Genomic DNA, 64,462 nt, shown 5'->3' on the forward strand with positions numbered 1-64,462 from the left:
CTAGTGAAACCAATATAGCTATCTGCACTATGAACACTTTTAAGTCTTTAACTCGATGTGGTTGTAGTACTCAAAATCCTCTGTCAGAGAATACTCCAAATTTTCTCACTAGCTATAGCTTGTGAGCAGGGACGGAGCCAGGACTTGGAGTTAGGGGGGGCGACTTTGCTACTAGCTGTGTGCGGTGGCTCCAACCCTTGAGTCTATTTTTTTACTACTAAGGATTTTTGTTAAAAATTTTTTAAATGGCCAAGTAGTTTGTTCTGGGTAAAATATATTGATTGGACTTAATTTTTTTAGTTTTATTATATTGGTAATTTTTGTTGTTGAGCTAATTTTTTTGAGTTTTTATATTTTGTTTTAGATTTAATCTATTAATTTTTTATGTCCTTTAAAAGGTGAAAAATGCTAAAACTACAAAATTTTTACAAATTGCTAATATGATAAGTGGTTATTGATATATAAAAAGTTATGCAAGTGTAAGAACTAATAAGAATTTGATACCTTAATAGTTTGTATAAACATTGTAAAAACGTTTTTGGCTATAAGATTACTCTCAAAAGAATTAATGGCATTATTAAGGGGGGTAAAGTGTAATTTTATTAAACAAAATTGTTAAACTTAGTACCTATTAATATAATAATATTTTTATAAAAAAAATTAGGGGGGGCAATGTCCAATAACAGCTCCGCCCATGCTTGTGAGTATCTTGAACATATATAGAAGACCTCTACTGTGTGTTTTTACCACACACCTTACGCTGCTTGTCCAACAAGCTTTTAAAGAATTTTGTCACATTTGTGCTGGAGAAGAGAATGAACAAAGAGCTGCTGGTTTTATTCGCTGTTTTCATGTTCTCACATGTCAAACCAGGTTTTGCACTTGGCTAGATCAGATTATTAGGATGTGATTGATGAGTCATTGAAAAGATATATTATGAGCCAAATATGTTTTCAACTGAAGAATTTTATAGAAAGATGAGGCTGCACGTGATTTCCTATATACATTCCTTTTTTTTTGTTTTTTTTTTTTATGAGAAAATATTCATTTTTAAAGCATTATATATATATATATATATATATATATATATATATATATATATATAATGGACTGAAAATAATGGACTTGCATAGTGTGTTGGAACTTTTTAACCCAAATTTTTTTAATTTAATTTTTTTTTTTCTCAACTAAAAACACCTATTTAGTTTGTAACTTAATTAGTTGTATTTTTTGGTATTTCTAATAGAAATATTGAGATTCAAATCTTTCTCTAACCACTATCAAGTTATGAAAAAGAAAACACCTATTTCGAAAATAATACTTTCACCAATCAACTATAAACAAACAGCTCTCAGAGTCTTTGAATCCTTAAATATAAATTGTACAAAAAAATTATTGTCCTAATTTTCTTATTAGAAACAGTGTCCAATAATACCCTAAAAGCAAAATTGTTATCATTGATGACTTTAAGGGTCTATCACCATCATCGCATAGAAAGCACCGCCTTTTTCCAGGTCCAAGCCTTTCAACGTCGGGTCAAAAGTACACTACATTTGTGACATTTACAATATTAATCAACTTTACCATTCTCATCTACCCACCCCAAACTTTACCATTCTAAAAAATAATAGTATTAACTATCAGATTAATTTACTTTGATAAACCCGTATATTTTTTAAGTTAATTTATTTTCTTTTTGTCTTGTTTATGGAGTGATGTAGAAGGTTCGATCTTAGCCCAGTAGTACTTCACAATTTCACATTACCAATCAAATCCCAATTTACTTAACGCGACTCAGCTGTGTCCTACAAAAGAAACTATATTGCCAAGAACTTTTGCTTGTCTTTTTATTTTTATTTTTTTATTATAAATTATTTCCTATCTAGCAGAGATTCGAAGGTCTGCCTTTAGCTCTAGGGTTTGAGTAACTGTACCCAAGACTATCATTTTCTTTTTCTTTTTAGAGGCTGAATTGTACCCAATAGGCCAATACTATCTAACAATTGATCTTTCTTTCCTCCTATTTTTTCTCCTTTTTATTTATTTATTTTGGTGCTACTTAAGCAAATTCATGTATTAAAGTACGAACACCAATCCTTCATTTCAATTCCATTAATGTACTAAGACGGTTTGGAAGAAAAGAAGAAGAAGACCTTTTTCTAATTGCAATCAATCATACATTTCTTAAGACCTAGATAGTGATCATCATCAATCTTTATGACATACATAAGGTGCATTTTATATTTCTAATCAAGATAGTTGGTATATATATCTTTTTATTTCTGAAAAAGATTAGCTTGAAAACTCCAACATGATGATACTTTTAAATTTTACACTACTCTCTCTCTCTCTCTCTCTCTCTCTCTCTCTCTCTCTCTCCTTGCTTGGAGGGACAAAAGTGTTTCAAACAAAAATCTCTTGATAAAGTGCTTGCGTTGCTTTGACAATTTGTTTACTCACAATACACAAGCTTTCCTTTCATCTTTCCAATAATTAATTTCATTATTTGGTAATGCCTTTTAACATGAATATATTATGTGCTTTACTTTTTAAGTCAAATATTTGGGAAAGCCCTCAAAAGGAGGTCTAAAGCAACAGGATTTAAAGTGGTTTTAAGAAGAAGACAAAACATTGAAACAGGAGAATATATGCTTTCTCAAGCTTACGAGCATGAAATCCAAAACCAGGGGGCCATGCTCTTCTTTGCTTTCCATTCCCACTAGTGAACCACAAATATATATTACCTTATTCTTTGCAATTCCATCATCTTCCTAGCTATAATCTGTTGGGAATGCATAGATTGCTAGCTCTTTGATTGTATAGTTTCATGCATCCCCTCTGATCTTGAGGCTTTTGCATCCACTATCCCTAGTCATGTCCAACAAGGTCTTTAAGGTTTATGAATATGGTGGAGATTAATATGCTCTTTGCACTGATGCATTGCGATTACCTTATTAGAACAGACCAGATGAATCAATGGTATAGACAACGTTCTCCCAAAAGAACAAAAGACATATATGTCATATTATGTATGGGAGATTTTTTCTTTTATCTTCTATCTTTTTTTTTTCTTTTTTTTTGGGGGGGTTTTAAAGAGGGCTTTTATCTTTCTTTTTTCTCTTAGCTCTACTTTTTTGAAAGGACGGGAAGGCAAGTCAATCCCATGACATGATTAGGATAAGTGCCAATTGGGCTACAAGCTTACTAACGGGCCTTTATCTTTTATTATTGAGGGAAACATGCCTACCTCTCTATGGAACTATAAGCGATTTCATTTTGCTAATGATGACTAATGCACTTGTAGCTAGTGAAATTCTATTTTGCTTTATTTTGTGTTTAGTTAAAAATTGAGTTGAATTTTATCATTAATTAGTATTTAAAAGAGTAGTGTGCTAAAATTAATGGCTTTGCTTAATGGACAACTTAAGACTCCCGTTTGTTTCAATGCTAAACATTTTTTGAAAAAAAAAAAATCCTTATTTTCGGAAGTTTGGAGTGGCTGAAAAACTTGATTAAACTAAAATAATTTTCTATAAAACAGGAAAAACACCCTAATGAGGCCATACATATTCTACACTCATTTTAGCCTCAAGAGAACAGAAACATCCAAAATGATGGAACTACTCCTAACTCTAAAATGACCAATACTCTCTAATTGCTCAAAGGCTAAAAAAACCCCTAAAATCTTCAAAATGACCAAAATACTCTCAAAATAATTGAAACACTCTCAAACAGGGACGGTACCAGGATTTGAACCTGGGGGGCAAAGCTTAAACAAATTTTTTTTTTTATGAAAATAAAAACTAACATCTATTTTATATTCAACAAAATACTACACATAAAATAAGTGTTTCTTAAACATTTGATATTATAAAAATGTCAACAAAGTATAACATATAAAATAAGTGTTTCTTAAACATTTCAACATATTTATCAAAATAGAACTCGACGCTATTTCAGAGGAGATTCAAAATATATATATATATATATATATATATATATATATATATATATTTAAGGACAAATCTTTTTTTTTTTTTTCAAATTACATATGTATACCAGTTTTTTTTTTTTTTAATTGGTAAAATTTCATCACATATATATACATTAGTTTTTTTTTGGGGGGGAGGAGGGGCAGGGCCCCCCTGCCCTAGCATGGGCCCGTCCCTGCTCTCAAACCTACAAATTACCAAAAATAACCTTGAAAAATCCTACTTGACTAAAATACTTTCACAACTTACAATATGATTCAATATCCATTAAATCTAAAAGCACCAAATGACAAAAATACTCCCTCAAATAATCAAAATAACGAAAAAAGTTCCTAAAGCTTCCAAAATGACCACAATATTCCTCAAAAGTTTAGAATCACCCCTAAAATTTTAAAAGTCTCACGAAAACAACTTTCAAGCATCCCTAGAGTTTTCAAGTGTTTGTAATTACACATATGAAAGTGTAATTAAGTAAATGAGTGGTTAGGTCCCACCTAGAATGGATGAGTAATGGTTATTAACTATTTATTAATTTAAATGTGTAATAAAAGAGTAAATTATTTTATAATACAATACAAAACCTACCTAACATCGCTTGTTGCAGCGGTATTGAGATTGAAACCGACCCATATTGTCTCTCAAACATTGAGATTGAAGTCATCAATGTCACTTGTGACATTGCACCAGCATGGGTGCCAATTCATTTTTCCCAGCCTTTTTGAAAGTTTAGTTGATAATTATTTTTTTTTCTAATTTATTCTTATTTTGATTGTACTTATTAATGTAATTTTAATTTTTATTAATCATGTACTAATTTTTTAGGTTAGTTTTAGTTGTTCTGTATTCATTTTTGAAGTGGCGATTTTTTTTAAGAAGATTTAAAGTGGTAAATTAATGTTACTATTTCAAGTACAACTAAATACCAAATAATAGACTTTGTTTATAAAAATAAAAAATAAAAAAATTTACCATGCATCGAAACAAACGATAAGTATAAATTATGTCAGAAATATGTAAATGACATCAGAAATTAGAGATTTATGAAAATGCAATGTCTAATCAATTCAGAAGAATATTCCAAAAATATCTAATAGGAGGAAAACCTCGACAGCAAGTCAAATCATTCAGGTGACCAAGCCATTGAGATTAGGGACATTGTGTCCGAGTCAACCACTGAGTCACTGTGTTGGCGTTGGACCATAAAGATAGTTGTTGAAGTGGGGCTGGTGAGAGAATTATTTCAGAACCATTATAATTGGAATGTCCATTAAACCAGTGTAAATTGAGTTTCAGTTGCTCTTCTGCATGGTCAAGTTCTTTAATGGTGTCATGTTGCTTCCTTGTTCTGTAGTCTAGTTCTTTCTTTGCTGTACTTGAAGTACAATTCAATTTAGTTCTCTCCTTATATATATTACCTTATGTACATGTGTAAGAAAAAAAATGGTGAATTCAAATTGTGTTTGTAAATCCAGTTATAATATTATCTCGCATTCTTAAGTTATTTGTGGTTTACATATTTTCATTGTTTATGACAATTTGGAAATGGATTATTGAATAATTGATTAAACGTAAAATTTTAAAAATTACAACAAAAATTTTCTCAAATTTTTAAAAAGTATTATCTGTTTGAAATATAATCAAAGTCACTTTTTGGCTTTACAGTTTTATTTCCATGTGGTTACCAATCTTTAATAGTGTAATGAAACTGATTAAATCAATCTTGTTATCAACTTGGTCAAAATAATTTAAACCATATGTGCACTATTATTCCTTTGTTATTATTTTGTATTTCACCAATTGAAATGAAGAGTAAGAACCAATAAAATCTTTGAATGTTCCAGATAGATTAATATTCATATGTTTCATATTGTATGTACATCTATTTATCTAATATCTAAAAATTAAAGTGTAGCATTTATTATTATTACGCTATTTTTTATCTATATCAGCATAATATTTTGGTCCATTTTAGTTGATTCGATCACATTCAGTCCACTTTGGTTTATTTGATCCATTTCAGTCCACTTCAATGCATTAGGTTCATTTTTGACTAATTGGGCTATAAATTAATTATTAGGTTGCCTTTTTTTTCATTTTTTTCCCCTTAATTTTTGGGTTGAAAAGTATAGAATTTTATTCTATATGAACTAAAAAATACAAACAAAATAGATGTTAAAAATTAGAGATATGGACCCTAAAAAAGCAATAAAAATTATAAATATTTAAAAAATTACTTTAAAATTCAAGTTTTCACTGTTGTTCCATGGAATGGAGTGTACATTTTTTTAATTATGTAATTTAAATATTTTTATTTAATTACGTTTCTCATATATATATATATATATATATCACTATGTATTGGTGTTAAATGCAAAATACATTATATATTCCATTGCATAAAACTTATAAAAATATAAAATACTTCTAAATAACACATGCACTATTAAATTAAACTTACAAATTTTACATTATATTCTTATAAAATAATTATATTACATTTTCTCATACACCACATGAGTTTTCGACTAATAATATTTACTTATCTAATCAGTTATAATAATATTAATGGTAAGTGCATAATATCCAGTTATCTCTCTTTACCTCATCCAAGAAATTTAAATGGACTGTCAAAGCTAAACTGTAGACTGGTTACAGTTGAAAGCTCTATATGGGCTTGTGTGATCAAATTTAACTATTTGAGTAACCAGAATAAGAATATCAAGTGTGCTAGTGTAAACCAATATTCAAAGACCTGGACAGTCAATAAAACCAATTTTCTAAAAGCTATCCATCTAAATCTATTCTCTTTGAATGAGGATATAATAAGCTTGGGCCTAGATATCTAATGGAGAGTTCTCTCTAAAAAAAAATTTATATTTCTGCTAAAGGATTAAACCTTTGAACATGGAAACTAACCTATTCAAGTGGATTTGGAAGGCTCATGCCTTCCCTAATTAGTGCAAATTTTTCTGTGACCGCGTCTTAATGGAAGCATCCCTATGAAGTTATAGGTTCAAGTGGTTTCATCACTCCCTCTATAAGTTGTTCTATTTGCTGAAGCTTAATAGAATCCATCTCTTCCATTGTCCGCACCTGTAGTTTTGTCAAAAAATTTGCGTCTTAATTGAGCATTCCTACAGCATTGATTTATTCTCAATTGTCCGGCAAGATCGGTTAAACAGAAATGGCACTTCAAATTATGGTGTTTTTATTAGATTTCTGGAAATTGTGGCTTCATAGCAAATAATTCCTATTCTAAACACAAATAACATTGAATAACATTGAATAATAGCAATGGAGTACAGCACCGTAACTCTCCCAAAGCCAATGAGGGGCAATACCACATATATCCAGATGAAGTGGTATAAATCAAGTGAAGATTGAAACACAAATAGTTCATCGCTAAGGTTTACTCTTGCTAGACACGGTTGTAGACGGTATTAAATGTTAAACCAAGAGCTACCAGCAGAAATGCTTTTTTTTATTAAGTTATCTTTATATGTTTCTAAAGTAATGTTTAATCAGATTATAAGGATTCACTTCTCAAAAAAAAAAAAAAAGATTATAAGGCTCTTTTACACGTGTGTAACTTTTTTTTGTTATACATTGGTACAATATAAAAATTAGTAAAGAGATATTGATGACAATGGCAGCCTTGTAAATGACAAATCTTTACCCTTTGACAGCCTTGTATAAGTTTTTTGCCTCAACTCAACTCTTATTAAACCCAGTGATAAGACTGGAATTTTTTTTTTTTTTTTTGGCGAAAGAATGGGCACTAATGTGCTGCTCAATATGATGGGGATCAGGAGCACTCGAGCCCAAAATCAAAGTCTTGTTGGCTTAAGGCCTAGCCACTAGAACATTTGCCACAATGGTAATACTTGATATTTCAATTTATTTCAAATGAACCAAAAACAAGAATAAAAAATCAATTTTTTGTCAAATCATCAATCACTACAATGAATAGGACTACGATTTCAAGTTAGGGGCCAAAACATGAAAATTCAAACTAACATTGCAAAAGAAAATATATAAAATAATTGCTTTTCTGCACACTATTATACAATTATATGCCAAAATGGAATACAACATTCTTTTGAATCCCAAAGAGCATTTCTTTTTCAATGCCTTATAAGCTATTGTACGTACCCAAATTCTGCTTAGTGGACTGGGCTCAGAATTGAGCTCACAATTTATTTATACTGTAGGTTAAGAGTTTCCTATTGAGGGTAGTTCCTCGCCAAGTAACCCAACAATCCCCTTTAGTTCTCTCAAACTCCCCTTTCTTTCCCCTTGGGTTACCCTCCCTTTGGTGGTAATACCTCCCCCTTCAACTATATGTTTTTCCTTTCCAATTGTCAACCCCCACTTCTCATTCTATTCTCCTATTTATAGCTTATGATGGGTGGAGGTGTTATGATTACTTCCGGATCTCACTCGTGTGGATGGAGTCCAATCCCATCATTCTTAATAAAAAGATGCTTTGTTGGGAACGGCGTTTAATGGCATTGGAACTGGTTTCAACTTCCAATAGATTGCTCAGCAGCGATACTCCCCAAGGCAATACCGAGCTGCCGAGAACATAGATTATTCTCAGCGAGCACGTTCCTGATCAAACTATAATTGACCAGTACGGGCTTGTTTCTGGTACGTTCAGGACAAGATGGACTTATCATGGTACTTGAGCTTAGCTTGGGCCTTAAAGCGCATCCAGCCCAAGATCAAGGATCCAACAGGAATGAGATCATGCGCTGTACCATAAGGTTTGGGCCCAAGGCCCAATGGGCTTGGGACCATTCCCCGTACAGTTATGTTTATTTCCCCTTGCTATGAAGGGCTAATTCTTTTATCAGTGATTTTGAGTAAAACTACACATATTGCAGTACACATCTTTATCAATCTAGAAACTAATATAAAATGGGAACTCCAATGAGTATCTCCATGTCTTTGTAAAGGCCAATATGATTAAATCCCCTATCAGTCTTGGGATCATCAATGTCAATCATATGTGTAATTTTAGCAGCTTTAAAAACTTTCAATTGATCATTACGCTTGCATAAAGCATCGATAATATGACAATTAAAGTCAGTATAGTAAAAATTATTGATAATGAAGATAATAATTTTATGCTATTTTTCAAAATTAAAGTTTTTAATCCATTTCATTTATCTTGCATATTACTTGTACCATCATATCATTGTATATATATATATTCCATTTTTTAGGATTAATGCCACAATGTTAGCAGCATGAAAAAGCCCAAAAAAGCATCCTCACACAAAGCCATTGTCTACAAATCTTAAAACCATAGTCACTTGCTATTTGATCAAGTCATCACAAGTTTCATCAACAACTATGCAAAATTTTGCATCACCAATTTCTTAACGATGAATCTTGTGATAAGACAATGACAGTGAAAAATGGCTATAATTTTAAAATTTGTTGATACAAATGGTTGTGTGAAAACGTTTTTTTTTTGGGCTTATTCATTTCATTGGCACAGTGGCATCAACCCTGAAAAATGGTGTGGGTATATATTCTTTAGTATATCTAAATTCTATCATCATAGTTTAGATATTCAAAATATTCAAGAATAACTATGATATTCAAAATATTCAAGAATAAGGATATGATGGTGCTACTAACATGGAAGGTAAAAGAATTAGATTACAAGCTTTTATTTTAAATGATTTTTCATATGCGTACTACATACATTATTTTGCACATCATTAGTAATTGAAATTAGTAGCAACGTCAAAATAAGTGATCTTCAGTCATTATTTTGTTTTACTAAATTAATTTCAATTTATCAATATTGTTGCTTCATGTAAGCATAACTAACAATTGAAAGTTTTCACATAGAATTTACTTTGATGAGCTCAAGACTAGAATTGAGACTTACTTAAGTTGGCCCTTTACAACAAGCTAGAGATACTCGTTGGAGTTCACATTTTAGATTGGTTTTTACTTTTTAGACTAATAAAGATGTTTAGTGCAATATGTGTAATTTTACATTTTTATGCCAAATCATTGATGAAGAAACTACTCCTTGACAACAGCGAGAAGTATACTCAACTTATGAGTCATCGACATTGTTTGAATTTGTTTCGTCTTGCATTTCATGAAAGACAATATAGAGATCATTGATTTACTTTATCAATTTTTACAATTTTCAGTCTCAAGAAATTTTTAGTGTCATGCATCTTGTTTCATCTACTAAAACGCTTAAACAAAAATTCAAAGATGATGGACAAGATGACTTACAATCATTTTGTGGGGCACATAACATAAATATTCCAAATATGAATGCTCATTATGTGAGAGACGAACTCAAGATCATCATTAACAATATGACTTTATAATTGAGTATTATTATCGAGTAAATATTTTTTTTAATGCTACAATAGTCAAATAGATTCATAATTAAAGGAATTAAATCATCAACTTAGGGAGCACGCAATGGAGTTATCTATTTAGCCCAACTCTAGATTTTTAAGAGGCACAAAAATCTTTTAGAATCAAATTCAACTAGGACTATATGCATAGTTCGAAATAGGCAGATTAAGGGAAAAAATTTCAACCAAACCACCATTGGCGGGTTGAAAATTTTCAAATCATTGTTGACTCACCAACCCCCAAAACCAGCAAGTCAGTTAAAATTTTGGCCTTTCCTGACTCAATGGATTGATAGCTTAGGCGAGTTAGTTTTTAGTTATATGTAGTATACTAAACTTTAAATATTTACCATTTACGGATAAATTTTAGAAGTTGTATTTCCTCTAAATCCTATAAACTATTGAAGGAAACATAGGTGACCCATTTTCCCATAAATCAAAGTACACAAGTCTTAAGCTATAAGTACTGTAAGTGCACAATTACACCTGGACCCAAAGACAATCACGGGCTCAGGCCCAATGAGCCTTAAACAATAAGATTTGTAGAGTGTGGGCTTGAAACCTAGGTTAGAAATGCTAGGAGATTGATAACAGGCTTTTATAAGCAAACACAAGTAAATAACGAACGATAATGACAAATGGATCTCCTCGGACTCGAGCCAAGGACTACTTCTTTATTATTTCTCTTTCTTCCTTCAAAATTACAAGTTCTTAATTTCTTTCTTAGTTTTCCGATCCCCCTTTTCTTTGGCCTTTACCCCCCTTTTATACTTCCTTCCCTGATGCTTTTTGAACAGTGACTAGAAGTTTTCACCTCACTGTTCAGGGGTCACCTCCCCATTAATGCGGCTGGGGAGGTAGGTGCGAGCCTTTAATGCGGAGGTGGCGGCCTTTTATTCTTGATATTTTCTTTAATACCGGTGCATCTAGAAGATTCGTGATGTCCCCTTTTAACCACTGGTCTCTCCAGAGTTGTGCTTTGACCTTCATAATGAAATTTTGAATTCTCTAGGGCTTTTCCGAGGAGAAGCTCGTCCTCGGCTGTATCCTCGGACCCTCGGTGTATGGGCCAACTCATAGAGTTTAACCCTGGAGCAGGTCGGCCCTCCATGTTACAGCCCAAAGGCTCATATGCCCACTTGGGTCCTTTTACCCCCCACAATAACCCCTCAAAACTCTATTTTTCATCATCCGAGGAGAAAAAATAGGGTTTTGATCCAACGAACACCTCCTTCACACTTTCTGCAAATAACCACACGTGTGAAAACCGTTTCGCGTTCCGGAGGGTGACACTTGGCGGTTTTATTTTCAAAAATGCGCGCATTTATTACCATAAGTTACGCCTTGTCCCCCACGTTCAACGGTGAGATGAACATCCAACGATCCTTATCATTCCATGAAAATTTGGGCGGGACAAATATAATTTTGAGGCCGCTTCTCGCACGTCGTGACGCTTCGGGAACCTGCGCCTTCATTTATTTCTCCAGAGACTAATCCCATCAAAACATCAGCAATCACCTTTTGTCAACACAACTCCGTGGAAACTCGCACAACTTTAAGTCTGTAAGTTCTTATTCCTTTTTTCTCTTAACCCTTTCTCCTCGGACCCTGTCCTCGGCTCTCCTTATAATCATTCCCCCTTTTAGAATTTAACCTTTCGTTCACATTTGATGGGAATGTTCAAGTGTCTAGTTGATACCGCCGCTGGAATGGAAGGCTTCAGAGCCAAGTATCACATTCCCGGCGATGTAGGTTTAAAATATTGCCTACGGGCCGTGGCCGCTCTAGAAAGGAGGGAGAGGTTATCATCCCAATGGTAGCCTTTGCAGAGGGTGGATGACCCTCCCAATGAAACCCCGTAACTAGGAGTACCTCCGCAACCACCGGTTGTGTCCCGATCAGTGCACCTCAAACGTTTTTAGAGTTTTGGGTAGCGTCGATGCACTAAACGAGCAAATGGGTCTAAACCTCACTCGGCACGATGTCGTCTTTTCCGTACGAGTGCCATAAACTTACCAATGTAGGTTACTACATTAAATCCCGCTCTAGTGTCGTTAGGCTAATCTCCCCGTCCGCCCCGTATCCAACAAAGGCATGAAGGACGACTACCCGATCGTCTCGGGAACCGGCACGACGGCCTCCACTACCTGGGCCGAGCGGGGAGATCCAGGTGCGACACCTTAGGATTAACCCCCCCACCGCACAACTTCCTCTAACACTCACAAAAATGCGTATTCATATGTATTGATGTTTATTTAAGTTTATTATATGTTGTGTGAATCTAACCATGTTTGTTTGCTTTGATGTCTTTCTTTGCAGATAAGCAACACGTGCGCCCACGCTTGAGCCACTGCAACGTTGCGATCTAAAACCGGCATCTTGCGCTTCGAGGTGTTTGTCAGCGAGGACCTACAACTCAGGGCTACTCACTTGATTCTAGGGTACGACCCCGTATCCTCGGACTTCCAAGCAATAGAGAACGCCATTATTGCAGGTGACCGGCGGCGTAGGAAGATCAACGTAGCCAGACCTCGCTTCCTGGACGATCGCGACCTCCCTGACAGCCCTAACACCATACTGTATTTACAACCGATTGCTGCGGTCCCTCTAGCTACACACTCCCAGGCAACAGTTGTCCCAGAGGAGCAAGTATCTTCTTCAAACATTTTGGACGAGGAGATAGACCAGTTTCGGCTCGAGGACTCCCCACGACCTCGCGGAAACCCGTTTGTCATCCTTTCCGACGAGGAAGGAGAAGAAGCCGAGGCCTCTGGGATCGCGGGTCTAGTGATAGCGCGTCCAGACGACAGTTCAATCGAAGAAGAAATGGACACGCTTAAGGATCTCATGACCGATAGAGGTGCCCATGTGGCAAAGAAGGGAGCAAGAAAGTCCCAAGTTCCCCTTGCCTTGCCACCACCTCCTCCTCCTCCAGCCGACCCTAAGCCTCTAGCCGAAGACCCTAAAAAGAAAAGGAAAACAGAGGTCGAGGGGGCTGGAGGAGAAAAACAAAAAAAGATGAAACAGCCTGCGCCGACCCAGCAGCAGAAGTTGGACAAGGGTAAAGGGCGCGCCCGCTCAGTTGAAAGCGGGGAGATCAGAGACGTAGCCGAGGTGCGCCGAGCACCCGCCTACTCGGTCTCCCCGACTTCGAGACTAGACGGCGCTCCCGTTCCCTCGCCATTCCGCATCGGGGCAGTCCAAGCAAGGCCATGCTCATCATCTAGCCGAGGTGCCGGGAGCGCCCCTTCGCCGCCTGTGGACATGGAGTCCTTGGAGAAGACGGGGCCAGCCGCAGCTGTTCCTCTCTTTAAAAAGGGGCTTAGCTCTGGTAAGTTCCACCTTACATTTATATTTTATATTTATTTGTAAGCAACTTTACTGTTTTTAACCTCCTAGCATATTTGCAGTCCATCCAAGAGGTTTTTGCGGCCGAGAAGTTCGTGGAGGATTCTCGGAAGCGCGCTGGGATGGAGCAAGAGCTAAGACAGGAGACAGAAAGATCCCTAGGCCAGGCCTTAGCAGAGAACGGGAAGATCACGTTAAAGCTGGCCGACTTGAAAAGAGAAAGAGATGGTGACAAGGCCAACTTGAAGACGATGACAACCCAAGTGGAGGGGCAGCGTAAGCTCCTTTGTCAAAAGGATGACGAGCTCGCCCAAGTCCAACAGGCACGCTCTAACTTGGAAAAGGAGCTTACGCGGGCTAAGGAGGAGGCTCGCGCCCATCAGCACGCACTAGAGGCTGCGAAGAAGGCCAGTTATCGGGAGGGATGACCGAACGCAAGAAGAGCCGGGACAGAGGCTTTCGCGGCCTTGTGCCGAGAGTACTTGTCGCCGCGGAGTGTCCGGGGAGAGGCCATGAATGCAGCAGAGGTTCCTCAAGCTTCCGAGCTGAGGAAGCCCGAGAACATCTGGCTTCCCCTAGACATTCAGGAAATTGAAGACCCTCCTGTTGCTGTCTCTCCTGCCCTTCCTCCTGCAGTGGAAGAGCTCGTTCCTGCTCCTACAGAACCTGAAGGTTCCCACAAAGAGAAGGACGAGTGTGGTGGTGCCGAGAAGGAGCAGATCCAAAATGTGGAGCCCCTCGTTCCTTCAACAGACAAAGGGAAACAAGTTTTGTCAACCTTTGAACTGGAATTGAAGAGTACTGAGGCTGGCAGCAGCTCCCTTCAAGACCCCCCTTCCCTAGTTTAGGGCCTAGTATAGGAATTTTCTGTACTCCCCTTCTTTGTACATAATTAATGAAGAAGATTTTTATTCAATTTTTGTTCACATTGTCTTTGTTTTACTTTATTCTTTTTGTGCTTGCCATGAGAGCTTTTAATGACAAACAATTAAAGGGGAAGCAGAATAAATAAGTACAACTCCACCATGCAATTAACTATGACTTCAAAACTGCTGCATAACTTAATTTAGATATCAAATAACACCAAAGTCAGACAACTCATATGACAGTTAAACCTTTGTAATCTGATATATTGCCTTTAGCAGGATGTAAGGTCCGAAAACCATTCCTTGCAAAAATTTTGCTTAACACTTAAGAATGAAGAACTTGAGATCCAAATTAATAAATGATGAGATAATGATTTCCATAAAAAGGGGTGATAAAAATAAGAACAGTGACAAAATATTAAGAATAGTGACAAGGTTTGGTCCGAGGACTATACTTAACCAAGTTCCTATTTGATTTTTAAGAACAGTAGTTTCAAATGTTAATTTCCCCAAAGTAGGAGGTCCGAGGACCCGGCATAACTAAGGTTCTGTTTAACAAATGACAAGACATCAATTTTCACAAGGTTTGTGGTCCGAGGACTGCACTTAACCAAGTTTTTGTTTGATTCTTAAGAACGTATTTCAAATGTTAATTTCCCAAAAGTAGGAGGTCCGAGGACCCGCATAACTAAGGTTCTCGTTTAACAAATGACAAAACATCAATTTCCACAAGGTTTGTGGTCCGAGGTCGCACTTAACCAAGTTTCGTTTGATTCTTAAGAACGTAGCTTCAAATGTTAATTTCCCCAAAGTAGGAGGTCGAGGACTCGGCATAACTAAGGTTCTCATTTAACAAATGACAAGACATCAATTTCCACAAGGTTTGTGGTCGAGGACTGCACTTAACCAAGTTTCTGTTTGATTCTTAAGCAGAAGTAGCTTCAAATGTTAATTTCCCCAAAGCAGGAGGTGAGGACCCGCATAACTAAGGTTGTTTAACAAATGACAAGACATCAATTTCCACAAGGTTCGTGGTCCGAGGACTCGCACTTAACCAAGTTTCGTTTGATTCTTAAGCAGTAAGCTTCAAATGTTAATTTCCCCAAAAGTAAGAGGTCCGAGGACCCGGCATAACTAAGGTTTGCTTTAACAAATGACAAGACATCAATTTCCACAAAGCTTTGTGGTTCGAGGACCGCACTTAACCAAGTTTCTGTTTGATTCTTAAGAACGGCTTCAAATGTTAATTTCCCCAAAGTAGGAGGTCCGAGGATCCGGCATAACTAAGGTTCTGTTTAACAAATGACAAGACATCAATTTCCACAAGGTTTGTGGTCCGAGACACTTAACCAAGTTTCGTTTGATTCTTAAGAACGATGTTGTAGTGTCGAGGTACTCATAACTTTGAAATATTAACTAACAAAAACCCATTTTATTAATAATAATACCTTCTAAGATTATTTACATTCCACGGACGTGGTACAATTCTTTCATCTAGGTCAGCTAGCCGATATGACCCTATGCCTGCTACTGAAACAATACGATAGGGGCCTTTCCAGTTGGGTCCTAGCTTACCCCAAGCTGGGTTTTTAGAAGTGCCAACAACTTTCCTTAGTACAAGATCACCAGGTGCAAGTGGTCTTAGCTTCACGTGGGCATCATATCCCCGTTTTAGCTTCTGTTGATAATAAGCCATTTGGATCATGGCTGCCTCGCGTCGTTCCTCGAGTAAATCAAGACCTTTCTCCAGGAGTCCATTGTTATTCTCCGGGCTAAAAGAACTTGTCTTTAGGGTGGGAAAACCAGATTCCAGAGGTATCACCGCCTCGGCTCCATAAGTCACAGAGAATGGTGTTTCTCCCGTGGACCTGCGCGGTGTGGTCCGATACGTCCATAGAACATGAGGGGGCTCTTCTACCCATCTGCCTTTCGCATCGTCCAACCTTTTCTTAAGCCCACTGACTATGACCTTGTTAACGGCCTCGGCTTGCCCATTTCCCTGAGGATAAGCTGGGGTGGAGTATCTGTTTATGATACCCATGTCTCCACAATATTGCCTAAAGACCTTGCTGTCAAATTGAACGCCATTGTCGGAGATAAGTGTGTGTGGTATACCGAATCTAGTGACAATATTTTTCCAGACAAACTTCTTGGAATCAATATCTACGATATTTGCTAAGGGCTCGGCCTCAACCCATTTGGTGAAATAGTACATTTCCCACGTTAAGCCATCTTTTATTTCCTGCTGCTCTCGAAAATGGTCCCACTATGTCCAATCCCCATTGCGCAAAAGGCCAAGAACTGGAGAGAGGGTTAAGAACCCCACCAAGTTGATGAATATTAGGGGCGAACCTCTGGCATTGATCACATTTTCTGGCATAGTCCTGGGCCAGATATTCTTGCATTCTTGTGTCCCTGGCCTCCATGGTCCCCATGACCTGGCCGACCACTAACTGAGAGTCCGAGAACGCATGGACTTCCTTTCCACCCATCTTACGTAACATGTTCATGCCTACCAGAACTGCTTCATATTCGGCTTCATTATTAGTAGCCGAGAATGATAACCTTAGAGATTTTTCAAGGATAATTCCCTCCGGGATATCGTAACAAGTCCCACACCGAGACCTCTCCTCGATTAGCCGCCCCATCCACATACATTTTCCAAGGCGAAGGCCCCTGCGGCCGTGATCACACCAACTAATTTTCCATCCATGCGTGCTTCTTTTAGAGTCTCTTCGGCAATGGTTCGCAAACTGCGCCACCAAGTCGGCGAGGACTGGCCCTTCACCGAGGTGCGAGGTTTGTATTTAACATCAAAAGCTCCTAATATGGTTCCCCACTTTGCCACCCTACCAAGGTAGTCGGCGCCGCGTAACACCGCCTTGAGAGGCAATCGGGGTCGGAACCACCACAGTATGAGACTGAAAATAATGAGGGAGCTTCCGCGTGGCATGACCTATGGCCAGAAGCGCTTTCTCCAAGAGCAAGTAGCGCACCTCGGCCTCATTCAAAGACTTACTAACGTAGTAGACCGGTCTTTGCATCCCACTTTCATTCCTGATAAGGACCAGGCTGACCGCGTGTACGGCCATTGCCAGATAAGCAAACAAGACCTCGTTCGCCTCGGGGCGAGACAAAATGGGTGGCCGAGAAAGATATTGTTTAAGCTGCTGGAAAGCTAACATGCAGTCCTCGGTCCATTGAAACCCTTTCCACTTATTCAACAATTGGAAGAAGGGACGACATCGGTCAGCTGACCGAGAGATAAACCTATTCAATGCGGCAATCATCCCGGTCAATTTCTGGATTTCCTTTGGGTTGCGAGGAGGCTACAAGTCCTGAATAGCCTTCACCTGTGCTGGGTTTACCTCTATGCCTCTATGAGTAATCATGTACCCCAAAAACTTTCCAGACCCAATGCCGAAAGAGCATTTTGAGGCATTAAGGCGCAGCTTGTACTTTCTTAACACCTGAAAGGTGTCAGCCAGGTCTCTTACGTGTGAAGGTATCGTTTTGCTCTTTACCACCATATCGTCCACATACACTTCAATAGTCTTCCCCAACTACTGTTCGAACATCCTGGTCATCATTCTTTGGTAAGTAGCCCCAGCATTTTTCAAACCAAATGGCATGACCTTATAATGATAATTCTCCGTCGGAGTAATGAAGGCAGTCTTCTCTTGGTCTTCCAATGCCAAGGGAATCTGGTGGTAACCTTGGAAAGCGTCCAAAAAACTCATCCAAGGATGTCCGACAGTGGCATCCACCAGTTGGTCAATACGCGGCATTGGGGAACGAATCTTTGGGACGGGCCTTGTTCGGATCGCAAAGTCCACACATACCCTCCACGTTCCATTCTTCTTTTTAACAACAATCTGTATGTGCCAACCACTCGGGTAGAAAACTTCTTTGATAGCCCCACCCTGCGGGAGTTTAAGCACCTCTTCCTTCATAGCCTCGAATGTTCTCCGGAAGAGCGCCGAGGTGGCCGCCTTCTCGGAACAACACCGGGTTGACATTTAAATGATGACAAATGAAACTCGGATCGACGCCGAGCTTCGTAAGGATCCCACGTAAAAACATCAATATTGTCCTTCGAAATTCTAACAATTCGATCTTCTCTTGGTGTGGCAAAAGTATGCCGACTTGGAAGAACCTCTGGAGTTATCGGCTACGGAAACTTCTCTAACTCCTCACAATGTGTCTCCTCTCCCGTCACCATCCCGGATGAACCGGGAGCCGTTAACTTGCTATAAGTCTTTGGTGATTAAAGTCGAAGACTCGCTTGTCGATGCGACTTGCGGCCGATATGCATTGCTCGGCCACCGATTGGCGCCGAGAACTTCCTCAACATATTCCCCGAGGGGAATTTAACTTTAACATGCAAAGTAGGAGACAAGCTCCCGCAGCGTGCGGCCAAGGCCTAGCGAGGATGGCCGTGTATGGAGAGTACGCATCAACCACGATGAAGTCCACTTCAACCGTTTCTGAGCCGGATTGAACGGGCAAATGAATCTGTCCCTTCGGCACAATGGACCTCCCTTCGAAGCTTATAAGTGGCGAGTCGTAAGGGGTAAGATCTTCCAGCTTCAATCTTAACCCCTTAAATAGATCAGGGTACATGATATCTGCACCGCTGCCCTGATCTATCATCACCCTCCTCACATCATAGTTCCCTATCCTGAGCGTAACTACAAGAGCATCGTCATGGGGTTGGATAGTCCCTACTTTATCCTCCTCAGAAAATCCCAAGACGGGCAAATTGAGCTTCAACCTCTTCGGCCTGCAGCCTGTATCCTCGGCTTGAGAATGAGAAACTGCCATCACCATTGTGGGAGCCGAACCGGTCCTGCCAGTGCAGCAAAAATAACATTAATTGTTCCTAAAGCCGGCCGAGATGAATTATTCCTCCGATTGTTTGAACGGATTGACTACCACCGCCCGCTAGGTTGCGCGTCTTTCCCGCTTTTCCTTCACCGGACAAGCCGCTCCAGTGGTTCCAAAGGGTCCGGCAGGCTTCTCGGTGGTATGGCCCACATCCTCCGGTGGTACGCGGCAAAAGAGGTTCTGATTCCTCTTCGCAGGGTCTCCTGCCATCTTATCAGGCCATTTGAAGAAGGGTTCCTTACGAACTTTCTCCAGCAGCTGATGCACTGGTTCTCGGAATACAGTGTTCACCGCCTGAGGTGCCGCCAAGGCAGGCTGTCTAACGTAATCCCTCCTCGGCTTTGTTATTGTGCATTCAGGTCCGACTGAAATCCCTTCTCTCTGCGGGATAACCTTTTCCTTACCCTTTCCTTGCCTTTGTGGTCTTCCTCCACTCTCTTATACTCGTCAATACGGTCCATAGGCGACGTACACTGCGGACAGGCTTTTTAGTCAAAAACTTTCTCAGGTCGTGATCAGTAGGAAGGCCTACCTTAAAGGTATTAAGCGCCACCTCATCAAAGTCGCCATCTATTTCATTAAACATCTCCCAATAACGGTCGGAGTATGCTTTCAACGTCTCCCCTCCCTCATAGTCATGGATAACGGCGAGTCCAATGGCCGAGGACTCGCTACACGTAATGAACCGCGAGGCGCGAATGCTCTAGTAAGCTCCCCAAACGAACCTATAGACCCCGATTTAAGGCCGTTGAACCACCTCATAGCAACAGTCCTAGGCTAGAGGGAAAACTTTACACATCGGGGTCTCGTTGTGAGAGCAGCACCGCCATCCTGCGGTTAAAGTGACTCATGCTCCACCGGATCAGTCCGGCCATTATAGATGGTGAAAGTGAGCTGGGTAAACCTTCTGGGAAGCCTTCCTTTCTCAATCCTCCGTGTAAATGGAGATTTGGAGAGTTGGTGCAACGCCCTACTCATAGCATCGTTGCCTAAGCCCTTAGAATGAAGCTTCTTACGTCTGCGAGTTGGCTGGTCGTCCTCCTCACCGGAGGATGTTGCACTGGTGGGAGAGCGCGACCTTGAGCTGTAGCCACCTCCCCTATCCTCCTCTAAGGAAGGATTAGATGAGGACGGTGAAAACCTACGTTTAGCACGGCATAACTTTCTCTTCAAACGATTGATTTCCTTCTGCATGGATTTAGAACCCTCATCGTGGATGGTGCTACCCCCCTCATGAATATGGCTAGCGCCTGGGTATTCTGTATGGACACTTCCCTCACGATCCCTTCGACGTTCAAGACGTTCGAAATGATATTCCGGTTGTGATCCTTGTGATTCTGCATGGTGAGAGCCTAAGCCTGCCATCCTACCCCCACCTCTTCTAGACTAGGTTTCCCACAGACGGCGCCAATTGTAAGTGCACAATTGCACTTGGACCCAAAGACAATCACGGGCTCAGTCCCAATGAGCCTTAAACAATAAGATTTGTAGAGTGTGGGCTTGAAACCTAGGTTAGAAATGCTAGGAGCTTGATAACAGGCTTTTATAAGCAAACACAAGTAAATAACGAACGATAATGACAAATGGATCTCCTCAGACTCGAGCCGAGGACTACTTCTTTATTATTTCTCTTTCTTCCTTCAAAATTACAAGTTCTTAATTTCTTTCTTAGTTTTCCGATCCCCATTTTCTTTGGCCTTTACCCCCCTTTTATACTTCCTTCCCTGATACTTTTTGAACAGTGACTAGAAGTTTCCACCTCAAGTCTGGGGTCACCTCCCCATTAATGCGGCCAGGGAGGTAGGTGCAGAGCCTTTAATGCGGAGGTGGCAGCCTTTATTCTTGATATTTTCTTTAATACTGGTGCATCTAGAAGATTCAAGATGTCCCCTTTTAACCACTGGTCTCTCCAGAGTTGTGCTTTGACCTTCATAATGAAATTTTGAATTCTCTAGGGCTTTTCCGAGGAGAAGCTCGTCCTCGGTTGTATCCTCGGACCCTCGGCGTATGGGCCAACTCATAGAGTTTAACCCTGGAGCAGGTCGGCCCTCCATGTTACAGCCCAAAGGCCCATATGCCCACTTGGGTCCTTTTACCCCCCACAAGTACTATATCCATGTTACTATACTATGCAAGTTTATGAATATATTGGAAAAGGGTAAATAATTCATTATTCATATTAACAGAAGTAAATTATGGAGTTAAAAAATAAGAAAAAAAAGATTTGATACAAAATAAAGACTAAAGAGAGATGAATATATAAAAATAGGTTGCCCGCACAAGGTTAGCTCGATTGGTAGGCCTTGGGTGTGCATCCTCAAAGTCCCGAAATTGAGTCTTGAAATACCTTAGGAACAGTTTTTGCAGGTGGCATTGTGCATTTGAGGTTTACTCGACAAGGGTGAGTCCAAAGGGTCTGCCTTGAAGAGGTTCCCGTCATCAAAGCATATATATATAAAAGAGATAAAGAGATGCAATCTAAGAGAGAGGAGTCAAATTAAGAAAATCAATTCAGGTCTAAGAAAAGGAGAGATGCTGAGAGTCTAATACATACCAGATCGAACAACGTCGAAGCATGCTGTCATGGAGTGGAGTGGATTGGGCGGTGAGGCAATGTCAAGTTACATGGAATGAACCCTAGACCGTTGGGGATCACTAGTGCCTGACATTGGAAAACCAGGGCGGCTCATGGTTGAGTTGAGAGCTTGGACCGTTGGATCGAACTCCAATGGTAGACAACTGGATGAAAAGACGAAGCCGAGGAGGTCATCAAGTAATAGGCTAGTGGATCAAATCCTCTAACCCTCTTCTATTCAACTAGTATAGTTTTTTTTTTTTTTTAATAAATCAATAGATAATTGATATAGGACACAGTTTTCTTCCAAATTGATTTAGAAAAATCTTCTCTAACCTATTAGGTGGTAATTTATGAAAGCATCAATATTTATTATTTAAACAAGTCGCATGGCCTAATAAATATATAATATGACAAAAAGTACACGTGAATGGTTTAATCCAAGTGGATTGATGGTAAACTTTTTCAAGGGGATTTTTTTAGTTTGTTTGCTTTTTTTTTTTTTTTTTTGGTTTCCTTTTTGTTCGGGCTAATTTTATTTTATCAAGGTGCCAAGAATTATGTTGGAGAGCGGCCAGGAACGGTTTTGTTGGGTCCAATTCTAAAATCTCTCTCTCTCTCACAAACAATTGACGGGGTGTCTTAAGTTATTCAACAATGGCACAAAAAATAAATCTAAGAATGTAAGATGTTAGTAATGGTAATATAGAAATTTTGCACTATATATATATATATATATATATATATATATATATATATATATATATAACGCAGCCATAGGATTATATAAAAAATAACTCGAATAATATTAAGTTTATTTAGTACTCACAAAGTTTGAAGAATTGCTGAGCAACATGCCTGTAGTGCAGTAGTAGTGTAACTCCCGTTCAAGTTATAAAGCTAACAACACATTGGGTTGTGGAGGAGAATATTGAAGCTCTATTCCATTTCCGTCTCTATCTCTACCTTGGCTTCACTATCTAAGTCAGCATCTATGGCTTCCACAAACTCCTTATTGCAGCCTAATCAAATCTCATTGCAATGCCTCTCGAATCTGGTTAGTTTCAATCTTGCTACAGTTGGTATGAATAGGAAACATCTTATAGCTTGAGTTCCCATCAAATTCCCCTGTTTTTGGTTGGATGTCATCACCACGATTCACCAACATGGAAAAGCTTCTTTTCAGTAACAGCCTAATATCCGCTGGATGACCTTCGAAAGATTTCATAAAGGAAGCTAGAAAAGTTAGTAAGGAATAGAAACAACCCAACTACCAACAAGACAACAAAATGGTAGGTTCCAATTAACTAAACTAATGAAGTTAGTAAGGAATAGAAACAACCCAACTACCAACAAGACAATGAAATTGTAGGTTCCGATTAACTAAACTAATAAGGTCTTGTCATCAAATAAAGAATTTTGGTATATCACTCCTAAACCAAAGAGAGACCTATTGGTATCTTGATTTGATGGTAATGAGAAATCATTATGTGGCAGATGGGAACAAGGAAGGGTGAACACAAACATTCACAATCGCAAGGATCCAACTCAATCAAAGCAACGTGTATACAAGATTAAAAAACAAAAACAAACAAACCAATCTAAACTAAACCACATCAACCTTCCTTTTGATTTACAACAACAATAAAGCCTTAATCTCAAAACTTCTAGGATTGAGCATAAATCCTCAACAAACTAATCGAGATCAACCACATGAATTCTTTTGTATCATTCTACCCTATCCAAAATCATACTCTCTATTAAAGCAAAATTTCCAAATAGCTTTTGAAGTGATACCCTTTAATACAAACAAAATTAGGTACAGTTTCTTAGGTGGTTTTACCTGCTTGCCACCTCCATAATCAACATGTCATTTTTTACTAACATGTAGCTAACTTAAATCCACAATTCATAATCACCACACCCAAAAAAAAAAAAGTATGCATATATATTTTTAATAAACTTTTAACTATTTCAGTGTAATATCAAACTCCAGCCGCCAATCCTTTCCTCTCAACAGGCAGTTTCACTTTAGAAATTTGGCAGAAATATGGAACCAGGCACAACATATTGGGGTTTCAACTGCAAGCACAAGGTTGTACAAATCCCACAAGATCCATCGACACGGAATATTAATTATTCAAAATAAGTTTAAAATGTCCAAAATTACATTAATAATATGCCATTTACCAGAAAATTGAGAACAACTAGTCTTACCGATCCTTAACAAAATCAATGCTACTTCAGCAGACAGTGAGAACAAGATGCTTGTGGAGAAGTTGAATCTCAAGATCAAAAGCACTTTTTAACAATAAAAGTGTCTCCCCAACCAAGATTTATTGTTAAACTCCTACGAGCATTGAGTGACAGAAGCAATCATGACAAAGCCTGCATACTCTTCTTATTATTCTCTGTGGATACTGGATCTAAAGGATTCCCATATGTACATCTTCTCACAAGCCACAATAACATCATCCTTCAGCAAGCATGGTGTTAACTCTAATTTGCAAGCAACAATCATGCTCACAATTGCAAATGTATGTGAAATAGCACCATTGCATTGAAATGCACATGCAAATATATATCATGAAGCCTTATAGTGAATAAATATTATATATGCTATAAATCATTGACAAGTAATTAACGTGAAGTGCAGTAAAGTAAGAGGGAAAGAGAGAGATTCTGTACCCAATTGCAACGATCACAGTAAATACTAAATAACACCAGATGCAACAATACTAAGATAGTAAGGCCATTCTAGAGGTATATGGAGAAGAATGCTAACTAAATCGCTCACTTTAAAGACCGATAACTGATTCCTCAGGAGCAAAAGACGATGATGAAGATGACTTCAGAAGTAGTAGCTTAATAAGAGATACTATCTAATCAATTCAAAGGCTAAGGGACTCGATTGTGATGATGGAACCAAAGAAGATTTTGAACAAGTCAAAAAGGACATCAAAGGTGTAATTATAAGTCACATAATCATGCATAAACAAGCAGCAATAGCCAAGCATTGCGAGTTTGTGACATATATACACAAGTAACACTACGTACGTGATCTAGAAAGATACAACATAGGCAGTAACATTCATTAATGTTTTATATCAAGCATCTATATACATGGTTAGAGCATCCACAGCAGTGGAGCTAAAAATTTAGCAATTTAACTCCACCAAAAGTTACTTTATCTATTTTACCTACACACATGCTGCAGCAGTGAATCTATTTTAGCTTTCAACACAATAAAATAATATAAACATCACAATAAAATAATATATCTACCACAATAAAATAATACATCTCATTACAATAAAAACACCACAATAAAAAGGTAATGTGAACACAAAATAAAAAAATTAATTTTTTTTAGCTCTCATGAACAGTGCACATCTATCTATAGATGTGCACGGTAGCAATAAGCTAAAAAAATATAGATTTAGCTCAACTGCTACATGCTTCTTTTTGGTGTTTTGGTGGAGCTAAAATAGCTATATAGCTATTTAGCTCTACTGCTGCAAGTGCTCTTACCACTATTACCAAGATGCTTACCAAAAAAAAAAAAAATTCTTCAATGAATAACGTGGTACCTGGAGGCTAATGGAATCCATGAATGTAAAAGGTCGGTGAGTCATGTGAAACCCTAAGGCCGTACTAGGGTTTGAAGATGAGAACATCTTCAATTTGCGTTGACTCTCTTTCTTGGTCACTTGCTTTGGTGGATCCAGATTTAACATGACGTAAACTGTGGAACAATGTGGTTATAAACTAAATTAGATTTTTGATGTGTAATAGTGTATTAATTAATTAAATACTTTTTAGGGAATTGAATAATATTTTATGATTAAAAATTTAAGAAAAATAAATAAAAGCGTTGTATTTTTTTTTTAATTAAAAATATTACTAGCTCAATCGAGAAAATAAAAAATGAGGATCAATTCAGAGTCCAATCGGTTAAACAGACTAATTGGTTTTTTTTTTTTTTTTGGGGCTTCAGTTCGAGACAAAATCTAAAGTTTTTAATCCAAATGCTTGGTGGGCCGAACCCATAAGTGGGCTTCAAATGAGTTTCGCCTGGGCCTAATCGTAGCACACTAGATTAATTTGATATATCACCAAGAAAATGGGTTATATTCATTAATTTTATGTCTAAAGAATTTTTCTAAACCCGGAAGGACTATTAATGCATTCATTGGGACATTGCATTTCAACCATTAATATCAAATTTTTTTAAGTGGGCTTAAAAATTGGGCTTATGTCCATTTGCTTCCTTCCTTTTCACATGCCCAGTTCTTTCTTTGCTAAAAATACTTGCTTGAAAAAAAATATTTTAAGTCCCTCATCCAACTTGCTACTCCTTTATGCGCTTGTGGAGTAAACAAATGGTGCTTAATCTGAATTCAGTTCATGAAATCAGAACCTAATTGATGAAAAATAGACATTATTGCAATTGCCATTAAAAAATTTAAATGAAACTAGGGATCCATAAAATGTTAAAGATGCATCTTTCAATATATATATATATATGGTTTTTTTTTATATAAGATAAAATTCTACTCTAGCCTAATTTAAGTATATATGTGTGTGAAGCTCCCTCCTAGAGACTTGAATCACAACCCTTGCCTCCCACACTCCACAAGCACTTGTACTTGTGGAGTGACCATCGCACCAAGGGTGTGCGGTGGTTATATATATATATATATATATATATGATTAAGTTCAAGTTACACCTGGTATAATTCTAAGCAATATTACACTACTCAATATTTATTTTTTAAATGAATGTGAATTTTAACAAATCCACCGTTAAATTACATTGTCTTTGTATATTTTTCATGCTTGCAAAATTTAAAAATGATTAAAAATCAATAGTCATGTCATCAATTAATTGTTTAAATTCAAATTTTTGTAATTTAAAATAATACATAAAAAATGAATATACGATTTGAATGGTAAATTACATCCGATTGGTATGAAAATTGACATACATATTAAGAACATATAAAATATGTAATTTAACGGTGGGATTCTCAAAATATGAATTCTATAACAAGTTATTAGATGGTATAATATTACTTAAAGTTACATCAGATGTAACTTGAACCCAACTATATATATATATATATATCAAGTAGCAAGAAGGCCTGATTGGTCACAAGTGGTTTTAAGTTGTGTACATGTTTCGTCTTTTTTTGGGGCTTGAAGCGCATATTTATTTATTAAACAAAACTTAAGTACAGTACCTTAAATGTTGTTTCTTAAGCTCCCCTCTTAAAATGCAATCATGTGACTACTTAACTAAAAAATACACTTCTATCCCATGAGAAAAAATCCACATGGCAAAATCTTAAAAGGAAAATTTAAAACACTTAAGAATTGTACTTAAGTCTTGCCCTTATGTATTTATCTTGGGAATAAATGAAAAATTAATACTGATTTGTGCTAATAGAGTCCAGGACAAGAAACAATTTTCGAACCAAGGCCTGATTTGGCCCTAACCTAAGCCCCGAAATTGCAACATCTCTTCGGCACAGTTTAGGGCCCAAGAGTATACTAACGTATAAGAACCCAAGTATTGAAAATCCTAAACCTTAAACTAGAAGTATCCTGCACTGAATTTTGATAGATGGTGTGATTTTCTAGTATTTAAAAGATTTAGCAATATCATAAACTACTGCGTCACACATTACCTCAGGTATATAGAAGTTTGTAAAGAGATATCAGATTTGTCATTTTCCCCAACATCCTTGTATTATACTAGAAATATAGCCTTGACTCTCCTACTAAAAGAAGCAGCAATACCTGTGACATTCCAAGTTAAATTGAGAATGAACCAACCCACCCCCACAAAAAAAAAAAAAAAGATGATAAAATCAATATCCCATGACAAAATAAATCAATCGCTACAAATGTCTAGCAGCCTTTAATTAAATCTAAACTTTTTTTAGTAAGGAAAAAAGCACTACTGTACCAAAAAAAAGTATAGCCGCTACCCTTTATAAATGACGATTTGTTAGTTATTTAGCAACTACACAAAAATATATACATATAGCCTATGTTAGTAAGACTAATAAATATAATACTAATAAATATGCAAGTATTGGTGTGTTAAACTAAGAAGCATTATGATCATTTAAAAAATGAACTAAAATGATATAGTCAATTGAATATAACTTACAAATGTGTCGGAAACCCCTTTCTCTGTCAAAGGACACACACACGCAACACACAGAGCAAGATGTCTGTAGTGGCATGAAACTCCAATTTAAGTTCAAAAGCTCACATCTTCCTTTGTTTTTTTATTGAAGAAGAATACTCTAGCTCTATTCCATGTTCCAGCTCTCTCTCTATCCAGGCTTCACTATCTATCTCAGCTTTTACCTCTTCTACAAACTTCTTGTTTGCTGCTGTGTCACGTCTCCTTTTAATTGCCTCTCTGATCCTGTTAGTGTCGATCTTCGTATGGTTATTATGAACAGAAACAATCTTATAGCTCGAGTTGCAATCAGACTCCACTCTTTGTGGCTCGATCTGACCATCACCATCCTCAACAACACTACTAGCGCTGCCACCATCACTCATCTGACATGGTAAAGCTTCTTTCACACTAAGACAGTTGTCAACTTTTTCCTGATTCTGGCTACTATTAGATTTTACACCTCCAGCCTCCACCAGGGTTCCATGGCTAGAATGGAAATCAGAAGTTGATCCACTTGAAATGCATGTTTGATTGCTACTAACCACTGACTTTTGAGCTAAAGCTTCAGATGGAGTGTTCCTCCCACATGCAGTTCGTGGTGCTTTTTTTCTGTCTTGCTTTAACAACTTGAGCATCATCTGCTGGATGACCTCTGATGAAAGGATTCATAAAGTTAAAAAGACTATCTGAAGAATGTAACAATCCAACCGCCAATAAAACCAGAGAGGAGAAAGTTGAAAACAATGACACAGCAATTCAACCAGCCAGTACACTAGAAGAAGAGACTACAATTAAACCACATCATCCATGCTTTAGAGGGAGGGAAAAACAAACAAACAGAGAAATAAAACAGGACAGGAAACTCAAATACATAGTCAGGCATCAACCATAACTCTTACAAATGGTCTCCTGGTTTTCATTAAATATATCTCCTAGGTCCAGATTACTTAGTAGAAAAACTAACATGCAGCTGATTTCAATCCATGCAAGTCATAATTCATGATATTTAAGTACAGAATATTTTGAGATATATCATGACAAACCTTTTAACTGTTTCGGTGCTACTTCAAACTCCAGCCACCAAACCTTTCTCTTCTTTGTAAGTAGCTCCATATTTTGTAGAACAGTGGCAGCAAGGAAGATGGAACCAGCAGCAATATAATGAGGTTTATACTGCAAGCACAATGTCGTCCGAAGCCTACACATTACATTCACAGGAGACGTTAATTATCCAGAAGATCTATAAATACCCTGATTCACATCTATGCTATGCCGTACACCAAGAATATGATGAGAGAAGTAATTCTTACGAATCATTCACAAAATTCCATGCTACTTTAGAAAGGTCAGACAGCTCCAATGTCTTTAGTGCTGCAACAAGAGGCTTGTATGGAAGTTGACTATCGAGATCAAATGCAATTGTTGACAACAGAAGTCTCTCCCCAAGTAAGATTAATTCCTTCTGCTTATCAAAAACCTCCTACAAGCACAAAGTGGGAAATAAGAAATCATAAACATGGCAAATATATAAAGTCAAAATGAAGAATGGGCATTTCTGCTTACATTTTGTTTCTTTATTCTTTGCTGGGCTAAATTGTCCCATTCATACGTCAACTCATAACCCGCAATAACGACATCCTTCAGGAATCGTGGTGTCTCCTCCATTTTGGAAGCAAGAAACATGCTTGCAGTTGCAATTGTCTGTACCATGACACTACCAAGTTTAAGCGATAAACATAACTAATAGATAAGCAAATCTTTTCAAACTTCCACATTTTGGCATGTCAACAAAAGCTAGATTCACTAAGAAGAAAATTATCATAGAATTGTGGAACCATATCAATTTTCAAGAATATTTAATATTATTCACTCTTTAAGAGTATATGTATATGACATAATTTAAAATATAACAAAACAGCACAGATACGCATATCCTGGTTTAAGAACTAATCAGATTTTGCTGACATGTGCCTCATAAACTTTGAAACCCATCTCACCATGCAAAACTTTACCATAGGGATAAAACAAGCAAGAATAAACTATAGCACAAGCACACTAACTGTAGTAAGCGAAGGAAATAAAAAAGATCCATAATCCTCCTTGTGTTTGTCTTCTAACTAATTTCTCCATCTATCCTTCCCTGTGTTGTTTACTGATCCAATTGCAGATAACTGAGCCTCTATAAGTTAAGGGAGTTTGGGAGATTTGGGCAGGAATGAAACAGGGGGAGTTATCTACAAAGCATTTGAATTGCCCCTTTCAGTTGAAATAGTTGAAAATCTTCTTATTGGATTCTTTTTTCAAATATATATATATATATATATATATATATATATATTCTAAGAATGTTCATCGCAAGAACAAAAGTTACAGCTTCCTGGTCTGACACATTTTATTCATAAAGATAGTAAAGCAATATAAAATGGCTTATGCATGGAAAAGAAAAAGTAAAGCAATATAAAAATGTCTACCTGCCAATCATTCTTAGCATGAGATTGACGTATATAAAACCGATGGCACAACAGCATTCCACCTGCTATTGTCACCTGAGGCCTGAAAGGCAGACAGCATCAATCACTATGATGGGTGAATATCATGCCATAAATTGATGGCACACAATCATCTGAGACGCTACTGCATACGAAGGGAATAATCAACTATATTGTATCCAGTGTAATTAATACATTATGAGGACAAGAAGTTCACAGTAAATAGCACCGCAACACAACCTAAGATAACAAGGCAATTCAGAAGGGTATATAATTGGAGACACTTTAAGGGGCCTTTTGGAGAAGTCACAGTAACAAGTCATTCATTTCAAAAGCTTACTGCTCCTATCTTGGAGAACAAAGCAAATTGAAGCCAAAAATGACTAAATCTAGTCAAAGAGGTGTTCAATCTTTTCCAAAACCCTTAGGGCTTAGATGCTGATGATTAAACACTAATGGATGCTCCAAACATTCATAAACAAGTAGACAGCTGTATCATGGGTCCAATCAACAGCCAGATGCATGCTCCAAACATTACATGTCTAAGAGTATGCAACATTGGCTGTATATATAGCGAACCTTAAACCAGGTATGTGGGACACCACAAATATAAATCAACATCTAATTCACATAGGCATTTTTAAACAAAGGCATAATTTGTATTAAAACTAGAGGGGGACTTAGATGACACAACCATCACTTATAAGAACAAAACACAATCACTAAGAACAGCATATAACAAATTCAATTGGAAGCCTCGTGACTCAGCAAAAGAACATGTTTAAAAAATAACAGAAACCTAATTTTTTTTGGCAATACTAGGTCTAAGATGCCATTAATAATATAAATCATAACATAAGCTTACACATTAATCTTCTTGCCAAGCTTCTGAAGAAATTGACAATATGACTCCCGCAAGTGTGACTCATACTTGAAATCAATTCCATCCTTCCTGGAAGGGGATTGATCTTCAATTTCTTTTCTACTGAAATACCACTTTCGTGTATAGCTTGGAGCCTCTTCTGTCATATTGCAAATTCTTGAAATCCCCTGCTGATAAAAAACTTCTCAATGGAAGAAGATCCAAAAATTTCCGAAGTGACACCAAGAGCCTTGTAGCTCAATGGTGTTGCCTGGTGTTTCCAATGGAGATGTCCAAGGTCAAATCCCCCTCTCCCACTCAAAAATGTATAAAAAAGAATGTGACAATTGAACTACTGGTGCTTGTTTAGAAACTTTTACACAGAAATTAATCACCTGCAGGGGAAAAAAGACAAAGATATGATATATCAATTAAATAAAGACAAATTAACTAGGAAATAACTTTTTGAGGAGCTCAAAAAAATGTGTAGTTGTACTAATAGAAAAGATCAAACATATAGCATACTCTGCCATCTACACGCACAACATCCAAAAGATAAACAACATATATTCCATAACTATTTACCCGACAAAGTTAAGTGACATCCCAAAAATTTTGACATTTACCATTGAATATTCAAAAGCCCGGATTGTTAATTTCAAATGCCAAATCACACGGTTTTAAACAAGAAAAAATGTTCATGCTAATAAATATGATCACAGCATACAAATTATGAATTCAATCTTGTAGGAATAATACAAACCATAAATCACAAATATAATAAAACCCCACCAAAAAACAAACAAAAAAAAGATTAGATTGTTGAAAAAAAACACTATCAAGTAGCTATAAAACCCTAGAATTTATTGGGGTTGGCCTATACCAGATTCAAACATTTGAAAATTCACACCAAAAAAAAAAACCAAAAGAAAAAGCAAAATCCAACATGAATTCTTTTCTAGTAACCAAATAAAGTTAACAATTTTGATTCATAAATGTCCACACACACATAGGGTTAATGGAATTCAAGAATTCTGACCCCGGAAAAATATGAAAAAAAAAAAAAATTCAAAATCACAACGAACGAACCAAACAGCTCCTCATATTAAATTAAGAATAAGAAAAACAAAACCTATAATACCGACGATTCCAAGGAATTTAAATTCAATAAGTGCGAAAAAGAGAAAATAACAATAATAAATATATGGGTATATACATATATATATATATATATATAATTATATATATAGTCAAAAGCGCGTATTCAGAAATTATACGAACGCCGAAATATATAATTGGAATAGAAAATTGTATCAATTTTAATTCAGCTTCACTCGGATTCTGTGTTCAGAACCAATAAATCACAGGAAATAATTTTAATAATAATAAAATAAAAAACTTGCAATTACCCAAATTTCCTGCTATTAATTATTGAAAATTTTCTGAGAAACCAAACGCAAAGAAAGATTGAGAGAAGAAAATAGTACCTGTGAGGCGCTGAGGCTGAGAGAACCGAAATACGAAATATCGGACTTGGGGCACAAAACCCTAATTTTTTTATAAAAAAATTAATTTTCTTTTTTGGGCTTTTGGGCGTGAAGTTCTTGGTGACTAAGTTACCGTTTGAGAGAGAGAGAGAGAGAGAGAGAGTCAACTAATAAGTCAAGTAACTGTAGGTCTTCTAAGCTCTAAATGCCAACCCTTTTTATGGAAGGAGGGTAGGTCGGCTAGTGACTTAAAGTGTAATTTTTTTTCTTGATTAAAGGATTACAACTTAAAGTTTAATTTAAGTAAACTAAGGTTTAGTGATGATTTATGCACTTAAAATTTTAAAACTTTATATTTAAGCATTAACCTTTTTTTTGTTAATATATATATATATATATATATTTCTTATATGAAAAATCCCTTTTTAAGTGAGTTATTATATGCTATTCAAAAATAAATAAATAAAAAGTTAGGAAACTTATATTTTTTTATATATAAAAGAAATGTGTTCTTTTTATGTTATTCAAGTATTGGGTAACGGAGGGTTTTAGTTAGTTGAATTAGTAAAAAATTTTGTCTTTGAGTTTCAAGAAATAACCTAACCCAAGTAATAAATAAATAAAAACCTTATAGCCACATAGAAAGAAGTTATCTAAATGTTTTATAACCTATGTGAACAACTTTTTTTTTTTTCCTTAGAATCCAAGTGAACAACTTTACACACTTATTAGGATTAATATGTAGCTACTGCACACCCTTGACACGATGGTCACTCTATAAATATAAATATTTATGAAGTGTGAGGGCCAAAGGTCAAGATTTATGTCTCTCGAAGTGAGTTTCATATACATATACACTTAAATTAAGCTGTAGTAAAAATTTTATCTTATATAAAAAAAATAAATAAATAAAAAGCCGTGTATACCACTCTTCGGAGAAAATAGTAAAATAGCTTTAAGTTTCAAACAATATAATTAGTAGTTACTGATTAGAAACTATATATTTTACTAGCATCTCGAGTCTAAAAGACTCGATTTTGGGGCTATAAATCGAGTCTTTAATGCTCGATTTTTATAGTTTAATTCTGTCTGATGTGGCATATTTTCCACGTGGCAACTACCTAGAAATCGAGTCTCTAAGACTCGATTTACAAACCCAAAATAAAAAAAATCTAAGTCTTTTGCCATCTGAAATCCACAGCCATCAAAATCCACAACAACCATCAAAATTCATCCACCACCATGTGAAGATCAAGACTGAACAGAACCCAGCACGCACAAAAAAAAAAACCATTGCCCCAGATCCATGGCTGCCTGGGTCTCGCCGGCCGGGGTCGCGCGACTTGGGGCGCGCCGGCCTGGGTCGCGCGACCTGGGCGCGCTGGCCTGGGTCGCGCGTCCTGGGGCGCGCCGGCCCGTCGCGCGACACTGGGGCTCGCCGCCCGGGTCGCGCGACCTGGGCTCCCCGGCCTGGGTCCGCGTGGGTCGGCGGCGGCTGGGCGTGCAGGAGGAGGAGGAAGAAAGAAGCAGTGAGAAAAAAGAAGCAGATTGAGAGTAGTGAGGAAGAAAGACCGGAGTGAAACGCAGAAAATGGAAAAAATAGGAAGAAAATAGGGAAAGATATTAGACATAAATCGAGTCTTAGAGACTCGATTTCCAGGTAGTTGCCACGTGGAAAATATGCCACATCAGATAGAATTAAACCATAAAAATAGAGCATTAAAGATAGTTTGTAATCAGTAACTGCTAATTATATTGTTTGAAACTTAAAGCTATTTTACTATTTTCTCCCCACTCTTCTAGTTTTCTTTTTTCTTTTTTTTTTTCTTTTAACTTGCTTTACTCCATCGAGTAATGCAATGGAAAACAATTGAACTAATATTGTTCATGTCTGATTTCCAAAGGATATGAAATAGTTTTGTAGACCAATTATTAAAATTTTGCCAAATATTTTGAGGAAATATATAAAAGATTTTAACTACATTGTTGCGATGTGTAACATTTTTAGGTAAATGAATCTATGATCTCAAAAACTAACCCAAAAAAAAAAAAGTAGATCTATATTCTCTGTTGAGAAATATCCAAAACAAAACTGAGAGTTGGAACTTTACTTCCCAGTTCATTGTGTAGCATTGCTTCGTAACATTACTTCATGAACTTTGCTACATGTTGTCAAAGTTCAAAACTGGGCAGGTTACTTATATTCACTCAAATGGTTTGATTTCTTAAGGCGTTTTTCATTTCCATTCATCTAAAGGCTATCGCATCTGGCTTTTCTAGCCAGGATAAAAAATAACAGGAGCTAATTATTCAGTAGTCCTACATTATACACACAAAGATCTATTTAGGAAGCAGATTTTTTCTCTCTACCCTACCCTTTTCTTTTTCATTAGTAATTCAGAGGCACAAATCTCAATACTATGATTGCTAGAGGAACAATTCTCGGAACAAGGGAAAAAAAGAATAGTCATCAGAACAAAAGTCATTATTTTCTCATTAAGACATTGGTGACAATCATAAACCATACCATGGCATGTCTTTGTCTGCTACAAACTTAAGCTATCCTGTAATTCAAGACCTAACATCTCAAAACTTCTAATGTTTTGGGGGCACTAAAGAAAGATTGAACTACAGCCAGCAACATGAATGCAGACAGAACCTCTTTTTTTTTTTTTTTTGATAAGTTAATGCAGACAGAACCATTAACAGTGAGCCTGTTTGAATGTATCTGAAACATCATTCCTATATGTCTGCTACAAGGAAGTTCCCAGATAGCGATACCTGCATAAAGACATAAGTCGAATATTTACACTAGTTTCTCACTTATACGTAATCCTAAAATTGAGAGGATGGGAAGGGAGGGCTTGTGATTTTAGATACCTTCTCGCCAAGCTTGAATGGTGGAAGACCCTTGTAAGGGCATGTACCGCACCGAAAAGCATCCCCCAGTCCACACTGCAGGTTGTATAAGAATTTTTAGCGCATTGTTATTAGTAACATTTATGAAAAAGGGTGATTTAGATATTTTCAGCACGGTCTAGCAACAAGCAACTGCATGCATGACATAATGAAGGACAGTTTTGACGTTTTCATTGAGCCCTTGAGGTCTACTGAGGCAAATTTTGTCCTTTGATCATCCTGTACTTCTAAAGGTTTTGATAAATAAAAAACCACTATAACCTTAGTTTACTTCTAAACAACCCCATTAAAGCATACAAGCTACATGTACAGGCATGCCACTTCAATCAGTCTTAAAGATAAATGCTAATCAACATATGCAGCCCAAAAATGTCAATCCATGCAGCAACTAAAATTCATATCAAGCAATATAAGACATACACTGCCACATGCTGATTGAGGATTATTGATCTGCTCTGCAGTGAATCCCAACTGTACTTTCTTCTCTTCTTCAGCCCTTCCACATGTGCAGTTTTTGCAAGCTTTCCTTGTGCTTCCAACTTCACAATCATCAACTGCACAAGCATAATGTTAGATACATGGAAAGGTAAAAAGGGATTGGGGGAAGGCATCAGAACCAAGACTTAACCAAACCCCGTTCAAGAAAGATAACGAGACAACTGTTTTAGGCTCCTGTTATATCTTACCCTGTGGTAGCTGTGGTTTCTTCAAGTCCTCTTCACTTAATAAGCTATCTTCATCAATCAGATCAAAATCATCATCAATCTGGACTTTAGGTAAAGTTTTGGTGGCCTTTTTTATGGCAAATGAAGAGCCAATCTTCCACGAAGGTTTCTTAGCCTTAACCTATGAACAAAGAAGAAGACACTTATCAACTACAAATATAAACCTCCTAATCAAGTTTACTTCACATCCAATACGAACTAAAAATAATAAACCTCTCAATAAAGGAGATGGTATGAGAAGTATTCATTCTTTCACATTCATCATCTAGAATGTAGCTGCAACCTGATGGAACCACCTACATAACTTTAAAATAATCAAAACCATCCACCCCAAATTATATCTGAAACTGAACATGGTGTTGAGGTCCAGAAACTACATAAATTAAACTCCCATTCAAGTGGCAAAAAGAAAAGGGGTTACACAAACTGTGCGCAAAAATACTAAATGGCCTTTTTCATCTTATTTGTCTTAATTACAAATAGATGATAAAAATTAATAAATATGGTATTCATTCTTCACTCATCCTATCCATATCCACTTAAAGCTTCTTTGTTCTTCTTCTGGTTTCGAATCTAATTTTAAGAGCTTGTGTAATCAACTCACTGAGACTTTACAGCACTTGGCTGGTCAGGCTCAGGATGGCTGGTTTACGTTCAAGCTCTAGAACCTTTAACATTTTGTTTAATGATTACAGTTGTATAGTTGTCTACCTTTGTCAACATGTGAGAAAGATAAGGAGTTTTTTGAACATAAACTATTAGGAAGTTCATTCACATTTTTTGAAGATGAAATTCGTGAATGTTCTCATCCAAAATATTTTCCTGTAAAATCTGTTCAGTTTCTAAATGAGGATCATTTGGGCTATATTACTAAGATATAACTTAATTATAGATTTATTCACAGAATTGTGTGTTAGCACCATGTTAATCTGACATTCTCTATTGTGATTGAATCCGGCTTATAGATGGAAAGGAACTGGAGGAACTCAAAATTAGGAGCAAGGAAAAAGATAAACTTTATAGAGATGAAATGAGCAGGACTGCCAATCTAATAGAGGAAAAAGGTAAACATTTTGCTTGACAGATTTTTAGGTGGAATTTGTCATTTTTATTACTAAAGGCTGACAGCTTGCGACTCCCATGGACTGCAGATTCATATGGAAAAATGAGAAAATATAACCGAATAAATTTAAATCACAGCAATTATTGAAGAACTTCATTAGGCTTTGATTTCACTATCTATTTATCACTTTGGAAGAAATATAAAGTTCAAGCATCAAAGCACCATAAGATTTGCATATACTAGGTTCACCTTCACGGTTCAAAGAATAATAAAGTAGATGGCCATTGGAGCTATGCAGTTATAATCAGTTTTGGAAACAAAGCCAAATTCCTTACCATATGGTATATACATCTTAAAATCTCCAATTTTTAGAAAGGGTTGCATTGAGGGGGTAGAGAAAAAAATAATACCACTTTAAACAGCCTTAGACACAGAAACTTACCCCAAAAGACTGAACTTCTGATGGAACCGTTGATTTGAGAACTCCCACTTCTAAGAAACCCGCCAACAGTAACTTGCGCTCAAGAACAGAGGTTATCTGTAAGAAACTCCTATTAAAATCTATCACTTCAAACTAATTTCATATAATCACAAAACTTCAAACTAATTACCTTATCTGTTTCCACCGTAGTAGACTGAGGATTCTTATGAACTAGGATTGTCCCATCAGGCTTCAATACTCTTAAGATTTCCTCAAATAACTGGTCAGTGGGAAATTCAACTGATCTACAGATACTAATAACAGTCTCGAAAGAGGAAGACTCCACAGGCAGCTTATCTATTGTAAGTCAAGACCATAATCAGAAGAGAAATAAGAACAGAATATTTGAATTAGAACTACTATGGAAACATTCTTAAAAAAAAGAGGCTTGAATTTAAAAGACCCTGTAAGAAGGTCAGGTAAAAAAAAGGGCTAATAGAGTTATAAAATTATATATCTTGTTAGAAGGGGTTTGTAAAACCAAGCTATTTATAATCTGAAAAGGCTGAAATTATACAATAAATGGCATGAAGACTTCCCTATAAGAAGAAGCATAAGAAATGGCTATAAATAATCATCATGATCCAAAATTTTCTATAATTAAATTAAGAGGAAAAGAAATAAGGAATAAAATAATTACTGGTTAAGTTTGTGAAAATAAAAGTGTTTATATATATATATATATATATATATATATAAGTTGCTCAATCCAAATATGGTCTTGAATTTCAAAATTATTGTAGGAAAAATATTATTCTACATTCCCCAGTTCTATATCACTGAGATATCAGGCTGAAGCCACAGAGCTTCTACGCATACACAAAGAGTTCACATAACTAGACTACAAGCTACACAAACTACCTTCATTCCCCAGTTCTATATCACCGAGATATCAGGCTGAAGCCACAGAGCTTCTACGCATACACAAAGAGTTCACATAACTAGACTACAAGCTACACAAACTACCTTCATACAATCTATTACTAACTTTAGCAAGAATTATGTATGTTAAATTCAGAATTGAAAAGGACACATTTTTTTATTGGATAAATAGAAGGGGGAAGAAAGTCACAAATCATACTACACTCCTGATATCATAGAGATAAATGAAAAAGAATCATGCCAACCCCACATGAGAGAGAGAGAGTAAAAGGAAGGTGATAGAAGGTATAATGGACATTGAAACAGTCAAAAAGAGAAGCAAAAGCTAAATTTAATAACATAAATGGAGAGAGATGAGTGTGTATTTTTTCAAGGATATTACTTCTATAAGATTTGATCTAGTGAATGGCTAGTACCCAGTAATAATAAGAAATAAGTTACACGGTCCCAGCAGCAACCTCAATTTGGATGAATAGGCACATAATTAATGCAGTCTAACTCAACTCTCAATGGATTACCCTATATTTACATCTATAGAACTATGAATTGCACATAGATCACTGTTACAAAACCCAAAAGAGGCGAGAGAAACATACTCAAAGAAGATGCTTGAGTGATAATTTTAAGATCACATTGTTCAACCCCTTGAATACCGAGCTCACTCGCTGCAGTAGAAACAGCGTTAATTGAGAGAACTGAATCATCTGTAAATGCCAGCAGACTACCCTTCATTGTGGTGGTATCCTACAAAAGACCATATATCAAAATGTAAAATGTCCAGCTGCCCAAATCAAATACCAATCTTTCTTTAACAGTTAAATAATGCTGGGTAAACTTCGCAAATAAGAATTTGAGAGACACTTTTGACTCCCAATAATAATGATTAAAACACAAAAAAGAAGGATGATAAACAAAGAAGAAGAAAGAAAACTAAATACATATAGAACTCATGATCAACACGAAAACAAAAACCTAAAATAGTCTCATCATTCATATTACAGATATGATTTCATCTCCCTCTTCAACATTTAAATAATATTTTTTCTTAGTTTACAATAGAATAAAGGAAAAGTAAATGGAGAAAATAAATTTAAAAAATGAAAGTCATATGTTGCATCCTGGGACTAATACATAAGTGGTGGGTATTGCCCCACTCAGTTCACACCACCTCAATCTCTTCTTTAGCAAAAACAATGTTGCAAATTACAGTTAAAGTACCTTTAAAAGCAGAGCGAGCCGTCCAGGTGGCCGCCAAGTTTCAATTGGAGAAAATGAGGGGGGAGGGATGGTTGTGTTAGGGTTTGGAAAATCTCTTATTATGTTGGTAAAACTCGTCGTTTTGAATAACCCTCTCTCTCTCTCAACTTTTTTTCTTTTTTTCTTTCCTTTCTAATTTTAGCTTTCCACTCTTAGTATCATCATAGTTGGGGAGGTGTGTTTTGAACTAGAGGCACAGGCCACCACCAAAAATGCCATTACCATTGGACTATCACTTGAACCCCAATCTTGGGTTTTAGATATCCAACCAATTACAGATACCAAAGAGAAAAATTTCAATGACCAGAGTTCAAGGTTCCTCAAATTTATTAAGCTTTACTTCAAAATTACACAAAGAGACAGATTACAGGCACAACCAAGTTATGGAATTAATATGTAATCATCTATTCTTCAACCAAAAAAAAGAAAAAAGTAAGTCATCTATGATTGCTTCAAATTTTGCAATTTCATATATCCCACAATCATAAATATATACAATAAATACAAATGAATAAACAAAATAAGCAAAGCTAACAACAAAAACTCTGCCAATCATCTGAGCCTAATAGCCTGAGCAGTACAAAAATTAACAAAAACCAAGTCTAATATAACAATTTTGAATTATATATGAAATTATTCTTAACGCAAAAAAAGAAAATAAAAATAAAAATAAAAATAAGCACTCCAGTAAATCATAGACATAGATCAATATAAAAATAATAGTAAAATTACAAATCAAAAAGAAAAAGAACAAAGGCGATCAGAGAAAATGCGGTTTAATCTGCGAAAAATTAAATAAAATAAAATAAATAAAAACTAAGACGTAAAAAAAAAAAAAAAAAAAAAAAAGACTCACCATATGGATCAGATCTTGGAACAGAAGACAAAGAAGAAGAAGAAGAAGAATCGAGAAAGCCTTGATTTGGCGAAAGAAAGTTAAGGAACACTTTGCTGTTTGCCGAATGCTATTTGATTTTGAGGCAGTTGTGTTTGTCAAGGGAGAGGGCGTGTTGTTTGAAGGGAGTATTTATTTATTAGGTAAAGTTTTGACTAATATCAACAGAAGTCCAAAACTTTTCAAGAGTAACCAAGTTGGTCCCTGGACACCATTTGGTTCCTAAACGGCGTTTAGGCCCGTTACTAATTCTAAGCTTAACCTAACTTTTCTCCTCTCTTTTCTCTCAAATCCTGTCTTTTCTCAGACGCTTTTTCTTCTCTGTTCTCTCTCTCTCTCCCACAACTGCAAAACTACCATACTGTGCTCACTCTTCGAATCAGTGCCATGAGATTGAACCGCTGCCGCTCCTCCTTAAAGGCTCCGATCGGGTGCTCCCGACACAAGCTTTGGTGTTCCTCAGCCATGGAAGAGAGTGTTTGCATTTGTGTTTCTGTTTGGGTTTGTCTTTGAGTTTAGGGAACGTTTGGCGGAGACCCACGACCTCTGCAACCACCACAGGCGGCGAATCACGCCGGAAACACCAACCACTGGCCACTAATCTTTCTCCTCCTCCTTTGTTGGTTCGGGTCTTGGTTGGTTTAGGGATTGGGTTTTCTCTGGGTGACAAAAAGATTGGGTGATTTTTTATTTATTTGTTTTGGGTTTGAAAGGCGGGGTTTGGATATGGTTATTTGTGGATCTGTGGGTATTTTTTGATTTGGGTTTTGTTACCAAGATGTAAGCGGGTATTTAGGATCATATTTCTTATTCAAGACTTTATCAGTTAGAATTCACATCTCAAAATTGTTCGAACATGGTGTTTTTGTTGGCGTATGAATGATTATGGACATGTATATATGTGTGCTTTGTGATCAGGGATTTTTGGGGTTTCAGGTTTCACAGCTCAGAGATATTAGCACGAACATAAACATTCGGTAAAGAAGAGTAACGGGCCTAAACGCCGTTTAGACACCAAATTGTGTCCAGGGACCCACTTGGTTATTTTTGAAAATATTTGGACGTTGAAGGTATTAGCTGAGACCTTAGTACTTTATTGAAATTTACCCTTATATTTATTTAAAACTGGGCAAGACCAAAGACTCGTGGGATTTACGTGGATGTTCGGGTGTGACGCACGCCGCCACAATGAGACAATTCTATTCGCGTTCTCAACGCGTGGATTCTCCGTGGGAGCGCAAAGTTCGTTCGGGTTGCTGCCAACTCAGCTGCACTTTTTTTATTTTAAAAACATTATTATATTTTGGGTGGGATACTCACGAAAAGGACCTGTAAAGATACTGCATCTCTGGCCGGCTAGATCTATTATTGAGTTTTCAGCCCAATAATGAAGTGGGTTTGCTTGGGCCTCTCTTTTTAGTTTTGAAAAGCCTGACGTGTACCTGAAATGATGCCCATCACTTTAATATCATATTAAGATCTTTGTTGTAAGTAATGTAAGATCGTCTCCATTTAAGAAGATAATGTAATATATTTTGTAATTTTAGATCAAGGTAATATTAAAAAAAAAAATTAAATGAACCAAACACCTTAATGTGACATTAAGGTAATGTGTATTACATTAAGGATACAGCATGACAAACCAAATGTGTAAGAAGAGGGTTTTCAATTTTACAAGTGATTTGGACGCTGGTCCTTTAAATTCATGGATACCTATGAAATATGAATGGGCAAAATGGGCTTTGTATGCCCACTAGTACTGGCAATTGTTTTTGGTTTTGGGTCGGGGGATGGCGGCCTTTTCTTGCTCAAATTTATCAGCTACTTTGGTTCAATGTTATAGAATTGAATATGGCCCTATTTAGCCCAATTCTCATGCACCAATCGGCCCTTAAGATTGTGAATTAATTACATCCCACTGGCCTATTAGAAAAAAGTTGTTGACCCATCTTAACTCTTTTTGTTGGTTTAGGTATAAGCTCATAATGAGTCCCCCCTCCCCCCCCACCAAAAAGAAGTAAAACAAAAGAAAAGGCCCATTATAAGTTGGACTTTTACAAATACTACCCTTAAAATTGTTAATTTAGTAGATGGATTTTCGATTTGAATAATTACCCTTAAACTTTATGTTTGTGACATATCAAAAGATTCAAAACATCTGTTAATATTTTTTGCTAATACCTAATAGGTTTTTTTTTTTTTTTTTTTTTGGTTTCTCACAGTATATTTCCAAAGTTTTCAACTAAAGACTAATCACTTTTCGTGACGGGTGAGTCCTAGTGGGGTAAATAACTGGCCTAAGGAGTTTTTTCAAAGTGCAGGTACGTGGACTCGAATTGGGGAGCACACCCAATCGAACCTGAGACAAGCACTTTGAGACCAAGTGCCCACCACTTGGCCAACCCACCTAAGTTCTAACAGGTTTAATGATGCAATATATATAGGGTAGTAATGACATTTCAAAATTATATGTGATGTGTTAGAACCTGTGCACTTCACATTAATTTTCAGTAATATCAATATGTAATGAAAAACTCTAACAAAATGTCTAATTTGTCATAGATCAAAAGCGAAAAGTTGGTAGAGTTCATGTTTCATTTAGTACAAGAATTAAGAAAGATTTAATTTAGAATCTTAGATAGATAATTCGTGGGTAGAAATTTTCGCATGCCATTGTATCATAAACTTTGTCCTATTTTCAAAAACATATAGCATTTTTTTAATGAATATTGAGTAAAAACCCACAGGCCACAAGAGATAGAAATATATCAAAATTTGTATGGTTTTTAATACTTAATCATATAATTTGTATTTCCATTATGTAATTTTTTTGGGGGACATAAGATATAATTGATAAACTCATTTGTTAATGGCTGATCTATTATTAATACTTTCCAAATGCTTTGCTAATTTTTTTTGTATATAAAATTTTTCAATGCTCTAAAAGTAATGTTATATGGTCTAAGACTCACATACATAGTAAATCTCATCATAAATTTAAGTATTTAAGTAATGAAACCCTGTGATGTGGACCGATGCGAAGTTACTGTACTTCTTTTGTTGCAATGGCCATGGATGATCCACAAGGAGGTGCTTCAATAAACTATGACAAATGTTGACTATTTCATCTATTGTCACTTGTCAGCACTAGTCCATGACCAAAAAAGATAGAATTATTATGTGAATTCAAAATAAAAATATTTGTTATATATTTATTTAATTTTTTGTGCTTATTATTTCTTTGTTTATCTATTCCTTGGCTATGTTTATTGTCTTCATTTGGAAAAATGACACGGTGCGCATTTGGTTCAGTGTTTTGAGCCCAAATACACAATTTCAAAAAGCTGAACTGAACTCATTGCTATATCTTGTCAATTTGTTATGGAGATAATAGTAGATGCATCAATGGTATGTGAGTTTCTAAAATGTTCACAGACATTGTTTTATGCTGCAGTTGCTCGCATAATTCAAACACAAATTGCGGGCGACAAATTAAAGCACCCTGACGCGATGGATGAGCTAAATGAAAAGGAAGAAAATGACATTATCACCAATATTGCGGGGACATGTTGAAGTCACCCGGCAAGGCAGGATTTACAGTTTTGTCTCTTAGATTGCCGAAAGTCCCATGCCGATGATGCAATGAGCCAATGACTCGTCATCCATGAAATCAGAAAGAGATTTGACATTGTTGCTCAGCTTATATATGAAACAATATGACAAAGTCATCGAATAATGAAGCCATTAGTTTAATGTTTATTGCTGAACATTTGTTACTATCATTCTATATGTTCTGTTGTCTTCTTCTTCTTTCATCTCGTGTTTGGACTTTGGCCTCTTCCATATTATTAGCCCTTAAATTTTGGGATTCTTTGCAAAGCATTAAACAATAAGGTATGCATGCCATTATTTCAGGCTTTCAGCCACAATTTCTGACCATTATTTGTGTAGACTAGGCTAAGCTTGTTTTGTGTGAGCTGCTCAAGTTTCTATAAATAATCATTGCACAATCCCAAGGGATTTGATTTAGAAATTTTCAAGGTATCAAGAGATTCATAGGGTCCTCCAAGGCTAGGTTGGAAGATTACACGTGTTCAATAAATAATTAGATGCTTGAAGAAGTTTAGATACTCACGTTAATTAAAGAAAAAAAAAAAGTATGTAGAGTGTACTATGCATTCAAATTCAATTACGAAGAAAGAATCAAATATTAGACTAGGATATTGATAACTCAGTGTATATTTGAGACTAGATTAAAAATTACTCTTTTTAATTTTTTAATTTTGATGTACACCTTTTTAAAATTTTTTTTTTTGTACTTGTTCTTTTTACATTTCAAAATATAAATATACTTGAAAGAAATTAATAAATTGTTCACACACTCAATATTTAGCTTCAAAGATCACATCCGAATCTGATGGTTATTTTCTGCTTTTTCAGGCTGTGAAAGTCACATGGGCCCGGGCCAACAAACATGTGTACCCTTCATGGAAGGTATTTCTTTATTAGTCCAATAAAAACTTACCATGTCTATCTCCAAAATCCTATTTGACTTCATTTCAGTTTTTTTTTTTTTTTTTTTTTTTGGGCAAGAGTCAATAAAGATGTCCTAACGATTTAATTAGCTTAATTAATGCTAGATTTAGCGTAAATTCTTAATAATAATAATAAATTAATAAATCCTTTTAAGGGACAAAGTAGAAGACATGATATAAAATAAATGATAAATATTAGAAGATATGCTTCGAAGTGACCACCAACAAAGTGTCACGTTCGATCCTAGATTTTTTGAGATGACACTATCTTTCATGTGGATCTATAAAGTAGCCTAGTAGTGGCCACTAGTGCCCTTCTTCTTCTTCTCATTGGCTGGAGACCCTAGTGGGTTTATTTATATTTAATTCTACTCGAATAGATCCATTCATTGAAAATAGTACAAGAGTTGATTGCAGGTCTCTACTGGCCAGATTTCCTCATTCCAAGTTGCAGCATGTGTATCGAGAAGCCAATAGATATGCAAATGCCCTTACTAGGAGAGGATGTGCTATGTAGAAAGATTATGTTGTTTTTTATATTTCCCCATCTGATGAGATTTCATCATTAGTTTACTCTAATGTAAATGGGGAGAGCGTTTGTAGGCTTACTGCCACTAACTTAGCTATTTTGGCCTCTTAGTTTAATGAATATTCTGTTTAACCAAAAAAAAGAAAATAGTACAAGACCATTACTCTTGTTTCTTAAATATGGTAATGGCAAATTCGTAGGTAGACAGAAAAATTAAAGCTATATAGTACACTTATATATATTTTTGCATTATCCCACATATATTTTTATATTAATTAATTGACATTTCATTTTATTTACTTTTTAAGGGTCTAGTGAATACAAATCATTATGTATATACACACACGTAATTGGAGCTTTGAGTTTTTACTAATATTTATTATTGACATAAGACCACTTTTCATTGCAAATAACTAACCGGTGTCTTTAGCTTGATAATAAGAGCTATTATAAGGACCGAAAGTTCTACCAGCCCAAGCCCACTTAGAATAGTGAGCTTGTAGGGTTCAACCTTGATGGAATCAAATAACAAGAGAGGGCTTAGCCTGAGGATGAGAATAAGGGAGGAAGGCTTCGTTTTACAAAATATGTAACTCAGTGTATAAATACAAGCTTACCTGAGGAGGCCAAAATTACATGTTCTTCTCTCAATGTTCTCCTCTCTATGATATTTTTTTGTCAGGATCATTTTCTTTGGAAACCTTCTTTTCCTTATATACTATCCCCTACTTTACATCTTGACCATCCATTCCTTTCTAACTAGCATCCTCTCATGACACTTGTCTCTTTTTACATTTGAAGAAGGTGGTGGAATGAGTCTGTTTAGCTGTGACTTGCAATGTTCAGGTCACTTCCTCATCAATGCAGTTAATAAAACTGTTGCCCACCATTTAATGTGGAGGCTACAGGCTACCCTAAACTAGAAACTTCCCCTATGACCTCTAATTCCCTCTCATCAAATTTCTCCTCCCACTTGGAACACGTCAAAGTCCTACTTATCTCTTCCTCTCCCCGAGCAACCTTCCTCCTCAAGCCCATGGCCCGTGGCATTCCCCCCCCCCCCCTTACACTATGACTCTTCAACTTCATCCTCGACCCTAGGGCACCCACAATAACCCCTTAAAACTTTTGCTATTAACCCTGAGGTAAAAGCAAAGTTTTAGTTACACGAGCTAGCTATACACGTGCCATGCGCATTCCCACGTGGTAACGTCCTTTTACCTATCTCCAGCACGATCATGACGCTTCAGAATCCACGATCTCACATTTACGGCGTTAGGCGGCTGCCTGTCTCCTTATGTTCTACGGCTCGATCAGGATCGTACGACCCTTATTTTCCTTCATTTATGAGCAGGAAATTTACCGCCCAATTTTTACCCTTATAAAAGGAGGACATGGAGCTGGCTGAAGCTCATTTACGTATTCTGGCAAACTAAATTGAAGCAAGCTCGCGAGGATAATCTGTCCCTTTGCTCGTAAGTGTGTTCCTTCTCCTGTTTCTTTCTTTACACAAATTCATTCTTTTACGCCATAAAATTCCATGGGTAGATATGCTAAGTTAGTGGATACTCCCGAGGCTAGGGTAGTCTTTAGGGCTTAGTTTAGGATTCTCGACGGTGTCGAAATCTGACACTGTGAATACGGTGAATGGCTAGTCTTGAACAGGCCTCCTGAATCTGTGGTCATTCCTATGATCGCCTTCATAGAAGGTAGGATGGAATTTCCCATGGGAAGGGTTACTAGGGACTACCTAATAAACTATAGGCTAACCCTCACCCAATACTCCCCCAACATTTTTAGGGTCCTCGGGTGTGTAGATGCGCTGAATAGGAAAATAGGGACCAACTTTACCTGGCATGACGTAAACTAGTTATACAATTGCCAGAAAGGGGAAAAAATTAAATATTACATCAAATGTAAAGTCCCTTCTGTCAGGTTAATCTCCTATCTACCTGACTTAAGCAAGGGTATGGACGAGGACTTCCTCATCGTATCAGGAGATTGGCACGATGGACTGCATTGTCCCACCTAAGAAGGCGAACCAGGTAGGGTTCTTGAGGACTATAGATGCATATAGGACGTTACCTAATTTTTTCAATGCAAACATTTTCTTTTTTGCTTTGTTTTTTACTCATAATTCTTACTGTTTTCCTCAGTAGACGAATACCACATTGCCCCCAGCCAAGCATCTAGTGAACTTCAAGGACTTGAACTAGATACTCAGATCAGAGATCTTCCTACACAAGGACAGTCAACTCTGGGCTGCCCACGTCATCCTAGGATACAAGCCATCCACCAAGCGTTTTCAGAGCCTGAAGAATGTTATTAAAGCCAAGGACGCTCGGTTGGCTTTAATAGACGTAGCCGTCCCAGGCTTCTTGATATCCAAACCTCCTCTAGAAGGAACTCAAGACACCCAACTTCCAACCTCCTTAGCTGCCAGGCTCCTCTACTCCCAAGAACCACCCATCCCATCAAATGACGAGGCCAAGGAGGCCACCCCCGAACCTGCCCACCAGGAAGTCACTAACAAGGACTTTGAGGTCTTCTATCAACAAGAAGACCTCGAAGACGCTCCCAGAACCTCACGCAAAAGTCTAAAACTCGCACAAGTTAGTGTCAACCAAGAGGCTACAAACACCCCAGAAGGCATGGGATTTGAAGAAAAAATGCCCGACTTGCTTGCCCTGCTTACTGTGCAAGCTGGGGGTTCCTCCCCAACGGTGCCAATACTGACCCGGCCACCTACTCCCGCCCCCACACGCACCTCTTCTATGGACGCCACTAATAAGAAATGGAAAAGGGCACAAGAAGGCAAGGGCATTGATGGTGCCAAAGAGAGAGTGGTCTCCCAATCCTCCTATCAGCCCCCTGCCAAGAAAGCTCGGACAAGGAGAGGGCCTTAAAAGTAGTCTTCTACTGGGACTTCCAAGGAGCTTGGGGGAGACCAGCCCAAGAAACCTTCCATCTGGAGGCCCCTCTTCACTCTCAATTTTGACAACCCAGTGCTAGACAATGCCAACTTGAGGGATCCCCAAAAGGGAAGCTCAGGCTTGGTGGTCGAGTGCCTGGAGAAGGCTCTATGCCTACCAGAGGATATGGCCGAGCTGAGGTCATTTAGGAAGCGTGAAGTCTTCCTGTCCTTAAAACAAGACTTAGCCAAGGTACGTGTCCACTTTCCTTAGCTTACAACATTAACTTGTAGAAGTTTAACCCAATACTAACGTTCCTTTTTTTTTTTTTTTTAGTCTGTCTAAGCTTCCTTTGTAGGCGAAGAGTGGGTAGACCACTCTTTAGACTTGGCAAAAAAGCTAAGAATAAGTTAAAGGCTACCAAGAAGGCCCACGAGGATGCAGACAAGAAGCTCAAGGAGACTCTTGCCTAGCTAACCGAGGTGGAGAAGACTCACAGGAATGTTGAGTCCACCTTCAAGGGATACCAGAAACAGGTAGTTGATGCCTTAGAGGCTCAAAAAAAAGCTAAGAATAAAATGTCTGTCACCGTGGTGGAGTTAAAGTAGACCAAGAAGCGGCTGAAGGCTAAGGAGGCAGAGATGTCCCAGAGCGAGCAGGCAGCCTATGACACGGGCATGACCAAGGCATCTAAAAGCCTAACTGCTCAACTCAGGATGTTGCTCAGGCCTTTTGCAAGGAGGTGTGGGGCCAAGCACTAAGTGCTGCTGTGGTTAGTATCGAATTAGAGCTCAAGGCTACTGATAGGATATACTACCCCCTGCCTGGCATTTGGCTCCCACGCCTCCACAGCCCCTAGCAGATCCCAACTCTGCTCCTCCTTCCTCCTTAGACCAACCTGCATCTACTCCCTCTGCTACCCTTACCAAAGATAAAGAAAAAAAGCAGCCCCTTTTAGACAACGAGGTGGACGTAGAGGTGGAGGAGGCAATAGATGTGACCCAACAGAAGAAGAAGAAGAAGAAAGAGAAATAATAGAAGAAGAAGGGAAGGAAAGGAAAAGAGACCTCAGCCTAACTCCACTTTGGACTTAAAAAGGAAAAAGCCATTTTTGTAACTAGGCCCAAGTGTATCTGATGCCTTTTATCTTGTACTTAATTTCTTACAAATCAATGAGAAGGACTTAGAATTTATTTACTACTTCTTTAATCATCCAATTCATACTTGTCATTTTATATAATGTATGTTTGCCCATTCCTTACAATGGTACGTCTATACTAACTAAAAATTCATTCATGGAACATTCCCAATCCCTCTGTCTAACCAAGAAGAACTTGCACTACAATCAACAGACTAACTTGCAAAACTTAAGAAAAACTCCAACATTATATTAAATTACAAATGAAATTTCAAAGCAAAGTCTTGGGCATTGACCTTGGTGCCCAAGATAGTAAACTAGTTACTTTATTTCATCATCCATGATCCGAGGAGTTGCATCAAGGCCAACTTCTACACAACACTAGAGAGTCTTTCCTAGATTCATCACTTGCCCCCGGACTTGTGACCCGAGGAGTCAAACAAGACCTAGGTTTTGTTTAACACTTAGAATATTTCATGCAATGTTAATTTACTCTAGGTATGTGACTCGAGAGTCCGAACAAGACCTAGGTTCTGTTTAACACTTAAAATATTTCATGCAATGTTAATTTACCCTAGGCTTGTGACCTGAGGAGCCAAACAAAGCCTAGGTTCTGTTTAACACTTAGAATATTTCATGCAATGTTAATTTACCCTAGGCTTGTGATCCAAGTAGCCGAACAAGACCCAGGTTCTGTTTAACACTTAGAATATTTCATACAATGTTAATTTACTCTAGGCTTGTGACCCAAGGAGCGGAACAAGGCCTAGGTTTTGTTTAACACTTAGAATATTTCATTGAATGATTATTTCAGCAAATACATCCACAATGAGACAGAACTACTCAAGACATGAATGGTAAAGGAATTCATAGCATTAATAGTAATAACATTGTAGATTGTTTACATTCCAAGGACGTGAAATTACATTTTCATCCAAATCTTCTAAGTAATAAGCCCCAATGCCAGCAACGGAAGTGATCCTATATGACCTTTCCCAACCCAAGCAAGGTTCTTTGCTGTCTCTACCACTTTCCTTAAGACCAGGTCCCCTGCAGCTAATGGTCTAGACTTTACCCCCTTGTCATACCCTTGTTTATGTTTCTGCCGATAATATGTCATCTTTACCGTTACCACCTCTCTTCTTTCCTCGGCCACATCCAAATGTCTAGGAGTGAACAGTTGTTCTCTACAACATTGAACTGATCAGTTCTCAAAGTTAAGAATTCTGACTCAAGAAGGATCACTGCCTCTTCCCCATAAGTCATTGAAAAAGAAGTTTCCCCCGTTGACCTTTAGGGTGTGGTACGATAGGTCCACAATACATGGGGCAATTCATCCACCCATTTTCCTTTAGCATCGTCCAATCTTTTTTTCAGTCCAAATACTATAACTTTATTGGTGGTCTTGGCCTGGCCATTCCCCTGAGGATAGGCAGGTGTAGAATGTCTGTTCCTAATCCCTAGTTCCCCATAATATCTTCAAAAGGCTTTACTGTAAAATTGAAGACCATTATCCGAGATCAGTGTGTGAGGAACTCCAAATCTTATGACAATATTACTCTAGATGAACCTGTTAGCATCCACCTCCCTGATATTAGCAAGTGGCTTAGTTTCCACCCATTTGGTAAAGTAGTCCGTGCCGACGAGGAGCCATCTTCGGTTCCCTATAGCTCAAGGAAATTGTCTTACTATATCCAAGCTCCACTGAACGAATGGCCAAGGGCTATATAATGGATTCAGGACTCCCCCTAGCTAATGAATATTTAAGGCATACCTCTGACATTGTTCATATTTCTTCACATAATCCTGGGAGGTTTTTGGAATGCCAGGCCACCAGTATCCCTGGGTGAGGGCCCTATGCACCAACGACCCACCCCCTGTATGACTTCCACATATGCCTTCATGTAACTCTTCCAACAAAGGCTCCACTGCCTCTGGGTGTACACACAACAAATATGGTCCTGAATGAGAATTCCTATACAACTTTTGTTCTTCAGATAGCCAATAGCGAGGAGCGCTTCTACACACCTTCTTTGCCTCACCCTTGTCCTCAGGCAATAACCCCTACTTCAGAAAGGTCATTATGGGGTCCATCCAGCTTATCCCCACATGGAAACTATGCACCCCGACCAAGGATACACTCATGAGATTTGAACTATCCATATCCTCAACAGCAACAACCCTAGGAAGACTTGACCCCAGAGAAGTTGCTAGCATTGCCAAAGAAACTACATGAGAGTTTTGCCCCCTAGGGATTTGTTTCAAAACAAAACCCTTAAACTGAGCCCAAGCATGTTGTACTTTAGCAAGGTATCCCTGCATCATCTCATCCCGAGCTTCAAACTCTCCATTAACCTGGCCCACCACCAACCTAGAATCAGAATACAATTCCACTACATCTTTAAATAATTGCCTGACCATAGCTACTCCTACTAACAAAGCTTCGTACTCGGCCTCGTTGTTAGTAGCTAGGAAACCCAGTCGTAACGACCTCTCCATTATCATCTTCTCAGAAGTGATTAACACAATTCCTACCCTTACTCCCTTTCGGTTAGAGGCTTCATCTATATAGATCTTCCAAGGGGGGACAATGACAGCCAATGTGGCCATTGCCTCCAATGCTCTTTCTTCCTTTTCTATTGTACCCTCGGTGAATTCCGCCATGAAATCGGCTAGGATTTGCCATTTTATGGCAGTCCGAGGTATGTACTTGACATCATAGGCTCCGAGCACAGTTCCCCATTTAGCAATCCTGCCCGTATAGTCTGATTTCCTCAAAAGAGCTTGTAAAAGGAGCTAGGTGAGCACCACCACAATGTGAGCCTAGAAATAATGGGGAAGCTTCCTCGTGGCATGCACTATAGCCAACACTTCCTTCTCCAAGGGTAGATAACGTGTCTTAGCCTCCTGTAAGGATTTACTAATACAGTAGACAGGCCTCTAGACCCCCATCCATATTTCTAACCAAGACGAGACTGACAACATAGTCTTTAATTTCTAGGTATGCATACAACACTTCTTCCTTCTCAGGCCTGAAGAGTATTGGAGGACTTGATAAATACTGCTTGAGATCCTCAAAAGCCGCCTTCGTCCATTGAAAGTCCTTCCACTTGTGAAGAAGCTGAAAGGGGACGACACCTATCCGCAAAGCGAGAGATGAATCTATTTAAGGCGGCAGCCATTCCAATTAATTTTTGCACCTCTTTGGGATTTCGAGGAGGATATAAGCTGTTAATAACCTTAATTTGCTCGGGGTTGACTTCAATCCCGCAGTGAGTAATCATGTAGCCCAAAAATTTGCACTAGCTGACCCCAAAAAAACACTTGGAGGCATTCAGGCGTAACTTGTGCTTTCTAAGAACCGATAATGTCTCCCCCAAATCGGCCAAGTGCTCTTCTACTTGGGTGCTCTTTACTACCATGTCATCAATGTATACCTCCATATTCCTACCAAACTGTGACTCAAACATTCGTGTCACCATATTCTGATACGTGAATCCTTTATTCTTAAGGCCAAAGGGCATCACCCGATAATGGTAGTTCCCATTAGGAGCGCGAAAGGCCGTCTTCTCCTGATCAGGTAATGATAAGGATATCTGATGGTAACCTTGGAAGGCGTCCAAGAAACTCATCCAAGGGTGTCCCACCGTGACATCCACTAACTAGTCAATTCTAGGAACAAGGAAAGGGTCTTTGGGCAAACTTTATTTAAATTAGTGAAGTCCACACAAACTCACCACTTCTTGTTTTTCTTCTTAACTACCACAGTGTTGGCCAACCACTCGAGATAGAAAATCTCCTTAACGGCTCCAGCTTGCTTCAACTTGTTCACCTTAACCCTTACTGCCTCGAAATGATCTTTGGATGATCACCGAGGAGGCTATTTAAATGGCATAACCTTGGGATTAACATTCAGTTGGTGACATATAAATCCAGGGTCAATCCTTGGAACATCATAAGTACTCCATGCAAAGACATCAATGTCGGCCTCTAGAAATTTCACCAACTCTTCCTTTTTCAATGGTGGTAACTGAGATCCCACTTGGAAATAATGCTTCTGATCCAGTCCTATTACCACTTTCTCCAGCTCCTTGGTTAGCTCTCCTAACATCCCAACTTGCTGCCCCACCGTAAGGCCCTTTAATTGCTATGGGATTGGATCTTTAACCACCACAGTAGGATCTGAGGACTGCCGCATCATTACTGAAACCAAGAACTACCTAGTCGTGGCCTGGCTACCCACCAATTCTCCCACCCTCTCCTGAGTAGGATACTTAACCTTCAGATGTAAGGTTGAGGACACAGCACCCATAGCGTGAAGCTAGGGCCTGGCTAGGATAACTATGTAGGGGGAAAAAGGCTCCACTACAATGAAGTTAACCTGCACCTCTTCATCCTCGGCATGTACTGGTAACCTTATCATTCCTCGGGAAACCACCATCCTACCATCAAAGCCCACCAACGGCGAATCATACCTCTCTAGGTCTTAGGATTTCAAATTTAGCCTTTGGTACAAATCAGGGTACATGATTTCTACTCCATTTCCCTGATCAACCAACACCCTTCTTACATCATAACCCTCAATTCTAATAGTAACCACCAGTGCATCATCATGTGGTTGGAGAGTTCCCTCCTTATCCTCCTTAGAGAATACTAAGGGTGACCATCCCTCTAGCTCTCTTAGAAGACTGGGCACCGTACTTCAAGCCACAACCTTCAACTATAGACATAACTTAAATATCTAGGCCCCCACTAGCCTCTGGCTTGGCAAAGATCACATTAATAGTACCCAACGCTGGCCGAGGAGTGCTGTCCCGGCTAAACTCAGCCCTTGAGTGACTGAACTGCTCTGTAGGCTGATGCAAAAACTGATTAAGCTTCCTTGCCTTCACCAATTGGCTCAAATGATCTCGTAGGGTTCTGTAATCCTCATTGGTATGTCCCCTGTCCTTATGGTAATGGTAATAGAGGTTTTGATTTCTTATGGACGAGTCCCCGCCCATCTTATTAGGCCATTTAAAATAAGGTTCACTCTTAATTTTCTCCAGTATTTGATACATAGGCTCCTTAAACAAGGAGTTGACCAACTGAGCTCTTATGGATGATGATTGATTAGAAAACTCCCTTCGGGGGTGATTACCCTGGTATCGCCCCCCCCCCCCCCCGGGAATCCCTTCTATCTGAGAACATCTTAGCCTTACCCTTTCCTTGTATCCGGTCCTCCTCCACCTGCTTGTACTCATCTATATGCTCCATAACTTGGCACATGTTCAAGGCAAACTTCATCTTCAATGACTTCCTCAACTCGTGCTTGGCAAGGAGCCCAACCTTAAAAGTCTTCATGGCCACATCCTCAAAGTCTTCATCGATCTTATTATATGTTTCCCAATACCGATCCGAGTAGGTCTTGAGGGTCTCTTCTTCCCTCATTGCCATAGACAGTAAAGAGTCTAATGGCTTAGGGACTTTGCTGCATGTTATGAATCTGGTTTCGAATGCCCTTGTTAGCTCCTCGAAAGACCCTACTGACCTTTCCTCCAAGGCATCAAACCAACGTATAGCCACGGGCCCGAGACTAAAGGGGAACACCCTACACATAAAAGCCTTATTGTTGGCATGGACCGCCATCGCCTGATTAAAGTGGCTAACGTGCTCCATGGGATCAATTCTCCCATTGTAAATGGTAAACGTGGGCTGAGAAAACGGATGAGGAAGCTTGGTCTTGTTAATCCTCCTAACAAAGGGTAGCTTAGAAATATGCTCTAAGACCTTACTCATTGCATCGTTCCCCATGCCATGGTGAGAAGGCCTTCTCTCACGCTTATAACTACCCCTCTCCCATTTATTCTGGTGCGAAGAGGCTGAAAATGACTCACTAGATGGAGTTCTAGACCTGCAACGATATGAATGGTCCCTACTTCCCCCAGAACCATCACTTGGTGGGGAGGATGGACTTCTCCTATCACGCTCCCTACTCCTCAACCTAGCACGCAAGCAATCAACTTCCTACTGCAACTTCTAGGACTCCTGATCATGTGAGATATGACTCCTAGTCCCTGAGTGACTTCGCTCAGTATGCTCAATATGATAAGACTCCACCATAACACTTGGAGTATATTGCCTATCCCTCCTTCGCTCCAAGTTAACGAATTGGTTCTCCCTTTGTGAGCCAACTGACTCCTCCTCATCCTGGCCCACGTTAGCCATAAACACTCAAGACGAAACCATAACACCTTGTTATTTCCCACAGATAGCGCCAATTATAAAACCAAAAATTCTATCAGCCTAAGCCCAGTTAGAATAATGAGCTTGTAGGGTTCAACCTAGACCCAAATCAATAAATTTGTAAGAGAATGAATCAAACAACAAAAGAGGGTTTAGCCTGAGGATGAAAATAAGGGAGGAAGACTTCATTTTACAAAATATGCAAGTCAGTGTATAAATACAAGCTTGCTCGAAGAGGCCAAAATTACACTGAAAAACATATTGTTCATGTTTTTATCTCAATGTTCTCCTCTCGATGATATTTTTTTGTCAGAATCATTTTCTTTGGAAACCTTCTTTTTCTTATATACTCTCCCCTACTTTACATCTTAACCATTCATCCCTTTCTAACCAGCCTCCTCTCATGACACTTGTCTCTTTTTACATTTGAAGAAGGTGGTGGAAGGAGTCTGCTTAGTTGTGACTTGCACTGTTCAGGTCACTTCCTCATCAATGGAGTTGATAAAGTTGTTGCCCACCATTTAATGCGGAGGCTACAGGCTACCCCAAATTAAAAACTTCCCCTATAATCTCTAATTCCCTCTCATCAGATTTCTCCTCCCATTTGGAACGCCTCAGAGTCCTTTTGACTTATCTCTTCCTCTCCCCAAGCAACCTTCCTTCTCGGGCTTATGGCCCGTGACATTCCCCCCACACTATGACTCTTCAAATTTATCCTCGGTCCTAAGGCACCCACAACTATTATCATGAAATGAATATCATTGATTGATTTAAATTCTACAGTATCTTTTAAAAAAAATAGTTTGGTCAACTACTTTGAGTCTATCCACTTCCTTTAATATATAGGTAATGGAAATTAATCACATAAAATATATCACTCATCTATACCTCTCTCTCCTTAATTAGACTTGTGATTTTCAATTACTTCCACGTAATTAATTTTATATTAATGATTTAAACATGAATTTGATGGAAGAAACTGATTAGAATCATGAGATATTTCAAGAGGTGTGATGACAAAAATTCAAAACTTAAAGGGTACCTATAAAACTGCATTGAACTATTAACATGTAGGTGTATTTTATTATTTCTTTCTTTTTTACTACTAAATTTAAGTGTGGTGTTTGTATTTCTCTTATGAAAAACACTAAAGTTATTATCAATTTTACTACCCAAAAAAAATTTTATAATATGACAACAAATGTAAATGCTAAATCAACAACATAATTGATAAAGTTCTTAAGTACTTTTTTAATCATATTTAAAAGTTGACACATTAATTTGTAAAACTTATGTAATAAAGTTTATAGTATCTCTAACATCACTCTCTTTCAAATTCAAATTTTCAAATTTTGGTTTGAAGTTGCAAATCTAAAATTCAAATTATAAGTTTTCATATAAAGATATCAAAATAAGAGGAACCATAACTCTTATAGTCTGCTTGGAAGGAGAGAGAGTAGAGTAAAATAAAGTAAAATTGACTTAAAATTAGTTTATTTTCAATCAACTCTACTCTACTCTACTCCTTCTCCCTCCCCCCTCAATCCAAACGGCCCCTAATTCTGTCACGTTGAGCAGTAGCTTCATTGATGAAAGTAAAGTTCTTAACATTTGCAATGTTCTTAAAAATAATCTAATTTAGCTCCATAATCCCACAATACAAGGGATTCATAATTTCATAGATGTGTGGGTAAGATAAGAAAGCCTTATAGAACTATTTTATGAGATACATTTAATCTTCATTGGAGAGAGTATACACATCAAAAACTACTTCTCTTTGTTAAAATAAAAATCTCTCTCTCTATCTCTAGAAAAAGTAAAACCCTAGAGCAAACATAGAAAATTAAAAGTTATTAATTTGGGTGAGCAAGCAAAACCAATAGTAAGATTCTTCGTAAAGGCTGCAATCATCACTGACCTGCTGCAACTTGAACAATCTATAAATCCAACTTCAAGCATCAAATAATTTTAAAAACGAAAGTGCTTCTGCGAACGTGCAATTATTTAATTTGATTTTTTTGTTTAAAATGAAAATGCTCCCTAGCTAGCTATTCCCCTAGCAGCAAGTCAGCTGTGTGTAACATATTTTAGAGATAAACTTCAATCTGTACATAATTACACATGGGGCAGAGCTAGCAGCCTGGCACTTCCTCAATCCCAAAAAAGAGAGATCACGATCACAACACAATTATTTTCCTGACCAACTATAAAGATTACGTAAAGGACTAGTACTTCATCCCCTTTCCATATTTCATTGCCACCGCAATAGCATTCTATCATTACTGTTGCTCCGTTTGTTTCAATGAAAAATTTTGTGTAAAAATAATTTTTTTTATTTTTCAGTGTTTAGTAGTATAAAAAAAATAAGTCAATAAAAATTATCTTTAGTCAATATAAAAAATATGACTTATTTTTAGAAATTGTTTTCCAATAAATTTTTTGAGAAAACAATTCTATCTCACAGCAAACTAATTAAGGGAAGTTAAGAATTTGTTTTTCAACTCATTTAAAGTTGCCACTAAACATTGAAAAATGAGATACTTTTATAGAAAATGTTTTTTAAAAAATGACGCATTTTTAAAAAAATATCATTATTAAAACAAACAGAGCGTATGTTACATTTACATATGGTTTTTCTGTTGAGGAAAGGTATGCACTTTAATATATATATATATATATATTTGCTGAACACCTCAATATTAAATCAAGTAACACAACTTCTTCTCTTTCATTTATTTTTTATATATAAACTATGGACTAAGAATCTGTTTGGTTAAATGTTTTGGGAGCTTAAAAGCGTTTTTAAAACCCAAAACTCCATTTCACAACTGTTGAGTTAAGGTAGCTTAGCTCCGGTTAATTATTTAATTACTCAAGTTGATTAATTAAGTTTAATTGCATGCAAATCATGAAGGTATCAACAAATCACCAAAAATACTAAGTGTAGCGGAAAATAAATTAAACACAGTGATATGTTGACCAATGGAGAAAACCTCACAAGACAAAAATTCTACCGGATGATTTTAAAATCACCATTCTCAAGAATCCATTAATCAACAATTAAGCGGTTACAAGTATAAGAAATCTTACCAAGTACCAACTGCCTTGGCTTATCCCAAAATATTAACCTACTGTTGAACCTTTACTTTAAAATCCAATTAAACTTGATCTTGTAGTAGTCTTAATTCCTTTGATGCACAAACCTCCAATTTGCGACTAAAATTTTGCACGGATCTCAATCCCTAACTAAGTTCAGCAACTTGAACAGATGTTGTTGGCTACAAAATTCTTCACTTCATTAACAATAAAGATCAGGAAGCAATTGGTTACAAAATCCTATGACGTACAAACGCAGTAGCTTCACATAAAAGAAATAAGTCTCTTAGTCTTTGTATCCGTAGATGATGGCTTTTAAAAGAAGCCTTATATATGTCTAAGGTTGTGAGAAAAGAAATCCTAAATAAATACAAAAGCCTAAGCCGAATTTCAGATCTAGAAATTCTGAAATCGTAATTCTCAATAGATCGAACTGTTATTGAGCTATCTATCGAGCTTCACATTAAGTTTCACTAACAGGCATTTGTTGAGTTATCTGTCGAGACTTAATTAACAGCTTTTCTCCACTTGTTTTTTGAGTCAATCTTCATGTTTTTAATACTTGACTTGAACAACATGTTTATTGAAATACTAAATCCATCTTAGATCTACCCATTTATAAGTAAAATGTATTTTTTCAAAGGATTAGTCAATTATAATAAAGTATGACCCTAACAACAACAACTCTTCTTAACTTTTTACAAACACTTATTTTAAACTCAAAATACCGTTTTGCAACAGTTTATAAATTGCATTCTAAGTTTAAGTCCCTCGTGAATAAGTGTTTTTTTTTTTTTTTTTATATTCCATTTTAAGCGTGTGCTTAATATAGTTTATTTTTCAGTATATTTGGTTAAAATTTTATATAACTTCTCTCTTTTTTCCAAAGGTATATATGTCTTATTTTTATGCAACTTATTTTCTAAGTTAAATAAAAATTAGTAAGTTTAAGCTATCCCCAAATAGATACTAAAAAGTAATGATATGTGCGTATTAGTGTCTAAATTATATTAGAGATTAAAAGACACTTTTTAGGTGACTTGGACTTACACCTTCAAACCTAGTAAGTTCATCTACTTTTTCACTTACTTAACAAAAACAAAATAGATTAAAAGAATATTTTAAATTTATGAATTTAAAAAGGCTCGACCTATGCCATGTTTAACTTGATGATGTGACAAATGCCAACATCACCTAGCGAGATTGAAAACCCTTGTCCGTAGATGCTGAAGGGCATTTTGTAATGGGCCATCCAAGATCCCCGAGGTAAATATTCAAATCTTCCCTATATATAGCAGCGGCATTCGGCACCACCCTTTGGAATTTTATTAATGAGGAAAGCTTTAATTTTTCTATGAATAAAGGATGATTCTGATACTCTTATTCAAGCCAATAAATTTGACGATGGCCCTAATTATCATATTTCAAAAGATATGCTATTTGTTATATTTATATCTAGATAGTACATGCATTTGAAATAGAACCGGCAAAATTGTTCTGATACGATATTTAGCACTTTCCCACCAAAACGAAACCTTAGCGCTAGAAAATGGTTAGGCAGGCACTGGGGGAGCTAGGATGATGATATTGATAATTGACCCTTTGAAACTTTGAAGAATTCTTTTTTCACTGTATCTTTCAATTTTGTACGTGATAGTGACAATATGGATCTCTTTTTCAGATATGAATGTATTGTTCCTTTGTTTTACACTTTTACTACAATCGATCTCGTAGGTTTACCTCGAATCAAATTTGGTTTGTCTATTTGCATAAAACGACAATCATAAAGTTTCCCTAGAAGAAATAAGAGAAAATGACATTGGGTAACATGCCACGCCACAAAAGGCATTTGAGATGAATCTGGCAGCTGAATGCAGTGAAACAATATTAAAGTCACCATTTTTTAACCAGCCATTCACCACTCAAATCACATAGAGAATTTTATGGGTAAACGTGAAAAACGATTGCCTAATTTATTTAATGGTGGGAATATTGTACGTGTTTGACATTTGTCATTACATGAACGGCCCTAATGTGCCATGGACGGCCCTAGTGTGTAATTATTTTTATAAAGAAAAAGTTTAAGATCACAACCAAATTTCACCGTGTTATTATAATACATTTATTTTGAGTTATGGCGAGTTTCAATACATTTTTCTTTTATTATATTTTGATCTCCAATGAATTGACAACTTAGTTTTTTGTGATAATATTGTGATATTTTGTTGTACTTATAAAAGAACTTTTTAAATAAATTAATGTTAAATCTTTTTAAGAAATGAAAATTTTAACATTAGTCTAATTTTTTTATAATGATATTCAATATTTTAGCGATAAGAGATTTAAATCCTAAATATTTTTCTTATGACGACCAAGATGTGCTAATTAGTTGATAAATTAACATTAACTTTTTTTAAGAAATGACAAATTTAACAGTAGTCTAAAATTATTTTATTTTTTTTAAGGACAATTCAATAGTTGAGGGATAAGAAATTTGAATCCTAAATGTTTCTGTTATGAATACCAAGATGTGCTAATTAATTAAGCTATAATGATCTTGGTTATTTAGCAATTATTCTAAAAATCCATTGAACATGTGAGTTCATATTCTTCTTTAATAATTATAGCCCAACCATTATGTTTTAAACTTTTTAAATGAGACATAATGAAATTAAGGTTTGAACTCAAAATCATCTGCTATGATACAACGATAAACCATGAGTAGTTTTATATTTTAATATATTTATGTCATATAACAAATCGATTCAACTTAACCCCGTTATGTTTTTAACTTTTTAAATAAGACTTTTTTATATGAGACACAATGAAATTAAGGTTTGAATTCAAAATCACTTGCTATGACACAACAATAGATTGCCCATCAATTTCAAAAGCTTAGAAAATAATAAATTTAATCATTGTTCTAACAGTTTATATCTCTTAATTTCTTTTTATTAAAATTTTAAAAATAAATTTCATTAGTTGTGAGGATCGGCTCCTCAATATCGTATATATAAAATTATGAGAGGTGCTACATTTACAACATTTTCACAACAAATTATAAGTGGTTAGTTGTTATTGGTTCAAATTTGAACTTAATACTAAGATTACTTTTTTGCACAAACAATAACAACCAGTAACAACTTGTCATTTAAGATTTATTGTAAAAATGTTGTGAAAATATTGTAGACATATTATTTCTATAAAATTATATATTGAGATCATAGCTAATCATCACACATAGATGGAGCCTTTAAGAGAGATTTTATTCTTTTAATGAGTTAGGAGAAGAATCATCCCATTTCATAGCTCAATCATTGGGAGAAAAAAGAAAAGGAAAGAGCCATGAGTCATGTTGTGTGTGTGTGTATATATATATTTTTTGCTGAATTTATATTTTATTATTATAATGTCATATTACAAATCGATTCTTGATGGTACAAACTTTATACTACGAGATTGCCAATATGGAAGCAATAGCATTAACATTCTAAAACTAGGCAGTCAGATTATACTTTTTGATGCTCCAATTACAATGAGTCAATGAGTTGCTCCAATAATTAGCAGGCTTATTATTTGGGAGGCGAAAAAGAAAAAAAAAAGAAAAAAAAAAACATAGGCTCCTCTATATCAAATCCATTATATATCTTCTCCATGATACCCATTGCCATTGGCATCTGCATTATCTTCTTCATCCCAAAACTCTTTCATGAAATACTCAAATTTCTCCACAATGCCCTCTGGCATAGACACAAGCACTCTCACCGCATCAAAGTCACCAATAACTGGTAAAAATAAGCAGTAAATATCACTTGTTAGAGACCCCATATGGAGTGGCTTCCCTTCTCCAAAATCCAAATCCTCTAATCCTAACTTCGACCATTGTGATATAACCAGACTTGTGATTAAGTCCGTTTTTACCGATTTATCCTCCAGTAAATCAATCATGGACCTTATGTACTCATCATTGAGTGTGGACTTAGCTTGTTGCACTAGCTTCACACCATGGTACAAGTTTGAGGTGACCAAGTCCTTCACATTGGTTTGGGCACAACCTAGCACAAACCCATTTCCATAGTACCCTAATGGTAATTCTGGATTCATTTTTTTTCGAACACTAACTGAGAAAAGGAGCTTGGCATTGAGTGAGGGTGACATGTCCAGTGATTTGACCCAGCAACGCCACGTGTGGGATGCGAGAGCTTCAAAGGTTGTACACTTGAGCGAAGGTACACATTGCCTCTTGAGGTGAAGGATATGAGAGGCGGTGAAGGTTAAGGATGTGGGAACGAGCGGCTGAGATTGAAGGAACTTGACCATGTCAATAGTATTATTGTTATCGTTGGGGTTAGTTCTGGTGTATCCAGGATGAGTGAAACTTGTTTTTGGGGGATTTCGAGGTTTTAACACGTGGCGGCTGTGCAACGGTGCGATTGGTAGATCGAGATTCGACTTGGCTGTGATGTGGGCCCATGCTTGTAAAAACTGTGATGTGCCAATTCCGTCGCATAGACAGTGGTTGATCGCGGTGCACAGGATCATACCTCCACAGCGTAGATTCGTCACCTAAAAAAAACAAATTAAGATTGCAGCAAAATATGGTCAAAACATTGCAGCAAGTTGAGGAAAACATTGATGACTGATATAATTCGTTGGGCTGTTGCCTTTTTTTTTTGGTAAAAATGAGATTCGTTGGGCTGTT

At 37.1% G+C, this 64,462-nt stretch overlaps 4 protein-coding genes across 4 annotated transcripts in view; all 4 read right to left on the reverse strand.

Moving 5' to 3' along the window:
- Positions 1 to 28,170: 28,170 nt before the first annotated feature.
- On the reverse strand, positions 28,171 to 33,288 carry LOC142621765 (cyclin-T1-3). Its single transcript, XM_075795119.1, has 7 exons — positions 33,104 to 33,288; positions 31,620 to 32,011; positions 30,737 to 30,818; positions 29,829 to 29,966; positions 29,576 to 29,745; positions 29,309 to 29,463; positions 28,171 to 28,917 (listed from the first exon to the last, which is right to left on the reverse strand). Exons 2-7 carry the CDS (start codon positions 31,781 to 31,783, stop codon positions 28,346 to 28,348), a joined length of 1,281 nt encoding a protein of 426 aa, XP_075651234.1. The 5' UTR covers positions 31,784 to 32,011; positions 33,104 to 33,288; the 3' UTR covers positions 28,171 to 28,345.
- A 2,279-nt stretch (positions 33,289 to 35,567) lies between these two features.
- On the reverse strand, positions 35,568 to 42,191 carry LOC142644161 (anamorsin homolog). Its single transcript, XM_075818837.1, has 8 exons — positions 41,287 to 42,191; positions 39,770 to 39,917; positions 38,422 to 38,588; positions 38,253 to 38,348; positions 36,709 to 36,868; positions 36,443 to 36,576; positions 35,984 to 36,058; positions 35,568 to 35,884 (listed from the first exon to the last, which is right to left on the reverse strand). Exons 1-8 carry the CDS (start codon positions 41,287 to 41,289, stop codon positions 35,846 to 35,848), a joined length of 822 nt encoding a protein of 273 aa, XP_075674952.1. The 5' UTR covers positions 41,290 to 42,191; the 3' UTR covers positions 35,568 to 35,845.
- Positions 42,192 to 51,382: 9,191 nt separating this feature from the next.
- LOC142606247 (uncharacterized) lies at positions 51,383 to 54,751 on the reverse strand. The gene is made up of 6 exons (XM_075777648.1): positions 54,683 to 54,751; positions 54,338 to 54,586; positions 53,877 to 54,011; positions 52,579 to 53,235; positions 52,214 to 52,503; positions 51,383 to 51,626 (listed from the first exon to the last, which is right to left on the reverse strand). The coding sequence occupies exons 1-6, from the start codon at positions 54,749 to 54,751 to the stop codon at positions 51,383 to 51,385; spliced, it is 1,644 nt and encodes a 547-aa protein (XP_075633763.1).
- Positions 54,752 to 63,138: 8,387 nt separating this feature from the next.
- Positions 63,139 to 64,462, reverse strand: part of LOC142608351 (alcohol acyltransferase 9) — a 3,397-nt gene continuing 2,073 nt past the window's right edge. Inside the window, exon 2 of the mRNA XM_075780112.1 lies at positions 63,139 to 64,326. Within this exon, the coding sequence (XP_075636227.1) occupies positions 63,400 to 64,326 (927 nt within the window). The 3' untranslated portion in view covers positions 63,139 to 63,399. The remainder of the gene's footprint in view (positions 64,327 to 64,462) is intronic.

This window comes from Castanea sativa, chromosome 1 (assembly GCF_040712315.1).
Source record: "Castanea sativa cultivar Marrone di Chiusa Pesio chromosome 1, ASM4071231v1".
In the NCBI taxonomy this organism is placed as follows: domain Eukaryota; kingdom Viridiplantae; phylum Streptophyta; class Magnoliopsida; order Fagales; family Fagaceae; genus Castanea; species Castanea sativa.

Coding starts and splice junctions, on each gene's coding strand:
- LOC142621765 (XM_075795119.1), bottom strand. CDS start 31,783: ATGACAGAAGAGGCTCCAAGCTATACACGAAAGTGGTATTTCAGTAGA. Junction 29,967..30,736: donor ATGCTAAGAATGATTGGCAG/GTAGACATTTTT, acceptor GTCATGGTACAG/ACAATTGCAACTGCAAGCAT. Junction 29,464..29,575: donor TGGAATTTTGTGAATGATTC/GTAAGAATTACT, acceptor TGTAATGTGTAG/GCTTCGGACGACATTGTGCT.
- LOC142644161 (XM_075818837.1), bottom strand. Junction 38,349..38,421: donor CTACGGTGGAAACAGATAAG/GTAATTAGTTTG, acceptor AGTTTCTTACAG/ATAACCTCTGTTCTTGAGCG. Junction 35,885..35,983: donor CATTCAAGCTTGGCGAGAAG/GTATCTAAAATC, acceptor GTCTTTATGCAG/GTATCGCTATCTGGGAACTT.
- LOC142606247 (XM_075777648.1), bottom strand. CDS start 54,751: ATGGGTGCTGTGTCCTCAACCTTACATCTGAAGGTTAAGTATCCTACT. Junction 54,012..54,337: donor AACTGAATGTTAATCCCAAG/GTTATGCCATTT, acceptor TTACCTGATCAG/GAGAAGACGGCCTTTCGCGC. Junction 52,504..52,578: donor ATAGTTCAAATCTCATGAGT/GTATCCTTGGTC, acceptor TTTCTGAAGTAG/GGGTTATTGCCTGAGGACAA.